This window comes from Aquarana catesbeiana, linkage group LG01 (genome assembly GCF_042186555.1).
Source record: "Aquarana catesbeiana isolate 2022-GZ linkage group LG01, ASM4218655v1, whole genome shotgun sequence".
In the NCBI taxonomy this organism is placed as follows: domain Eukaryota; kingdom Metazoa; phylum Chordata; class Amphibia; order Anura; family Ranidae; genus Aquarana; species Aquarana catesbeiana.
In genome coordinates this window covers 965149082-965221170 of record NC_133324.1, presented here as the reverse complement: position 1 = coordinate 965221170, position 72089 = coordinate 965149082, and the positions used below count along the sequence as shown (strand labels likewise).

The 72089-nt window shown below is 45.3% G+C and overlaps 1 protein-coding gene across 1 annotated transcript; it reads left to right on the top strand.

Moving 5' to 3' along the window:
* The first annotated feature begins 37954 nt into the window (after window positions 1-37954).
* LOC141126802 (POU domain, class 5, transcription factor 1.1-like) lies at window positions 37955-50342 on the top strand. The gene is made up of 5 exons (XM_073612797.1): window positions 37955-38650; window positions 39814-39925; window positions 41326-41456; window positions 47198-47362; window positions 50115-50342. Exons 1-5 carry the CDS (start codon window positions 38081-38083, stop codon window positions 50340-50342), a joined length of 1206 nt encoding a protein of 401 aa, XP_073468898.1. The 5' UTR covers window positions 37955-38080.
* The last annotated feature ends 21747 nt before the right edge of the window (window positions 50343-72089 follow it).

Below are 72089 nucleotides of genomic sequence, written 5' to 3'. Positions count from 1 at the left end.
TAACAATGTTAACAGCTTATGGTCTTAGCATTTTTCTATGAAATATTTGAAATGGTTGACAGATACATAATTGTTCTTGGCAATGCCATATTTATTTGAGTTTAGTGCGGTAAGTCTAGTGTTTTTATGTAGGTATTGTAGTGTATTACTCATAGGAACCGGAGTTCAAATTTTAAATATCTAGAACAGACAAGCCAAGGACGGTTACTTATTGGTTGATGTAGTTCTCTGTCCCTTTGTATATTTTATTAACTAAAATTGTCTATTCTAGAGCTATTTTATATATTACAAAACACCTCTATACGGCCAGTGCCTGTAATCTTCTTATTAATAGTATTTTATTTATGAGTATATCCTTATTTACTGCAGGATATTCATTTATTCTATAGAGAGGTTGTACTTCAGAGATGACAACAAGCTGTTTGTCACTATGAATTCTATTTTCATACTTGCATTTCCCAGATCATTTCTATATTTTTGCTCTAACAAGATTTCTTTACTTTTCTAGATACATCTGGACTATCTCCAGTTGATGAACAAGACCCCTGCCTGGTCCATGGTTGGGTGTAACTTGTATATATATATATATATATATGAGTAGTTACTCCTCCTGTGCACTGGGTGGGGCTCTTGATTTTTCTCCGTGCAGAAAAATACATTTTGATCCTGCCAGAAATCCAATGAGCAGCTAAATTCCTTTTTGAGCTGCCTCTGCTGCGCTGAATTTTGAAGCAGTGCTATCAGCCAGGTTTAGAAGGATATGCTGTACCTTGGTATGTGGGAAGATATATATTGATAAGTCCACCACTTTGCCAGTAACTTGCAAACATATGAGTAGTTAAATCTAGAGACCCACCCAGTGCACAGGGGGAGTAACTACTCATATGTTTGCAAGTTACTGGCAAAGTGGTGGACTTATCAATATATATCTTCCCACACACCAAGGTACAGCATATCCATCCTTCATAAGACAAGGGCAAAGCAAGGACAGATTAGGAGTATATGGGGTATCTCAGCCAAAGGGCAGGGGATCTTCTTATATCCCTTTGCCTGCTGGGAGAAATTATATATTTGGGTGGAGTCAGGTGATCGGGGTCGGTGCCATCTGGACGGCTGTCTGAGTGGATGTGTGTTAGGCTGCTAGGCCGGAGTTTGGGCCTATTCTGGGCACATCTGGCTGCTAGGCTGTCTGAGGGCCTATCCAGAAGCAAGAGAGCAGTGTAGGGTTGGGATTGCGGCTTGCAATCCTACCAGAAGTGACGGTTCTGCCGGCTGGAGAACCTGTCATGGTCGGAGGTAGAGGGGAAGCTGTCGCCCATAAGGGACCATCCACCTTATTATCAGGGACCACAGTGAGTAGATGGAGCAAGTACCGGAGCAGTATTCTCACCAACCGGGAATCGGGAAACTTCAGCAGGTGCCAGCCAGTGGGGTGACACTTGAGGAGTATCTAAATTGCCAAGCCAGGGACCCAGCAGAGAGGCGAGGGTGATGCTTGAGGAAGATACTAAAGTAAGAAGATTAGAAGAGCTCAGGGGATTCAGTGTCAGTGAATCAGCAAGTCTCATGAGAGAGACTGGGAGCTCAGTGGGCAGAGTGTCTACAAGGATGTTATAATTTGTGTTAGAAACTGTTCTAACACTGTTGCCATAGGAGACAGCACTCCTACACATACAGATGTGGTGCCCTGCCGGGTGCCTTTCCCTGCATGGCTGTCTACCTGTAGAGTTTCGGAGTCTGCCAACATTGCAACTACCTAAGGGTGTCCTGGCCCTAAACCCTCTCTCCCACAGTTCTGTTCAAGAGAAAATAAATCTCTTTGCATTCAAGAAGTGTCTGGTGCCCATAAATCTATCTCACAGGATGTCAGCTGTCCCTAGCTCTGGAGGTTCTCATTAGACTAAAGGAGGCCTGGGACCTTGCTACAACATAACATAAAACATTTTCAGGCTCTAGTTGATGAGAAAAGATGCATACTAATAATGAGGCAAGACATACAATCCGCACGCTTCAGAACCCTACCACCCCAAACCCACATTCATGCATTTATGAGCATGGATTGTAGTAAGCTGCATTTATTTCACACAGAGTAAGCGAACTATGGCAGAGTTAGAAGTTGTAATTGTTACATAGTCAGGTTGAAAAAAAGACACAAGTCCATCTAGTTCAACCAAAAAAAATTATAATAAACAATCCCATATACACAATCCTTCACCCACAGTTGATCCAGAGGAAGGTGAAAAAACCCCAGTAAAGCATGATCCAATTTGCCTCTCGTGGAATCAGGAAGAAATTTTTCCCCTGCTGTAGCAATCAGATTTTCCCTGGATCAACTTTACCTATAATGCCATGATCGGAATTTTGGTTGGAAGAAGCTCTGATGTGTTTTCCGACGGAATTCCGATGGGGTTTCGCTCAAGCTGTCTTGCATACACACACGATCACACCAAATTCCGACCTTCAAGAACGCAGTGACATACAACACATATGGCGGGACTAGAAAAAGGAAGTTCAATACCCAGCGTGCCACCCTTTGGGCTCCTTCTGCTAATCTCGTGTTACTAGAAGTTTGGGGAGAGACAATTCGCGCTTTTCAGACTCGTGCTTATTTCCGATCTTTTTACTGCTGTTCAGTTTGTGCTTGTGTGTTTGTATCTGGTTTTCAGTGCGTGTAGTCAGTTCGTATCTGTTTTTCAGTGTGTTCTTGTCCTCTCGTTTCTGATTTTCAGCGTACTCTTCACAGGCCTTTCTGTTCTGTTAGTTTGTTCTGACCATCAGACCGTTTTGAAGCCATGTTGCAGTTACATACTCATTGTAGAGTTCGTGCTGTGCAGGAGCTTGGTGTTGGGGTTCTTCCTTTGACCCAAGCCCAGTCCATGAACAGGGTGGGGAGGAGTTCATGGACCAAGAATTGGTTACTCCAGCATGACCAATTCTCTCATATGCCTTTGCTTTGTGAGATCCGGGAGAATAACCCTGATGATTTCAGGAGTTTTCTCAGGATGACAGATCCAGTTTTTCACTGTCTGTTGGCTTTGCTGTATATTAGCAGGCAGGACACCAGCATGCGGCAAGCCATCACTCCCGAGCATAGGCTAGTTGCCACCTTGTGTTACTTGGCCACGGGGAGAAGTCTACAGGACCTCAAGTTCTCTACAGGCATCTCCCCCCCAGGCTCTGGAGATCATTATTCCAGAGACCTGTTCTGCCATCGTACAGGTCCTGCAGAAGGACTATATTAGGGTAAGTTTTATCCTTTAAAATCACATTATATATATTTAATGTGTGCTAATGTTTTGTATTTCTTTCATCATTCCCTAATTACCATGATTTTAATATGCTGTGAATGTCCCCTTTGTCCTCATGCATGCTTGAATCTTTTAACGCTCCTTTTTTGGCCTACATGCATATTTGCCTTCACTAACCTCCCCAGCATGCTGTCCTGGGCCCATACACACCTAGCCTAGTCACTTAAACAATGTATTTTGTCAGCTCCATTGTACTGCTTTACCCTAAACACCCCCTATAATGTGTACAAATGTTATTGTTGTCCTTAAATTCATGCAGAGTGTCAGATGCTTTCTTTGGGCTCACAAAATCATTTAGAACCCTCTCACCCCTAAAATTATGACAATGGGCCATCAGAGGGGTTGAGGAATCTGATAAGTGGACCTTATTTTTTTGTCTTTAAATACGCATTAAAATCAATGTAATACTGATGTTGGCCAAGAATGTTTGTGCCTAATCTGCTTGCAATGTTTATGTGCAAATTTTTTTATTTTTGTTTGGACTCCAGTTTCCATCAATGCCACAAGAATGGCAGACTGTTGGATCCCACTTTGCCCATCTTTGGGACTTTCCCAAATGCGGAGGGAAAAAGGAAATGCAGCTCACAAACACTCTTGCTCTGGAATGACACCGCCCTAGTAAGTACTGGTTACAGGTGCTGGCTTTGCGGGTTTGCAGTGAGGTAGAAAGAAATCCTGGATAGCTGCACTCTGGGATAAGGACATCTTTATTTCAATAAAATCCAACAATAGTCAATTGCAGAGACATACAGGGTGGTAGACTGCTAACGCGTTTCACATCATTTGGATGCTTATTTGTAGCTAGAGAAGGATAGTAGTAGTGTGGTATAAATAGAAATGTGAAAAAGTAAAAGAGGGGGGGCGGGGTATGCATGCCGGTAAAACAACCAATCACCGCGCTGCATAGCAAACCCACCCTCTCAGCGTGATTAAAACAATACTGATCCTATTATAAAAACCTACACCTGCAAAAAGAGGAGAGAAAACATCCATTGTTAACCTAACCAAAATGCATAAAGAAAAATATAAGTAGACAAAACTGTCATGCCAATAAAAATCAGCACGAACTCATAAAAATAACTGAAAAGAAAAGGTAGGTATTGGATGCTAAAACCCTCCATAGCAGGTGAAGAAGCAACAATGGAACAAACTTGAGTAGTTGGGAGTGCTAAAAAAGTGTTAAACCATAAATTCGTGTAACCACAAGGTACTCTGCTCACACATTTGCAAAAACAAAAAAGTACACAAAAAATATATGTATGTACATAGACCTAAATAAGACATGCATAAATGTGTGACAGCGCAGTTCCGACATAGCGTACATAAACACTCCAACATAGCGTACTTTGGACAAGTTTCACACATGGAGACACCCCTAGTATCCACTGGAGCACCTGTGTGGGTCACCCTAAAAAAATGTGCTCTGGTGTCCCACACTAGTACTCCAGAGTCCAGATGTGTAAATAGCTGCTGAGTGTCCTCTCCTTACATTACACTGAATCAAGTTTGCAATTCATTCTAGTTTCAAACACATCTAGACAACAATGTCCTAAACTTCTTTTTATACAAATTATCATGACCAAAGGTAGTTAACCCTGTATATGGAAAAAACTTTGTATTTAATTGGCAAATGAACAATGTTTACTACGACTGATTACTGTGCCCGGGAACATGAAAGTAGCCATTTTAAACTGTACAACAGTAAAGAAGAGCGCACAGAGCAGCATGCAAGTAATAATAATAATAGGAACTAGGGGTGCAACGGATCAAAAAACTCACGGTTCGGATCGTTCCTCGGATCAGAGTCACGGATCGGATCATTTTCGGATCAACAAAAAAAAAAGAAAGACAAGACAAAGAAACATAAGTTTAAGTTTTTTGTCTTTTTGTTTATTAACACTTTTACATTACTTGAAAATATAAAATCAAGTTAAAGTGCACAAGGCATAATATCTTCTTTTTAACACAATGAAAAACAACTTAAAGTGCAACATAAAAAAAGGCATATCTCCTTCCTTTAAACATGGACTGATGGGCAATGAGCCCAAAATAACTTAAAGTGCAACATAAGAAGGCACATCATCTTCCTTGAAACATGGATAGTGAAAGCCTAGTATGTCCACACCATCAAAGAAGAATAAATGAAAGAAAGCAAAGCATTCCTGAGCTTATAATTTCAAATTATTTTTAAAAAAGACAAGGATGTCTACATTGTCTGGGGAGAGTGTGGACCTCGTTGCAGTCCCCTGCTGTTGAGAACACTCTCTCGGAAGGAACTGAAGAGCCTAGCACAGCGAGATACCCTCATATTGCCACGATGGCAAGATGCTATCTACACATATTGCTTTTCCACCATGTCAGCGGATCACCATCCACTGTAATGCCGCTTGCTGCTAGGTAGGATGCCACCTCCTCTTTGATGATGTCAGCAAGAGTCTTGTTGTCTTTGCTGGCAAAGGTCTCTCCAAAAAGCTCTGCCATCGCCGACTTCTTTTGTGGAGGAGATGTTGAGTCCAAGTTTGCTCCTGTTGGCTCTGCATCTTGACCCTGCAGAAAAAAAATTGTTGATTAATTAAACCTAACCTATTATTTATTTTCATGTTTCACAGACATGAAAAATGTGGCAATATTATTGCCACATTTTTCATGTCTATGAAACATGAAAATATTTAAAAAAAGCCTTTATTGCGAAAATAAAAAATGTATTTAGATTTTAAATTTATCATTTTTTTAAATAATATTCTTTTTCTTTACCTCATCAGTCTTCAGTCCTCAGACTGCTCACAATCTCAGTGGTGAGGTCACTGTATGTCCTCTGGCGTAGGGCAGGGTCCATGATAGACAGGGACTTGAACCTCGGATCCAGGGCAGTAGATCTGTGAAGGTAGTCCTGTAGAGTAGGGGGTGAAGTGTATCTGTGCTGCAGGTCCTCTGTAATGCCAGTCTTGACATCTCGAGTGATGGTGCTGTCTTCCACACTTGGAGCCATGGATTGTAGAATCCTTGTTTTAAGCAGCAGGATCATTGACACAGATGGTGAACTTTCAGTGCTCAGCAGAGATGTAACATTTTGAGGGGTTTAAGCACCTGGAGGACCTCCTCTGCCACTCTCACATCATCATCAGATAGGGTAATGATGTCTGACATTTTTCTTCAGGGTTTTGTCGGTCAATGCAGAGTATATAGCTGCCTGCTGCTCCAGATAACGCTCCATCATATCATAAGTGGGGTTCCACCTTGTTGGGACATCATGTATGAGCTTATGAGTAGGCAGCTTTAGCATTTCTTGCTTTGTCTTAAGCACATGAGCAGCTGTTGTGCTTCGGTGGAAGTAGGAAACCACCTTCCTGATCCTCCCAAGGAGGCGGTCCATCCTATTGACTAAGATTCCCTTCTGTGATGCCAAATTCACTACATGTGCAAAGCACCCTATATGTGGGTCCAGTCCTGCCTCATTCACTGCATTTATTTGATTTTTGGCACTATCAGTTGTGGCTGGGATATTAGTACTGGGCCTCTTCATCTTCCATTCCTCCACTGCTTGAGTCAGTACCTGCGCAAGATGAGTGCTTGTGTGACTCTCGTAGAGGGGACGTGTCTGCAGCACCGGACTTCTCATCTCCCAGTCTGCTGTGATGAAGTGAACGGTTATCGTCACATAGCTCTGTGTTCCCCTGGATGTCCACCCGTCTGTCGTGAGCGCAACAGAGGATGCTCGGGATAGTTAATCCACAACTTTTTTTCTTCTCCTGCTCATAAAGATCTGGCACAATCTTGTCGCTGAAGTGGGTGCGCGACGGAATGTTGTAACGTGGCTCAAGCACTTTCAGCATGTGTTTAAAGCCCTCGTTTTGCACAACCAAATATGGCCTCAGGTCTGCACCTATAAACACACCGATAGCTTTTGTGATGGCTTTAGCCCGGTCTGATTGTGCAACAAGGGGCTGCGTATATGCCACGGTGATAAGCGGTTGTTGAGTAGCTTTCGTTTTCAGTTTCACTCCTGTCAGTGATACACCGGGGTGATGTCGCTTCAAATGCGTAGCCATGCTTGATGTGTTTCCAGTGTCATATGGCTTTCTTGTGTCACAGTGCCTACACACCGTCACGATTTTATCCACTAACCTCTTTCCTTCATCATCATATTTGACAGGGAAGCCAAAATGCTCCCATACAGGGGATTTAAATGACATGGGGCGTTCAAGCTCCTCCGTTCCTCCACTCACCATGACCACACTGTGTGTGTGGACTGATTCCTTCCCCAAAGTAGAGGCAGGATGTGGAAGCGCTTCGGTAGCCTGGAGGACGTTCCAGGGGAGGACAAAACAGTGGGCAGGTCATTCGCCCAACTCGCCAGTCAGGGAAGCTCACCTGGAAAAAAGGAAAGATCGCCTAAGACTCAGTGGAAGCAGCAATCCTTCTGCAAAACCCCAATACAGTGAAAAAATATAGAAAAAATAGGATTGCGCTAAACGTAATATTACAATAGTGAACGACGTAAACACATGAATTGACAAGAACACCAAAAATATTAAAAATAATTAGAAAAATATATGGATAATCTAAGTCAATTTGGATAAATGTGCAAAATGCAATTAATTGAATTTTCAAAAACCTGTGAAAATTCCACCACCATATAGTCCCCACTGTAATATCCAGTCATCCACAATCTCCCCCACTGCTGTAATATCCACGTCATCTCCCCCACTGTGGATATTACAGTGGGGGAGATGACGTGGATATATTACAATCTCCCCCACTGTAAAATCGCCACATGTCCCCCACTGTATACATTACAGTGCTGTTAGTCTTACCTTACAGTTAAGAGAAGCCGCCAAGCCAGCCGCCGGACCCACGAGTCGGGGCGGGGTGATGACGTCAGCACGCAGCTCAGCGCCGCCCGGTGTACCAAGATGGCCGTGGCTCCGGAGCTAGGCTGAAGCCGCGGCCTTTCCTAAAACCCGAGGCCATGGAGCGCTCCGCGGATCGCGGGTGTGCCGATCCGAACAGGTTGGCCCATTCGGATCACGGATCGGTGATGATCCGTTGCACCCCTGATAGGAACACATGACAACTACTTACTTTTTAGAAGCACTTTCTTGATCCCTCCGTACTGATCCTGCTCCCTTAATTTGAGGTCCGACCAGCGTTTCCTCAATTGCTCCTTGGATCATCCTACCCCAAAATTCCGGTGCAGACTCTTCACAACTTTAGTCATGATCTTGGCCTTTCTCACATTTGGGTTTAGGTAAGGTCCATACTTCCCGTCATAGTCGGCCCTTTCAATATGTCCACCATCTCCATCTCTTCAAAGGACATATTTGAGGCCTTAAATCTCCTCCTAGATCGGAACGTTTCTTGCTCCGGGCTTTCCTCCTCATTACTGCTATTAAGTACCTGCCACGTTTCACACATGCGCATTGTATAAAAAAGCATTGTATATAAAGCATAACATGCGTGCGTCATACGTACAATCTGTGAGCGGAGGAAGGTGTAGCGGAAGCGCCAATCGTTATAACGAAGGTACAATTTTAAGTTGGTGCATGAGTGGCCTATACTGCTTATAGATTGAAGCCTATATTGGGTAAAGATTAGGAGAGTTTAGCCTGACATTAGGGTTTGTCTTGTGTTGTGTCTTGCAGAGAAAATGGATCTATTCAATGACGAGGACTTTATGCCCATATTGATATGTACAGGGAGCTGCCCTGTCTGTGGCAGGTAAACCACCCCTTTTATAACAATAAACCAAAGAGGAAGGCAGCGCTGGATCAATTAGTGGAATTTGTGAAGCCGATGATCCCCACGGCCAACATCCCCTATTTGAAGGCCCTAATTGGTGGCATGAGGAACACTTATTAGGGATGGACTTTATGTTCGGGTCGAACATTGGCTGTTCGCCAGTCCGCCGAACAGCGAACAATTTGGGGTGTTTGCGGCAAATTCGATAGCCGTGGAACACCCTTTAAAAGATGGAGAAGAAGAACACTGAAGGAAGACCAGAAGAAAGAAGGTGGAAGAAGAAGCGTAAAGAAGAAGAAATTAATAAAGGACTTGTCAAAAACTGTCTCTTGTGTTTTTTCAACCTTTTTGACACTTTTTTTGTGAAATGGTAGGGGTACCCCATTACAATTCACACGGGGGGGGCGGATTTGGGGGTCCCCTTGTTAAAGGGGGCTTCCAGATTCCGATAAGCCCCCGCAGACCCCCACAACCACCAGGCAAGGGTTGTGGGGATGAGGCCCTTCTTCCCATCAACATGGGGACAAGGTGCTTTGGGGGGCTACCATAAAGCACCCTCCCAATGTTGAGGGCATGTGGCCTAATACGGTTCAGGAGGGGGGGTGCTCTCTCATCCTGCCTCTTTTCCTGTGGTCTGCCAGGTTGCGTACTCAGATAACGGTCTGGTATGAATTTTGAGGGGGACACCCACGCCATTCTTTTTTAATTTTGGCGCAGAGTTCCCCTTAATATCCATACCAGACCTGAAGGGCCTGGTATGGAATTTAAGGGGACCCCCACACATTTTTTTTAAATTGTGGTGTGCCATCTCCATTACGAACGGTCGTTTTACTAGACTGATCGGCTCCGTCTCGTACTTGATTCTGAGCGTGCGTTTTTTTTGCGCGTCGGAATTGCATACACATGAACGGCATTTCCTGATAGAAACTTTTTGTCAGAAAAATTGAGAACATGCTTTCAATCTTTTGCTGCCGGAAATTCGGCTAGCAAAAGTCCAATGGAGCACACACACAGACGCCTTTTCCGACCAAAAGCTCTCATCTGTCTTTTGCTGGCCGAATTTCCGATCGTGTGTATCTGGCATAAATGTAGAAAATTGGACATTTGTTCTCATCAATAAGAAGACACCCCAACCTATGAAAGCTAAAACAATAAATAAAATGCCATGTCACCAGATGTTTTTTCCCTGCGGGAGAAAATTGGATCATGCTTTGCTGGGTTTTTGCATTCCTCTGGATCCTCTGTGTGAACACCCATGCGATCCGATTCTAGTGCGGACCAAAAAAAGGGTTCTGCACGACTTTGGGCCGAATGCGATGCAAATTCAGCCATGCAATCTTGTATGGCTGAATTCGCATAGCACAGACATTGCCTGTGATTTGCACAGCAGTGTGAACCCAGCCTTAACCACTTAAGCCCCGGACCATTTGGCTGGCCAGACCAGAGCACTTTTTGTGATTTCAGCACTGCTCCCAAACAAAATCTAGCTAGTGCCTTGAAAAACATAATGATCCGAGGGTCTAGAGATAACCTCTCTAAAAAAAACTGATAGTGCAGCTACCTGAACTTTCAAGATGATAATTGCCAAACCCTTCTCTATTCCATCTGTAGAAACTCCAGAACAGAAAAGTTCTCCTGCGCAGAGTAATTTTTTGAAACACACCAGAAATTGAAGCATTTCCAGGTTTTAAAAGAAAATGGCCCTTGTGACCCTCTTCCTGCTATTTAACAGGGTACAAATTAAACTATCAGACAAACCCTTACTCCTCAGGATTTGCTCCTCAGTAACCAAGTTGCCAGCTTGAGGTGACCTACGTTGGGATGCAGCAGGGGACCCTGAGTCAGCAGGTCCCTTTGGAACGGAAGCAACCAATGGGACGCTACCGCCAATTTTAGTAGGACTGAAAACCGAGACTTTTTGGGCCAATACGGGGCCACTAAAATTAGGGTTGTCTTCTCTCCCTGTAGCTTTCTGAGCACTAAGGGGGTCATTTGTACAGGGGGAAAAGTGTAACACAAATGAAAGGTCCAGCACTGCGCCAGTGCATCCAGACCTTCTGCTTGGTCCTGCATGTTCCAAGAATAGTAGTCCGGAACCTTTGCATTTGTTTGTGATGCAAAAGGTCTATCTGAGGAATTCCCCATTTGTCCACCATTCGCTGAAAGACCTCCTGACTTAGGCTTCATTCGGACTCTAGCCCCCTTCTTCTGCTTAAAAAGTCAGCTATCTGGTTTAGATTGCCCTTCAGATGTACTGCTGTTAGGGATGCCATGTTGTCCTCTGCCCAAGTCAGAGTCTGTAGGGCCAAATCTGGAAGACACCTGCTCCTGTGCCCCCGTCTTGAGATGTAAGCCACCACTGTGGTGTTGTCTGACAATACCTGTATGTGTTGGCCCCTGATCATCTGCCTGCACCCCACCCCCAGGAGCTTGCATTCGTTGTTAAGATCTTTGCTGCGGGAAAGGGCCAGAGCAAACCCTTGCTCAAATTTGTTTGCATTCTCCACCACCATAACTTTCTTTTTACTGGGGATGGGATCCTGATCTCTTTCTCCAAAGAATCTCTGTAGGCCCAACTCTGTAGAATCGCCGCATGGAGGGGGGCCCACTGAACAGCTGGGATAGAGACTGTAAGAAGCCCCAGTGTGGACATGGCTGCTCAAACTGTAACAGACAGATTTGTCTGTACTTTCTTTACTGCTGCCTGTACCTTTACCATCTTTTCCTCTGGGAGGAAAATCTTCTCCTGTACGGAGTTGATAACCTATGGAAAATGATCACCTGAGAAGGAATTAGGTTTGATTTTTCTTTGTTCAAAATCCAACCCAGCTTCTACAAACTGCTCTGTGCCCTTTTTCAATTCCCTGCATAGTAGGTCACCTGAGCTGGCAAACAAAAGAAGGTCGTCCAGATATGGTACTATAGATACCCCTTTCAACCTGAGTGGTGCCAATGCTTCTGCCATGATCTTCGTGAAGATCCTTGGGGAAGCAGAGAGACCGAACGGGAAAGCCCTGAATTGAAAGTGTGACACTACTCCCCCTGCTCAGATTGCCAGACGCAGATATCTCTGTGACGTCGGTATTATGGGAACATGCAGGTATGCGTCCCTGAGATCTATGGAGGCTAGAAAGCACCCTGAGGGAAGGAGCTTCCTCACCAAATAAATTGTGTCCATACGAGATTTTTTCTATCGGATGGACCTGTTTGGGATATTTAAATTCAGTATAAACCTGAATTTTCCCAATGGCTTCTTCACTAGAAAAACATGTGAATAACACACTATTTCTTCCTCTTCCAGGGGTACTGGGATGATTACCTTCTATTGAAGGAATTCCTGTAAGAGCGATGTCATCGCCACAGACTTCTCTTGATCTCTGGGGAGCTGCGTCACATATAATCGAGACAGCGGGTTTTCCAAGATCTCCAGTGCGTAACCCTCCGAAATTACTTTGAGAACAAACGCACTGGATGTCGCCCGCTCCTACTGGAAGAAAGGACTGAAACCTTCCTCCCACAGTCGGGACAGTCACTGGGTCTTTGCGAGTTGGCTGGGGGGACGAAACAACACTCCAGACTTCCCTCGACCCGTTTGTGACCTTTAAGGTCTCTTTTTGTCCTGTTTCCTTTGAGTCCCGGGTCTGAGAAAAAAAGGACAAAAATAATCTTTTAGGTTGCGGTGCAACTTTCTTTTTGGCCGGAAATGTTTTTTCTTATCTGCTGTTCTGTCTAGAACAGCGTCAAGATCGGGGCTGAATACCAGATCCCCCTCAAAGGGTAGGCCGTACGGCTTCATTTTAGAGGCCGAATCTCCTGACCAGGTTTTTACCCACAAAGCCCTTCTAGCCGAATTCTCAACGATACACCAAAGGGTGTGGGAAAAATGGACTTTGTAGGCACCAATCATAAAATTAAATACAAATATTTTATTATACAAGAAATACAAAAAATCAAAAACATACATATTTTAAAACATTGCAGTGTATTGCAAAGCAATGACTAATACTCTCTCACATATACATCAAAGCATATAGAGGGATAACCCTTGAGACGGGGGAAAAAAATCCACCACCCTCTATTAGGCATAAGAGACATCAAACTAATATAACTCTACATGTTTCGCAATTGAATGCTTCTTCAGGAGCCTGTTTGTCCTCTCTCTTTTCCTTTCACAGATGATTCAAACACCAAAGTACATACAGTTACTATACATTTGAAACCATATTAGTAACGCGTCCCAGTCAGTATCCGTGAGCACCAATAGGGGGCTAGCCAATGGACCTAGCAGCCAGCCAGCATAAGGTGACAAGCAATCACATGCGGGGACGTGTCTGGTAACAGGGTCATAACAACAGTAACTCCCGGGAAGGTGATAGAATAAAGAATCCCGGCTGACAAGAAGAAATTAGGTAATACCAAGTGAGGCGAAACGTGTGGTAAAATTGGGGCCGAATTCCATGTGTGAAACAAAGAACTGGAAAAGAGAAAAGGAAAGAAAAAAAGAAGAGAAAAAAAAGACCAGAACGAAAACAGAGAAGGTAGTGGTAGGGAGACAGGGAAAGAGAGAAGAGGGGGAGAGGGAGGAAAAAACAGGAAGGGAAAGGGGAAAAAGGAAAAGAAAAAAAAAGGGGGGGGGGAGACAGGGAGGGGAGGGAGGAGGAAAGGGAAGGAAAAATAAGAGGGAGAAAAAGGGAGGGGGGGGGGAGAAAAACAGAGAAGGGGAAAGGAGGGGAAGGAAAAGGGAAAGGCAAAATAAGAAGGTAAATAAACACTGGAAGGAGTGTAGAGACTAGTAATGCTGAACAAGCCTGTCTAGTTGAGCATACCTCAAAACGAACTAGAATTTTGCAGATAAATGGGAAGCATATGCAATCACACTCGGCTTTAAAAAGCCAAGTTGCATTAGGTAGTCAATGGTCTCAATTCTAAGTGATACAAACAGCTGAGCAGGACCTGTGAACAGCGGTCACAAGCTGTTCCCTTATAGACCAACCACAGATACAAACATAGCAGGCGAGGTTAGACTGAGATTATATAAGTATACATCCAAGCAGCGGTAAGACGCAGGCCATCTATAGGGGCAAACACAGGACTCAGTGTGGCCAGTCACCGGGTTATAAAAAATGTACCATGGCTAAAAATAGAGCCAGGAAAGAAAAAAACAAAGAAATCTTACCAGACAGCTTATCATAATGTAGGTGACACCCAGGCACCAGAGTGCCCTGAGCGGAGGTGGCGTGGTAGAAGGCTAAACTGATAGCCTTAAGTACACGCCCCAATCAGGTGTGCATCAGATGCAACACCTGACTCGGCCGAGCAGGCTGCGTGTGCATCCACCACGCTCCGCGCATGCGCAGCTGCCATAGACGCGGACGTGTGGAAGGAGCGCAGTCCTGGAGATAACAGAGCTGGGAGCTCCCCCTAGTGGTACCTCCAAGGTGACAGCGTAAAAACGCTATAGAAGGTAGATGGAACTAACCTAAAGATGTTAAAGCACACAACCAGAAGGTCCGTGACAACCAGAGGGAAAAACCAAAGTCTGAACCTGAAGCCGCAAAATCCAACCCCTAGACGGGGTGGAATGCGGCTACCCGGCCGCATATTTGACTGAGTCCACCTGCAGGCCGGCAGGGTCCACAGGCTGACAACCCCCATGTCCTCATTATAGGCCCGAAACGCAGGGCCAAATAAACACACATACACAGTAAAAATAACCATGAGAGGGAGTGGCGCCCTCTCATAGTACATAGATACTAAAAAACAGACACATTAGTAATATATAATGAATCTACAGACAATTTATGACAGACAATGTGACTATAACTGGAAATTCAGAACAATGCAGGACAATATGAATACGAATGACATCTGGACATCCGAGATTCTCTCGATTTGTGCGTATTCGGTAGTGCCTACCAAATACAAACCACAGGAATAGGAGCAGGGGCAGGAGGATCATCCAACTAAAAGAGAGAACAAAGTGGGTTGATGGTATGTCTCTATACTAAACATTCACTATAGTGATACAGAGATTTATATTATGTAAAAATCTCTTTTAAGAGCCGACATGAAGTCGTTATCAAAGGAAAGATTTATAGGATTATACTTCATTGATACCTGGCCAATGTGTGGCATTCAAGCGTTCAATCCACTTTGCCTCATGTTGGAGTATCCTCCTATCCCAGTTGCCACCCCTAGGGTCCTGTGGGATTACTGCCAGAGCAATAAAAGTCGCAACAGAAGTGTCAAATCTATGACATAGATCAAGATGTCTGCTGATAGGGCTAAGCATCTTGCCATTAGTTGAATAATAGACGTGATCTCGTATCCTTTGCCAAAAATGGCGGATAGTCTTGCCAACATAAAAGACCCCACATTTAAGTCATCAGGTATACTATTCCCTGAGTATTGCAGTCAGTCTAAAAATGTGGGCGAAACATCTCTCCATTCGGTAGTTGGAATCTCTGACCTGTGGACACCCAAGGACAGAAAGGACAATGACCACATATGTGCATGCCCATTTGTTTGGTCCTGTGTTCCTGTAAAGGGACAAAATGACTTCTAGTTTATCATGTAGGGAAGGAGGCCTTTTGAACACAATCTCAGGGTGGTCACTAACGTATTTGCCCACAATGGGGTCATCATATAAAATATGCCAATGTTGTTGTAACACATTGCGCAATTGGTACTGTTGATGCGAATATTGTGTGATAAATTTAACCATTGAGTACTCTTCTACTTTGTTTTTATTCTTATAGAGCAGTGTGTTTCGAGGTTGATCACAGGCTTTGTTATAAGCCTTCCGAAGAAGTGACTTAGGAAACTACTCCTTCAACGGGGGTATTCTAAGTTAGTCCGCCTGATGTTTGAAGTCACTGTCAACAGTACAGTTCCTTCTAAGCCGCTGGGTCTTCATCAAAAGGGAACCTTCTCTTATAAGCCCTAGAGAAAAATGGTTTCCTATCAGGGTCAGCCCATTCCTTTCTGTTTGTTTCAGAAATCACTGCGTGGACTGGAAAGGTACGGAACTTAGACTCGCTAAAACCCTGCATACATCTTGTCGTGTAAAGACATTTCCTTATGCTCTTCCTCTAGGCGTATTTTCCAGCTCATCACCATCCTCATCCGATTCATTAGAATGAGATGGGGAAAGCCCTTCCTGGTTCAGAGGACCCATTTCTGCCTCCACTGCCGGGACTAACAGTGAGCTTTGAGAGGACTGTGAGGTAGTGGGCTGACTTGCAGATGGATTAGCGAGTGAGGATCTGAAGGATTGAATGGTAGCATCCAATTCCTTTTTAGCAGATGCGATTAGATCACTGCATGCGGAAGTGGTTTCTTCCCTCACCAAGGAGTCAATACATGTTTGACAAAGCCTTTTTCCAGGTTTCATTTAACTTAATTTTGCATGGAGGACATTTCTTTCTAATCCCAGGATCAGAGCTCTTGGCCTGCCATGATAAGAGAAAAAGAGAGAGAAAAAGACAAACCATCTTTTAGAGTCAGCTTGATTACTCAAGATGCTCACCACAGGTGCACAGTGAGAAAAGCTGCCAGACTCATGTGCCCTGACAGGCCCCTCTGCCACCAGGGGGAAAAAAACCCTAGTTAGACTTACCGGTAACGGTATTTCTACGAGTCTTTCAGAACAGCACCTGGAGAGAGCGCAGCTCCACCCACTTTTCCCAGGAAACACTGCAGTCAGTTTTTTCTTTAAAAACCGGACACTTCCACCATGGCCTCAGTTGTTCACAGAGTACCTCCAGCCATGCTGAAATTAGATAAGCAGAACATAGCAATAACACCACATGTTACAAAACCATTAGGGCGGGTCATCGGTGCTGTCCTGAAAGACTCATAGAAATACCGTTACCGGTAAGTCTAACTAGGGTTTTTCTCCCCTCGTCTTTCAGGACAGCACCTGGAGATGATAAAAGAGTACTTACTCTAGGGTGGGACCACCGCCTGCAGGACCTTCCTGCCAAACGATTGTTCCGCTGCTGATAGCAAGTCCAACCTGTAGTGGCGGATGAAGGTGGAGAAGCTTGTCCACGTGGCCGCTTTACAGATCCGACCCGGGGATGCCCCTGCTCTTTCCGCCCAGGACGTTGCTATTGCCCTTGTTGAATGGGCTATTACCCCTGTGGGAGGATCAGCCCCTGAAACTTTATAGGCTTCACTGATCGCCATTCTTAGCCATCTGCCTATAGTGCTTTTGGAAGCACAATGACCCTTCCGCGGTCCAGAAAAAATAAAAAGAGAATCTCTCTAAATAATGCAGTAATAATGCAGTAAACATCTTCTCACATCCAGAGTATGAAAAGCCTCCTCTTTAGAGTTGGATGGTGTGTAAAACTATCTCTTGTGCCCTATGAAAAAAGGTTGCAACTTTTGGTAAGAAACCCAGGTCAGTTTTCGGCACTACCCGGTCTGGAAATATAAAGCAAAAAGGTTCTATTATAGATAGAGCTTGCAGCTCGCTTATACTTCTGGCTGAGGTAATTGCTACCAAAAGAACTAGCTTGAGCGTCCATATTTTTAAAGTCGCTTCCTTTGGGGGCTCAAAAGGTGTTTTAATCAACCCTTGTAGCACCAGTGATAAAATCCCATTTAGGAAAAGATTTGAAAGGTACTGGCCTAAGCCTGGCCAATGCTTTGAAGAATCTAACTATAAATGGCTCGAGATAACTTTCTCTCAAGAAACACCGACAAGGCAGCTACCTGGACTTTCAGAGTACTGGCTGCCAGTCCCATCTCCATACCCTCATTGAGAAACTCTAATATTGAGGGTAATTCCTGTGGTGAACATCTTTTAGTCAAGCACCAGGAATTAAACCGCTTCCATGTCTTAAAATAAATACCCCTGGTAACCTTCTTTCGGCTACTTAACAAGGTTGACATCAGCTTATCTGAGAAGCCCCTTCTTTTTAGAAGCTGCTCTTCAGTAACCACCCCGTCAGCTTGAGCTGGTCGATATTTGGATGCTGGAGGGGTCCCTGGGCTAATAGATCTTTTCGAAGTGGAAGAAACCAATGTGGTTCCACTGCCATCCTCTGTATGGTTGCAAACCAGGGCCTCATGGGCCAAAAAGGAGCCACTAGAATCATACTTGTGGTCTCTGTTTGTAGCTTCTTTAAAACCAAAGGGATCATTTGAAAGGGGGGAAAGGCGTAGCACAGGTGGAAGTTCCATGGTTGTGCCAGCGCATCCAATCCTTTCGCCTGATCTTGCCTGTTTAGCGAGTAATAGGCCTTCACCTTTGAATTCTTGTGGGATGCGAACAGGTCTATCTGAGGAGCTCCCCATTTTTCTGTTAATTTTTGGAATATCTCCTTGTTTAGACTCCACTCTGCCTCTAGTATCCTTTCTCTGCTTAGAAGGTCGGCTACTAGTCCCCTTTTAAGTGTACCGCTGTTAGGGACTTTAAGTTTTTTGCCCAAGATAGCATCTGAACGGACAAGGCTAACAAGACCTTGCTTCTCGTGCCACCCTGCCTTGTAACATATGCCACTGCTGTGGCATTGTCCGATGTCACTTGAACATGGTGACTCTGGACTATTTTCTCGAAAGCCCATAGTCTTAAGAGAATAGCCCTTAGTTCCCTCCAATTGGAGTATCTCCTGGCCTCCCTGTTCGTCCAATTCCCCTGAGCCATCTGTCCTTCCAGGTGGGCGCCCCAACCCCAGGAACTCGCATCCGTTGTTAATCTCCTCTCCTGGGGAAAACACCAGAGCAGGCCCCTGTCCAGATTGGAGTGACTCCTCCACCACCAGAGCTTCCTCTGAACTCGGGGGGATATTATTATCGTCTTTTCTAGGGACTCTCCATAGGACCAATTTTTCAAAATTGTCTGTTGAAGATCCCTTGCATGTAAACGTGCCCACTATACTGCTGGTATTGATGCAGTAAGGAGCCCCAAAACGGACATCGCTGCCCTGATAGAAATCGTCAGGTTTGTCTGGGTCTTTTTTACAGCATGCTGAAGTTTTACTATCTTTTCCTCGGGAAGGAAGATTCTCTCCTGTATGGAATCGATAGTGTAACCTAGAAACGTTATTGTCTGTGCTGGAATCATGTTCGATTTTTCCGCGTTTAACCAACCCAGGCTCTCCAGATGACTCTTTGTCCTTAGTAGATCCTTCTCTAATATGTGCCTTGTTTTGGCAAATAATAGAAGATCGTCTTGATATGGGACAATCGAGATTCCCTCTATTCTGAGAGGGGCTAAGGCCTCTGCCAGAATCTTCGTGAATATCCTCGGAGAGGATGACAGTCCGAAAGGAAGAGCTCTGAATTGAAGATGTATGATAGACCCTTCCATCCTGATTGCAAATCTGAGGTGCTTTTGTGATGCTGGGGGCTATAGGCACATGGAGATATGCATCTCTCAGGTCTATGGATACCATAAAGCAGTTCGGGGTCAGAAGACCCTTTACCGAAAAAATCGTATCCATTTTGAACTTCTTGTACCTGACCACTCTGTTGAGAATCTTCAGGTTCAGGATTAGTCTGAACTTGCCTGAAGGTTTCACTTCTTTGGGGGGAACATTTATCACCCTTTGTTGCATTAGTTCCTGTAGAATTGCCGACGTTGCTGTAAGCTTTTCTGTGTCTCTAGGAGCCTGAGTTATATAAAACCGAACCAGAGGGGGTTTGGCGAACTCCAGTCCGTAACCCTCCAATATAGTCTTGAGGATAAACGGACTGTCTGTTATCCTCTGCCACTGTGGGAAGAAGGTCCGTAACCTTGCTCCCACAGTCAGAGGACAGTCACTAGCTCTTTGTATTTGGGGTAGGGGGGCGAAATAGCACTCCTGACTTGCCCCTGCCTCTCTGAGACCTCCAAGGCCTCTTATAGCCTGTCTCCTTTGTATCTGAGGTTTTCCGAAAAGGACGAAAATTTTTACTGCCCTGAGGGATCACCTTTTTCTTAATGGGGAAGGCCTTCTTCTTGTCAGCCATTCTCTCTAGTATGGCTTCTAGACCTGGGCCAAAAACCAAATCCCCTTCAAAGGGTAGACCACACAACTTGGTCTTTGAGGCTGTATCCCTGGTCTAAGCCTTGACCCATAGGGCTCTACGCGTTGAATTAATTAGAGCAGAGGATCTGGCTGACATCCTAACTGATTCAGCTGAAGCATCTGCTATATATCCAACTGCTTTCAGTAGCACTGGTAATGTCTCCAAAAGATCCTTACAAGGGGTACCTGCCTCGATATGAGCCTTTAGTTGTTCCAGCCAATGCTCTAGGTTTCTGGCCACTACAGTTGAGGCCATAGCTGGCTTTAGATTTGCCAGGGTAGAGTCCCAAGCTTTCTTCAGCAGGGAGTCAGCCCTTTTATCCATGGGATCCTTGAGGATACCCATGTCCTCGAACGCCAAGTCGGTGTTTCTCGACACTTGAGAGAAGGCCGCATCTAGTCTAGGCTTTTTGTTCCAGACCTGTGTGCTATCTTCCTCAAAAGGAAACCTGCGTTTGAGGGATCTAGAAAAGAAGGGGGCCCTCTCTGGGTCCTTCCATTCTCTTTTAATTGTTTCTGACAGAAACTTGTGCACCAGAAACACCCTGTGTTTCACTTCACCCATGCCTTGAAACATTTTGTCATGTAATGACAGCAGGGCTTTGTCCTCTGTAATATTTAGAGTAGTGTGGATGGTTTTTAGCAGATCATCCACCTCCTCTAGAGACAATTTATATCGAGAAGAAGAAGATTCTTTCTCTTCCTCTGCTTCTTCTTCAGATTCCGTAGCCACGCTACGTTTTTCCTCCTCCGAGTCACTGTCCCCTCTGTATGCAGAAACAGAGGACTGGGAACGAGGCACTGAGCTGCTACCTGCAGCTGGACGTTTGTCAAGGTAAGACTTAAATGACTCAAAAGTATCAGCCAAATCCTTTCTAAAAGAGCTCAGTAAAGAGGAAACCACTCCTAATGCACCTAAGTCTGTAATACATTCTTTGCATAACACTTTTGCCCAAGACTCTTTAAGCACATTTTTACAAGATGGGCATTTTCTTTTAACAGAAACAGAAGAATGTTTGGTCTTTTCTTTTGCCTTCTGAAAATACATAAGCAGATAAACCGTATTTTAACTCCTACAAACAAAACAGCATGCTGAAAAAATGGAGGAGCTAACACTTTAACCCCTCTACTTCACTCAGCCAGTAAATCCCCCCACAGATTCACTTCACAATATTTAAACACACTTACTTCCTGCTTCAATACACAGGAAGAGTGTTGCAGGCTCTTTTAAAATTCTAACAACAAAGAGGGAACAAACACATGCCCTTAGGGTAAGTTACAGAGACCGCTGTCCCCACTTACCTGGGCCTGGCTGACCTGTGTGGCTCCTGCCACCACCGATTGTTCCTCCTCCATGCTGCAGGATTTGCAATGGCGTTTGGTGCTTGTTTTTAAAGTTTCCCGGTCCGCTCACCGCTGCGAGGGCCGGAAATGACGTCAGCCGTCGGAGACCTGCCCTCCCCTCCTGCGTTCCAGCGGCCAGAACCGGAAGCCGCGCCGCTAGAGAGGTCTCGCCCCCGGCCGTAGTGACGCGCTAGCCACCGGAACCCCGAAGGCTGAGCTATGGGGATGAAGAGGAGACGCCGCTCCTCCCTAGCTAGCCGCCGGTCTGAAGGAGCGGGACCCCCAGCAGCCTAACCCTCGCCGGATATGAAGAGGGGAGGATGCCGGAGCAACCCCTGCACGTCAAGGGAGGAAGCTGGGCTGGCCTGTGAAACAAACAGATCATCAACATACCGGTATGCCCCCAACTCTTTCCACCTGGAGACAGCGCAGCACACCCCTGGTTCCCTGCAGCGCTTCCACCATGGCGGAGGAAACACTACAACTGAGGCCATGGTGGAAGTGTCCGGTCTTTAAAGAAAAAACTGACTGCAGTGTTTCCTGGGAAAAGTGGGTAGAGCTGCGCTCTCTCCAGGTGCTGTCCTGAAAGACGAGGGGAGAAAATACCCTCAAACTTCACTAACATTTAGAGAGAAGTGGGCTAGAGAGAGACCCCACAGTAAAGCTGAGCAGAAACTACAGTCTGCTCCTTACCTGGGCCTTGCTGGTGCCTGTTCCACTAGCTGCGGTTCCTGAATCCATGCTGAGGCAGCAGCGTGATGCTTGTGGCGAAAACACCGGTTCTGGACTCCAATAGCACCTGTGCGCCAGACCGAAACCGGAAATAGGCACCAGACCTATTCCTCCCTCCGTGCTTCCGGTGGAAATGACGCCTGGCGCCTGCTCCTTGGATGCCGCCCCCACTTCCGGATACCTCACATCCAGCGGATGCAGTCCTCTGACTGCCCTTCCCAAGATGGCGGCGGCGTCAGGGAAGAAAAAACAAATGCCTGACGCCCGGGAGCAGCGATACCTGGAGCAGTCCCGGCTCTGACGAGGGAGAAGGAGCCCATCCACCTGGCACCCATAAGCCTGTGGAAAATGGGAGGAATCGGCTCTCTTGAGGTAGGAAAAAATAGTGGAGTAGGAAGCCTGTTCTCTCAGGACAGAACCTTGAGAGCTCCAAACTCCCACATGTGTTCCCGCCGGAGGAAACACAAACTGATGATGGGTGGGAAGGAGCCTCCTTTTTAAAGTTTGGTGGAGGTGTGTTTCCGGTCAAGGTGCTGTCCTGAAAGACGTTACGGGAAAAATGATCTAATGGGTAGGTAGTAGTGACGCCACTGATCAGTGCTCCTCCTTACAGAGTGACCCCCATTAGATTAGTGTTCCTTTATATTAGCAGCATAGACTCACCCCCCCCTTTAGATTTGCAGCATAGACCTCCCCCAGGTGATGCCCCCCCTTAGAGACCCTGCTAGCTCTGAGTCCCTTAAATATCACACAGCCCCTGCCTCAAGAAGTCCTCTCTCTAATTCAAAAGATTACAGCTTCTGCTCTGCCAAGGAGGAGGTGTTACAGCAGGGATCATATCCTCTCTCTGCAGGAAAATGGAACTACACTTCCCATAAGATTTTGGGACTTGCAGTGAATGTAGGAGGGTGCACTAGGCCTGTACATGTTCAATATGAACTCGCCCACTTCAACATAGATCACATCTCCTCATTCTCAGCCACACAGACAGATGATAATCTTAGAAACGGTAAAGCCTTCGTTCTACGTAGTCTACATTTAACCCTTTCACTGCCAGGGCCGTTTTTGAACACATCTTTAACTAGTTGACGGCGGGCCGGTGCGGCTCTCGTTATGGGATGCCATCATATGACGACCGCTCTGTTGCTGGGACGCGGCGCGACCCCGATCTCTGTAAAGAGCCGCGTCCGCGGCTCTTTAATCATGTGATTGGCTGTGTCCAATCACAGCCTATCACATGTAAACACGGAGATGCCGGTAATCAACGCTCCTCACCTCACACTGACAGAGTGTGTGGCGAGGAGAGCCGATCAGCAGCATCTCCACGCAGGGGGACATCTACACATGTAATCAGGCAATATAGTGCCAACTGTGCCACCAATCAGTGTCCATTACCAATGCCAGTCAGTGCTGGCTATCAGTGCTGCCCATAAGTGCGTCATATTAGTTGCCTCCTCATCATGGGCACTGATAATCTGAACTGGTGGGCATTGATGAGGTGGCACTTATGAGCACTGATTAGGTGGCACCAAGTACCACCTTATCAGTGCCACCTCATCAGCGCACATCAGTAAATGAGAAAAAATACTTAGTTACAAAATTTACTGACAGAAAATAAGTAAAACATTTTTTTTTTACAAAACGTATTTTTTACAAAAAAAAAAAAATCAGCAGTGATTAAATACCACCAAAAGAAAGCTCTATTTGTGTGAAGAAATGACCGCGCAATTGTCAAAGTGTGACAGCGCTGAAAAATGGCCTGGGCAGGAAGGGGGTTTAAGTGCCCTGTAGGCAAGTGGTTAAAAAAAAAAATCATTTTAGGCTTGAAGATTACACAAAACCAACACATATTATATTTTCTGAAAGCAGACACCGTAGAGCAGTGATGGTGAACCTTGGCACCCCAGATGTTTTGGAACTACATTTGTCATCCTACACACTGAAATGTAGTTGAGCATCCTGGGAAATATAGTTCCAAAACATCTGGGGTGCCAAGTTTCTCCATCACTGGCCTAGAGAATAAAATAGTGGTAGTTGCAATTTTTTTTACGTCACACGTTATTACCGCAAAGGTCTAGGAAATGCAAAATTTCAGTAAAAAAAACACAAGTTAGACTTACCGGTAACTTGTTTTCCAGAAGTCTTTCAGGACAGCACCTGAGAGATAGCGATTCCTCCCACCGGAACCAGGAAACACCTTCTTCCTCCAAACTTTAAAGGGAGGCGCCTCCCTACCATACCTCAGTTGTAGTAGAGAAGACCTCCAGCCCCGGCTGGAACACATAAACACATACGTTAGTCACTGCATAGTATATTAAATACAATAGGGTGGGATGTTGCTGTCCTGAAAGACTTCTGGAAAACAAGTTACCGGTAAGTCTAACTTGGTTTTTCCCAAGGCGTCTTTCAAGACAGCACCTGAGAGGATAACAGAGACTTACCCCCTTAGGGCGGGACAACAGCTTGCAGGACCTTTCTGCCAAACGCCTGATCATTAGCAGATGTGAGGTCCAGCCTGTAATGTTTCACGAATGTGTGAAAACTCGACCATGTTGCCGCCTTGCAAATTTGTTCAGGGGTGGCACCAGCTCTCTCTGCCCAAGTGGCTGCTAGTGCTCTTGTTGAGTGCACACAAATTCCTGCTGGTGGAGAGACACCTGCATGAGAATAAGCCTCTGAAATGGATAGTTTCAGCTACCTTGCTAAAGAAAGCGTAGACACCTGGCAACCTTTCCTGTTGCCTGAGAAAAGCACAAACAGTGAATCTGAAGTCTAAAAGGACTTTGTTCTTTCCAAATAGCATAACAAAGTCCTTCTGACATCCAACATGTGGAAACTAGTCTCCTTCTCCCCTGCTGGGTTGGGGCAGAAGGTTGGAAGTATAATGTCCTGAACATGATTCTGTACTGAAGCTATCTTTGGTAAGAATTTTTGTTCTGTCCTAAGTATAACCCTATCAGGAAAGATAGACAAATAGGGTTCCTTAATTGATAAAAGGGTTACGCTCACTGATCCTGCGTGCAGAGACCATGGCAATCAGAAACACAGACTTAAAAGTGAGATATCGGAGTGGCGCTTCTTCTAACGGTTCAAAGGGACACTTTGTTAGAGACTGAAGGACTATTGACAGATCCCATTTAGGAAAAAACTTAAGCGGTGCTGGTCTGGATCTTGTAAGAGATCCAAAATATCTGGTTACCAACGGATTTGAGGCCACAGATCTTTCTAAGAACACTGCTAGCGCAGCAACCTGCACCCTCAAGGTACTAACTGCTAGTCCCTTGTCGGCTCCATCCTGTAAGAATTCAAGAATGCTAACAAGACTCCCTGGGTCCTGGGCAGATGAATTACACCATGTATTATAAACCCTCCAGACCTTGGAATAAATGTCCCTAGTCACCTTTTTCCTACTTGATAATAGTGTTGAAATCAACCGGTTGGAAAAGCCCTTGCTTTTTAGTAACTACTCCTTCAGATACCAAGCTGTGAGCGCCAAAGTGGCTACCTCTGGATGATTTACGGGACCTTGTAATAGTAAATCGTGCCTGAGGGGCAGATGCCAATAAGGCTTGACCGCGATTCTCAGAACGGTTGAAAACCAGGCCCTTCCTGGCCAAAAGGGCGAGATTAGGATGACTGGTACCATTTCCTTCTGAATTTTCCTTAATATTAAGGGAATTAACTGGAATGGGGGGGGAAATAGTAGCAAAGATGGAATTTCCATGGATACGCCAGAGCATCTATCCCTAGTGACCAGTCATGACTGTATAGGGAAAAAAATTGCGGAACCAGGGCATTCTCCTTTGAGGCAAACAGGTCCACCTCTGGCAGCCCATGACTTCAGAGCCAAGTAGATCGTCTTGAGCTCTCTCCAGTTTGAGGACTTTGTCGCCTCCTTCCTGGACCAGTTTTCCTAAATGAAACCCTTTTCTAGGTGGGCCCCCCATCCTCAGGAACTGGCATCGGTTGTCAGCCTTTTTCCGATTGGAAAGGCCCAGACTAACCCCTCCGATAGGATATCCTACCTCTTCCACCACCATAGTGACCTCTTCACCTGGGTTGGAATTTTTACTTCTGATTCTAGAGATTCCAAATTGTGATCCCAGGATCTCTGTAATTCCTCTCTTGAGGGGGCGAAAAATAGCAGATCGTCTAAATAAGGAATTACTGCGATTCCTTGAAGACGAAGTGGAGCTAGTGCCTCTGCCATCACCTTGGTGAAAATTCGTGGTGCAGAAGATAGCCCAAAGGGTAAGGCTCTGAATTAGGAAAAAAAGAGAAGGAAGCCCCGTCTCCCAGGAGCACCTGAGAGACCTTGACTCCCCTCCCAAACGTTGTTCCCTCCGGGCCGGAGGAAACACAAAACCTGAGGTATGGTAGGGAGGCGCCTCCCTTTAAAGTTTGGAGGAAGAAGGTGTTTCCTGGTTCCGGTGGGAAGAGTCGCTATCTCTTAGGTGCTGTCCTGTAAGACGCCTTGGGAAAACACACTAACGTCAATCTTAAGGCAAGCAAACACAATAAATAACCCAAATTTTTGTAAAATATAAAAGACAAGGTTGCACCGAGTAAATAGATATCCAACATGCCAAACCTTAAATTTATGTGCACCCATGAAATGGCAACAAACTTCAGTACCCTATATTTTCTATAGGCGATGCTTCAAAAGCCCCCTATAGGTCATCAGTTTAGAGTTACGGAGGAGGTCTTGTGTTTAGAATTATTGCTCTCACTCCAGCGTACGCGGCGATATGTAACGTGTATTGCAATTGACGTTTTCACGCGTAGGCGCCCGACACATGCGTTTATGTGGGGGTGGGGCCCTCAATTTTTTTTTCCATCACATAAGGGACAAACAGTCCCCGATGTGATGATTTTTAGGCGACAGGTTCTCTTTATTGAGATATGCAGGGTCTAAAAGACACCCCCCTCCCCCCCCCATGTCTCCCCTGAATGTTTTGCAATGCAGATTGCATTGCAAAACATTCTTTCCCAGCAAAGTGAGCCGGGGACACCGAGGGCTTGACCCGGACGTGATGTCAGAGACGTCGCTTTCCGGATCACAAGAAGAAGAGGTGGAGAGCAGATGTGTGTCCACTCTTCTCCTCCCCCTCTACCCGCTATGGAGTTTTGGGCCCTCCGATGGGTAAGCGGAGCCCGGTAAGCATGGCGGAGCAGAGAAGGGAATATCACCGCGCCAGGTAGGTCAGTCAAAAATGGGATAAGACCTCTCCTCCAGTTTAGAACCCACAGGTGCTGGCAATAAACAGTGCTTAATCATAGCTATGATTAAGCACTGTTTATAGTGTGAAACATGTAAACTTTTCTGTCCGTTCTGCTGTGGCATGTATTTTTGATCCTGTTTTTTGAATAAAAGGCAATTTTTGGAGTGCGGCTGTCCAGAATTTCTTCCTATCTTATAAGCATGGCAGAGCGCCGGTACCGGGAGTGTGTGAGAGCAATCGGGCGGCAGCGGAGCCGCCCGACCACTCTCACCAGACAGGCAGGAGTCTGCCTGTCAGTTTCACACACAATCCCGGATTGTGTGCGATACACCACCACCACCCCCCCGCCGCTGCTAGGTCCGTATGACGTGCGGACCTGATGGCGAAAAAGTTAAATATCGAATTCTCCCACCTCTAGGCTTTCTGTTACTGGCTGTGGCTGCTACCTTCACATGTAACCTCTCCCCCTCCAGCCTCAACAGGAGATAAACATATTGCTCCCTACATGCTTTATTTAATCATTACTGAACTGTAGGCACATGCCCGTAATTCAGTATTATAAATATTCCTCCTCCTCCAGCTTTGAGATCTTACCAACAGCTATCAATGCTTGTATGGTGTATAGGAGCACATCCCTAGCCACAACACAGAGAGAGCACCGAGTTGTGCTGCTTTACATCAGCATGAGAAAATACCAATAAAAGGGTAAGCGCTAACTTACTAATCAATAACAAGATAATGGTGGAAACCTCTAATGTATGGAAATCTCAAACTTCAACATTGCCACAATACCGCTCTCTGTGATATGTAACGTCACATATAATACACATCAGATTGAAAAGAAGACCTAAAAAAATGAAGATTTGCAGGGATGGTGGAAACCCCTCCTACAGATATTTGTCCCGCCTCCTGGACCAGTGTGCTGTCTATCCTTGGAGCCAGTCCAGGAGGCGGGACTTTGTTTGACATCGGCTGGTGTTTCATATACCTGCTGTATAGAGCAGTGTTTCTCAGCTTCAGTCCTTAAGGTGCCCCAACAGGTCATGTTTTCAGGCGTTCCATTATTTTGCACAGGTGTTTTGATCAGTTTCACTACCTTAGTATTTACCACAGCCGTTCCATCTGAGGGAAAGCCTGAAAACATGACCTGTTGGGGCCCCTTCAGGACTTAAGTTGAGAAACACTGGTATAGAGGGAGGGGATCTCTGCTCTGTGTAATCCGATCTGCTCTCCTCATGATTCTTGTGATTCCCATGCAGCAGTGACAAATGGCTGGTGGCCAACGGGGGTGGGGGGGGGGTGGTGGTGATACAGCTTTGGAAGGTATTGGCAGGGGAGGAGGAGGACACCATCTCCAAATGGGTGGTACAGACCAATGGTCTCTGAGTTCCGTCTGCCCACTACAGCAAGCAGGGACGAAGTACATCTCTGCTTGCTGGATAAAACTACAAATGGGGCGCGCCAAGACCGGTGGCTGGGGATTAGGAGGAACAGCAGCCACCGGTCTTACAGACAGGAAACCGATGGGCAGTAAAAGTTTTATTTTAAAATCATCAGGCTATTGCAGAGTAACTACTGAGCTAAGAAGATGGATGGCATATTCGGTGAAGGTGGGAGATCAGCAACAAGGACATGAAAAAAAAAAGGTTTTGCCTGGAGTTCTGCTTTAATGACTCTGGAAATTGATCTCACACATCTATGAATGAACAAACTGACAGTGGACACAACTTGGTGATATACCAGTAGCGTTTTCCCTGACTTCCAGAGAAGTGGTGGCGACTGCCAGAGACAGGGTGGACTGACATTTCACCTCAGGGCTCAGGTTGCGAGGAATGGTGGGTGGTGGACAATGTAGAAAAATGGGCGCCAGTCGCTTTTATGCTGAACAAAAGTGAGTTTTTTTTTCTCACCACAAACAATTCAGGGAGAGAGGGGTAGGGCACGGGACACCCCAAGTTAAATAAAGCCGCAGACTCCTTACACAAAAATAGAAAGGTAGACAGCAGTACAGAAAAAGAGCCTTCAAGATGTAACCAGCCATCTGTACTACAATTTTTGGTGCTTCATCTCAGGCCTCCATCCCTCCAGATGACAAGCAGGCTCTCTCTGGCAGAGACTCAAGCACATGGCTAGGCCTTAGGCCAACCCAGAACAGCTGTTCCTCACACTTCCACACCAGAGCAAGGTCTGGGTTGGGTGGGAGGCCCCTGATCACATGGCCTCCCCAAATATACTCTCCCAGCAGGCTCATGGCCCTGAAACTCCTACTGATTGGTTGAGAGAGGTATGCATATTCATAACTCAGTTTCACTGCAGTTCATCATACTAATGCCAAAGGTACCAGTGATACCTACTGGCAAAAGACAGAAAAACCTGATGATCACAAAGGCTACAAATCAGCGAGGTTAACTACAAACCCAGTAAAGCTAAATTTACTGGTAGTCCCCGTTTCAGACAAGGGTGCTGCCAATCTGAAAGGAGTGCCATAATAAACAGGAAATGAATCCACTTTTGTGAACACAGGAGACCTAAAGCCAAACGCCCCCTTATATAATTATTTACATTATAACGTAACAGGAAATGCTTAAGATTTTGCAGTTTTCGTGGAAGTTTGTTCTCCTCCAGGCCAAGCAATCACTCTTTGAATGAAGTTGAAAATGTTTTTTCTTGGCTTTAGGGTATTCCAGGTGTAAAGCATATGACAGTCCCCCAAAAAAGAGGCAAACTGCTAGAGGTAGGTTCTGGAGATCATCAATGGCAAAACCTCCCTCAGCTATGATGGCACTGGGCCAAGGTGGAGAGGATTTAGAGAAGCAGCCACATCTTCATCAATTACAGTCAGGACTTCAACAGCACTAAATTATCTAAAGTATTGGGATGCCTGCCTTTACACACACATGAACTTTAATGGCATCCCCAGTCTTAGTCCGTAGGGTTCAATATTGAGTTGGCCCACCCTTTGCAGCTATAACAGCTTCAACTCTTCTGGAAAGGCTGTCCACAAGGTTCGGGAGTAAGTCTATGGGAATGTTTGACCATTCTCCCAGAAGCACATTTGTGAGACCAGGCAGTGATGTTGGATGAGAAGACCTGGCTTGCAGTCTCCGCTCTAATTCATCCCAAAGGTGTTCTATTGGGTCAATGTCAGGACTCTGTGCAGGTCAGTCAAGTTCCTCCACCCCAAACTCGCTCATCCATGTCTTTTATGGACCTTGCTTTGGGCACTGGTCCAAATCATTTGGTGGAGGGGGGATTATGGTGTGGGGTTGTTTTTTTCAGGGGTTTGGCTTGGCCCCTTAGTTCATGTGAAGGGATTTCTTAAGGCGTCAGCATACCAAGACAGTTTGGGGATGGCCCTTTCCTGTTCCAACATGACTGTGGACCTTGCTTTGTGTGCTGGTGTGCAGTCATGTTGAAACAGGAAAGGGCCATCCCCAAACTGTTCCCACAAAGTTGGGAGCATGAAATTGTCCAAATTCTCTCAGTATGCCGACACCTTAAGAGTTCCCTTCACATGAACTAAGGGGCCAAGCCCAACCCCTGAAAAAACAACCCCACACCATAGTCCCCCCTCCACCAAATGATTTGGACCAGTGCTCAAAAGCAAGGTCCATAAAAGACATGGATGAGTGATTTTGGGGTGGAGGAACTTGACTGACCTGCACAGAGTCCTGACCTCGACCCAATATAACACCTTTGGGATGAATTAGAGCAGAGACTGTAAGCCAGGCCTTCAGTCCAATATCCGTGCCTAACCACACAAATGTGCTTCTGGAAGAATGGTCAAACATGCCTAAACCTTGTGGACAGTTTTCCCAGAAGAGTTGAAGCTGTTATAGCTGCAAAGGGTGGGCCAACTCAATATTGAACCCTACGGACTAAGACTGGGGTGTCATAGTGCATGTAAAGGCAGGTGTCCCAATACTTTTGGCAATATAGTGTAGTTTTGGTAAATCTAAACTTGATTGTATGGTCAGATTGTGAGGTGAATGGAGACCCTTACATCTACAAAGTGGTGGAACTTTAATGGCCTTCCACTCCATTGCCTGATTCCCATCAGCTGGTCTTCCACTCCATTGCCTGATTCCCATCAGCTGGTCTTCCACTCCATTGCCTGATTCCCATCAGCTGGTCTTCCACTCCATTGCCTGATTCCCATCAGCTGGTCTTCCACTCCATTGCCTGATATCCATCAGCTGAGCAGCCAAATGTCCTGGGAAACAATCAAAATTGCTCTTGTAAAATCACCAGGCCTTTAGTTCCAAAATCCAATCAGAACCCCTTGTAGACATGAGGACTCCCAATTTTCTCTAAGCCCCCATTCACACCGGTGTGACTTGTCATGCAATCTGACAGGTCCAAATCGCATGACAAGTTGCACCCCATTGTTAGAAATGGAGCTGTTGAAATTGGTGTTCTGCACCGACTTGAAAAAAAAAGTAGTCCCTGCACTATTTTTGGCAATTTCAGGTGCCGCTTGCATTAACTGTTTTGTCTCAAGGAACAGATAGCTAAACCTACTTATCCCAATAACCGTAGATACCATATTTCTTTGATCTCAGTTTTATTAGAACAAGCCAGGTGAAACTACAAAATAACAGAAATAGACCTCAATAGGTATAATATTGCATAAACAACAATATACAGTACAAAATGGGATAGTAAAAACTTACTTTTTAAGTTCTCTAAGGGGTGATGGCGATAGATAGAGAAATACATGTGTTGTTTCCTGAATGTCTTCTCACAGAATGGTGGCTGGTTCACTTCCTGCCAAGATTCTACCCAGAATTCCCTGCTTGCTGACAACTTCCTTAGTTACACAAACAAATAAACAAAGAAACAGAACTGCAGCAATACCAAAAAGGAACTCTAGATGGAGCCTGCACACCACATATGATTGTCTTAAGTAAATTACACATTTTGTATGTAAATTTAACAACACAGGTACAAATAACCAGTATAAAACACCTGGTGGACAGAACATTGACATCTCTGCATTAAGTCAAACAAATGTCATCCAAGTCGCACCGATCTGCGGCTTTTAAGTCCTCATGCACACGGACGTTTTTACAGCTGCTTTTTTGAGCTTTTTTTGCAGCTTAAAAAGGCCTGTCTATGTTAGTCTATGGCTTCATGCCCACCTAGGCGTTTTTGAGCTGCAAGTGGCATAGGCGTTTTTAAGCTGTAAAAAAAACCCAGGACCAGTGAGTTCTGACAGACGTTTTTCAGCTGTAAAAACGCTCTAACGCTGAAAAACGCTCAAAAACGCTCAAAAACGTCATTCACCAACGTTTTTTAGCATTTTTGATCCATTGAAAAAAAAAAAAAAAAAATTTGAAAAAAAAAAAACGCTCAAAAACGCTAACGGGGAAAAACGCTCAAAAACGCTAAAAAACACTATTGCAAAAACGCTGAAAAATGCTGAAAAAAGTTAAAAAAAAAATCACTGCAAAGATACTGGCGTTTTCATAACGTTTTTTTAACAGCCTGTGTGCATGAGGGCTTAATCGTGCATTTCAAGTGAAGTCGCATAATTTCAAAGTCAGATTTGGTTTGAAAGGGGACTAAATTCTATTTCTAGACGCCTGTCTAGGTCGTTGATCCAGATGCAGCCAAGCAACTAGCATTTTTTTTTTTTTTTTTTTGGGAGAAGGCCAGCAATGCCAGCCATTGCAACAGGGAAACAATCCTAGAAATAGAACAGACAGGGCTGGCAATGATGACCTGTTTTTTGAAAATACTAATTGCCTGGCCACCACTGGCATCACTACAGAGCCTGCGTCAGGGAAAACGTTGTATTATATGGTAGATACACCGTAGTAATCTATTGTGTGTATATACAACATAGTAACATATTGTATATACATTGTAGCAATCTATTGTATATGCACCATTCGCAAACAGAATTGTGAGGCGCTACCTTTCTTCCACTATAACAACAATGGTGTAACCCCCCTATGGGGTCTTAAATAATGACCTATCCAATGATCAATAGGTTTTGTGAAATAGTGTAGAAATAACTACTGAAATTACAAAATCAACTACAGTAATACCTTGGATTGTGAGCAAAATTCCTTCCGGAAATGTGCTTGTAATCCAAAGCACTCGTCTAGCAAAGCCAATTTCCCCATAAAAAATAATGGAAACTCAGATGATTTGTCCTACAACCGTTTATTCATAGGTCCTTCAGTCTATAGTCCATATACAAAGATTATAGCAATCTGACTTTGAGGCAACTTCAGGGAATAGCTGGGTAATCTTCCTGTAATGTCGGATCCAAATCGCATCAATTAAGATTCGGAATTCAACTTAGGGTACACTGCAGCTCAAAAAAAAAAATCTGCTTTAAGCCCAGGTTAACATTGATGCGATTTGACATGTGATTTGATTTGCCAAATCGGCTGCTGTTGCTGGCAATAGAGCCGACCGAAACGATGCAACGCCGACCTTGTTTTTTAATCCTACCCAAGCCCAGGTTCACACTGAATGAGGACTAGAAATCATTTTTAGTTCAGCTTGAACTCACACGATTTCAAACCGGCAGTGCATTCTGACTTCGGGGGGCAATTTGACATCGGTGCGGGTTTTCTGCACGGATGTCTATTCAAATCGCCCCCCTGAAAGTCGCCAAAAGTAGTACAGGAACTACTTTTGGGAAACGGTGCGGCGTCACAAAGTAAAATATTTTTTTATAGACCATAGCAATCATTTGTAAGGACGCCATAGCAATCACATTCTAGTAACCTATTGTTTTTATATCATAGTAATCATTTGTATAAACACCATAGAAATCTATTATATGTACCTCATAGTACTGTATTGTATATACATCAGTGCAATCTATTATATATACATCATAGTAATATATTGTATATAGATCATAGTAATATTCTGTATATACCGTATTTTTCACTCCATCGGACGCACTCCCCCCCCAAGAAAATGGGGGGAAATGTCTGTGCGTCTTATGCAGCAAATATTGACCCGTTGCCAACTAGCCGACGCTGTTGCATTCTGGGAGTTGAAGTCCACTCCGAGCACGCTTAAGCTCCCGGTTGGTGGAGAAACAGCGCAGCACAGCCAGGGAACTACAACTTCCCGGGATCTTGGAGGCCGGGTGCACCAGGGATTCAGGAATTGGGACCAATGTGACTGGCTCGGGCTGCAATTTTGCTTGACCCCGAAAGAGGAGCATCACCCCCTCCCCCCCGGGACTGGAGGAGGCCATGCAAGGACCTGCTGAGCTGGCACTAGCAGCTGCTATCACTTAGGTGAGAGACCCTGACATCCCCAGGGCCAGCTGACCCCCACATTCCATCTATCTCCCCACCATACACCCCATTTACTCTGACCCAGTGTCCACCCAGTAAACTCAAAATATCCCTCAACACTATGGGTCCTGATGGGAGCTGGCCAGGGTCTGTGGGTCCTGCTGGCAACTGGCTATGGTCTGTGGGGCCTGCTGGTCTGTGTGTCCTACTGGCCACTGGCCATGGTCTATGAGTCCTACTGGCCATGGTCTATGAGTCCTACTGGCCACTGGCCATGGTCTATGGGTCCTACTGGCCACTGGTCATGGTCTATGGGTCCTACTGGCCACTGGCCATGGTCTATGGGTCCTACTGGCCACTGGCCTGTAGGTCCTGCTGGGAGTTGGCCATGGCCAGCTCCCAGCAGGACCCACAGCCATTTGGTTCAGAATAATTTTTTTCCTCCCCTAAAACCTAGGTGTGTCTTATGGTCAGGTGCGCCTTATGGAGTGAAAAATATGGTATATGAGATAGCAATCATCTGTATATACACTATAGCCATGGGACATGACATTTTGTGCCTTAGACCCCCTTTCACATTGGTTCGCTTCAAAACTGCCGGTAAAACGCTGAGCGCTTTTGCAGCACTTTTGAGACGTTTAAATATAAAGCGTCCTGTGAGCCTCCACTAATCCAAAATGCCTTAATTATCAAAAATCAGCTGCAAGCGTTAAACATGCTTCATATATCATGCAAACGCTCCCTGATGGGAGCTGGCCAGGGTCTGTGGGTCCTGCTGGCAACTGGCTATGGTCTGTGGGGCCTGCTGGTCTGTGTGTCCTACTGGCCACTGGCCATGGTCTATGAGTCCTACTGGCCATGGTCTATGAGTCCTACTGGCCACTGGCCATGGTCTATGGGTCCTATTGGCCACTGGCCATGGTCTATGGGTCCTACTGGCCACTGGCCATGGTCTATGGGTCCTACTGGCCACTGGCCTGTAGGTCCTGCTGGGAGTTGGCCATGGCCAGCTCCCAGCAGGACCCACAGCCATTTGGTTCAGAATAATTTTTTTCCTCCCCTAAAACCTAGGTGTGTCTTATGGTCAGGTGCGCCTTATGGAGTGAAAAATATGGTATATGAGATAGCAATCATCTGTATATACACTATAGCCATGGGACATGACATTTTGTGCCTTAGACCCCCTTTCACATTGGTTCGCTTCAAAACTGCCGGTAAAACGCTGAGCGCTTTTGCAGCACTTTTGAGACGTTTAAATATAAAGCGTCCTGTGAGCCTCCACTAATCCAAAATGCCTTAATTATCAAAAATCAGCTGCAAGCGTTAAACATGCTTCATATATCATGCAAACGTGGATAAATAAATATATGTGCTGCGCTTTCCAAAGTCATACACTATACCAGTGTAAAAAGAAACATATAAAAACCTCCAATTGTGAAAATAAATGTCTTTCCTAACAGTGGAAAGTGACAATAGTGCAATAAATGAACACATATATTAAATATAAAAATATATAAAAGATGTGTATACAAAAGCATAAACAATGATGATAATTAATATAAAGTGCTACTGTGCAAAAAAAAGTGAAATTCCCACTTTTAGGATCCTGTATAGATTATCAGTAACCCACTAATGCATAAAAAAGTGCTCATGTGCATAGCATCCAGTATTATATAGTTTGTCAATATTGCATTGCTGGGTTGTTCGAAGAAGTGCTCCTGTGCAAGTGTATGGTATCCAAAAAGAGTCTATCCAGATGTAATGAAGTTCATGCGATTTATAAAATCCAGAACATGCGGTGGTGTTCCTCACTCTGGTGCTCCCCTTAGGTATTTAATGCTCACCTCAGAGCGTGTGACTTTGCATCTAAGTGCAGTCAAAACACGCATATGAACCACCTTTGGGCTCTTGTAGTTACACAGGAATCCTGGACTCGTCAGTATGGTACCTATGGTTAGTATGCGCGTAAGCACGGCGGGATAGGTGGCGCTTAAACGATTTTTTTTTTATTATTTATTTTATACTTTTTTTTTTTTTTTTTTTTTTTTTTACACTTTTTTGTACCAACTTTATTGCTAACACAAGGGATAAACAACATCCCTTGTGACAACATGGGCCATGACAGGTCCTCTTTATGGAGAGATGTAATGCTCTATTAGACCTCAACTCTCCTCTGGCCTCCCATTCAGCTGATCAGACACGGATCAGTCCGGCTGCTTTGCTGGCCGCCGACGGCCAGGTAAACAAAGAGCCGAAACCGTAAGTGACAACATAACTTGTCGTTTCCGGGGTTACAGAGAGAGGGGAATGACGTCGGTACCTCTCTCTCTGTACAGGGCAGCCATCTCCACCGCAATTGGATGAGAGAGGCGGCTGCGGGTGGGACCCCCTTTCCGCCACTGGCAGAAGTGACTGAGTGGCTAATAAGCCACTCGGATCACGTCTGCATGAAAGACAATTGGCGGCTGCAAAGAATGACACCAGGATGATGCCTGTAGGTGCACCAACCATCCCGGTATAACCACTGAAACCCAAGAACATCCATGTACGTACCTTGGGCGTCAAGTGGTTAAAGGACACGTCGCTCAAAAATTGCACCAAAAACGCTGTAGGGTGTTTTTGAGGCACTTCCCAACAATTTCAAAGGAAAGGAGCATTTTTGGTGTTTGTTTTTTTTTTTTTTTAGCACCCCAAAGATGCTGCAAGCGGGATTGTTTTTTGCCCCGCCCCGCCACAGTGTGAAAGCACTCATTGATTTTAAAGGGAAGCATTTTTCTTGCTTGAAAAACTCCTTAGTGTGAAAGGGGCCTTATTACAGGGACAGGCGATTTAGTTTATGATCCCAAATAGCTGGGAAGATATTGGACAGATTCTCCTCTCCTTGTATCATTGCAATCAATGTTGTCCAAGAAATGCCTGCTGAGCATTTAATATGGAGATTCCTGCTGACCTTCAGCAATCCATTATATTTATGCATATTTGCATCACCTTTGTGATTAGCAGCCATGATGCCCCCACAACTACACTTCTACCTTGAATATTTTTTTCATGGGGCAGATCCATGTAGAAATAAGATAGTCAATTCACCCTGGTGGGCGGACAGTGGGGGTTATTTGCTGTAGAGGAACCAATGAATGATGGGATCAATTAACATAACCATTGATTGAGGGGTGGGGCTGGGATATCCACCTCTAGAGTAAATAGGCCAATTTAATTTAATGGCCTTCCAGGTTGGAAGAGCTATCTTCATAGACACATTGGAAAGAACAGCTGAGGTGTGGTCAAGGTTCCATCCAAGCTTCTTCAGCTCTTAAAGGGCCTCTGGACAAGGAGTTTTTTTTTTTTTTTTTATTTAGTAGGCCTAGCCTCTCCAGTGCTTTATCAGGCATTTGAACCTTTTACTTAACTTGTAGATCAAAGACCTTTCAGTGCTTGGGGGGACCATGAACCATGGTATCATCCAAGAGGGCTTTGAGAGTTACTACCACCCCTTCCAGGCCTTTTTCTCCCCGGCTGTGAGGACAGATAGTGGGGATCTGGGGGAGCACCAGGCTCAGTTTATGGCTTGGAACCACGCTCAGCTGGAGCCCCCTGGTCACCTCAATCTCTGTGCACCTCCAAGTCATCAGCTAAACGGGGAGACCCCCTGCATGGTGGAGTGCAGGAAGATCGAGGAGAGTGAGGATTCTGATGGATCAGTAGAGGAGGAGAGTCCCCCAGTTCATCAGTCTCACCCCCATGACTGGACTCCAGCCTCCTGGCCAGGGAGCCCCAATTTTTCCAGCCAGACCCAGAAAACCTCCAACATTCCAGGCTCCGAAGTGCATCCAACACCGCCCGACCTGAGTCTCAACTTGCCGGTGGAGACCGAGGCAGTTAACGTGGAGAGTAGCCGCTGCAGCAGCACCCCCACCCAAGAGGTGGCCGAAGAGAGCGACTCACTTGCCAGCCAGACCGTGACCAGCGTGGTGACACAGGAGAAGATTTTGTCTGACGACTTGGAGGACACGCTGGTGAGTGGCCATGGCTTGTGCTCAACTAGAATGCCAAAGTCTTTCGATTTTTAGCTGGCCTTGAGCCCAGGTTCACACTGAGCTGTGGGAATGAAGCCGTGCGATTTCAGCTGAACTCGCACGATTTCACTCCTGCATGTCCGTCCTGATTTTGGCTGCAATTCCACAGACATCTGTGCAGGTTTCTGCACAGATGTCAATGGAAATCACACCTCAAAATCGCAAAAAGTAGTACAGAAACAATTTTTTGTAAATCGGTGTGGCATCGCACCGATTAGGACTATGCAATTGCTGCCGATTTGACATGTCAAATCGAACCAATGTGAACCAGGGCTGAAGGTCTTTCTAATCCATATTAAATTGAATTTCTTCTATCCCCCCACCTGGTGCTGTAACTATTTAGGTGCATGCAAAAACCAATAAGAGCCTGCTATCTTTAGTCTCCTATATTCAGTACTTGTATAGACTTGAACTAGGTCAGCAATATAAATCAGGAAAGTCAAAGTTCCTTTTCTGTGTACTTGTTACCTGGCTGTGATCTAAAACATTGAAAATGGATCAACATGACAGCCAGGCAACTAGCATTTTAAGAAGGCAAGATTGGCAATGACACACAAATGGATATATGAGCCCCATTATTTTGAATATTTAAAATCAAAATTGATAGCGTTGCAGATGTGGTGGCTGCATTTAGTAGTAGTTTTTTTTTCATCCTTTTTGACCATGTTTTTATGTTACACCCATGCATGCTCCATTTGCAGCCCCCCTTACAGGTTTCAGGAGTGGTTCCTTCCTGCAGCTATAGGAGGCATCTGCAGTAGGGTTGCCACCTCATCCCTTTTAAAACCGAACACCTATGGATTACGCAGGTTCTCTGGCGACTTTAAGGTGGCAATTAAACTTACTTGGTGCCTTATCTGCATTCAGTGAGCCTCAGAACTTGTTTAATTCATATGTGTTTGGGTTTAAAGGGATGACGTGGCAACTCTAATCTGCAGAAGCCAGAGCTTTTCACATTATGATGCCACTGATCGTGGTTTCTAGGTTCTGTAGGCTCATATGCACCCATTGGGGGGGGGGGGGTGTCTTCAGATGTGAGTATCAGTAAAAGCCTAAAATAGGGCAGGGGGGAAATGACTACATTGCTTTTTATCTCTTTTTAGGAAATGCTAAAAGAGATGGAAATGGAGCAGTTTGCCAGGGACCTGAGGCAGAAGCGGTTGAATATGGGGTTTACACAAGCAAATGTTTGCGATGCCGTGAAGTTTTGGTATGGTAAGCACTCTTGACCGACCAACCTCTCCCTCCTCCCCCCTCCCGCCTTTTTTTAAGACTCCAGTAAACCAGAATTGACGTCACTTTTGGGTTTCTAGATCCAAGACCCGATCAAAGCCGATTCCGGCCTTGTTTGGGTCTCCAGCCAGCCGGTGGACGTTCTGGCTTATCGCTTGGGCCTGCCGATGGCACAAGCAAGCCGTGGGAGGGAGGGGGTGACGCTTATACAGCTGAGCGGCTGCATCAGTTATCACAAAGCCGACCGTTGGCTCTACAAAAAAAGGATACCGGGTTGATGCCTGCAGCTGCATTGTGGAAAGAATTGCGCAATTCTGCATTGCTCAGATTTGAATAGGTACTAAAAGACCATACATTAGTGCGTTTTTTTGGTCTATCAGATGCAAATGGACAGTCTGTTTTCACCTGATCTCCCCATAGAGAGCGAGACTGGGTCCGTCTCCATTCTACACAGTGAGTGACCACAGACCTGGGATCAGTGAAGCGATCCCCCACTGAGCAAGCGGCATCCATCCCAATGGAGGCGCCCGTGTGATAGGGGTGCCTTATTTATATCCAGTTTTAAGCTCGCTGATGTTGTGAAGAAAGAAGCCTCTTCCACACATCACAGCAGCTTCTCACCCAGATTCTCCAGCTCTAGGCTGGAGAATCTGGGATGAAGATATTTTACAGAGATGGCCAGTGAGATCTTCAGACCTTCATTAAACCGGCCATCTCAATGACAGAAGGGTGTGTCCTGTGATGAGAAGTGAAGAACATGTTCTCCACTAAACTGGCACTCCTGAGAGATCCACTGTGGTCATCGGGAACTCAGCTTTTCTCTGTTTCATGAACAGACATCTAAGGCTGGCCATACATGGTCGAATTTCGAAATAATTTTCTTTTGAAAATCAAAACTTGTGCATCTTGTGATCCACAATTGATTTCAAAATTCGGCCAACCAAGCCTTCAATTTCACCTCCTGTTTCTACAGAAAAGAATTTCCGTGGCTGGGAATCTTTTTTTTAAACTTGCACATGTGCATTTCTTTTTCGATGTATATTTCTCGCACGATTCTCCCATCATTGATTAGAAAATCCGTTTTTGGTTTTTCAAAAAATTTCCAACATGTCCGATTACTCTAATTTGATTGCCGTACGAAAATCGGCCGTTGCCGCAGGCCACTAATGGTGTGAAATTCGAACAAAAATTCTTAAGATAAGATTTTCCCAAGAGGGACACCTATAACAATGAACGCTTAATGACGGTCTAACCCTTAAGGGTTGATTTTCCCTTGTAGTTCTCTGTTTTGCTGGTGTCAACTAGAAACATTTGTCCCGTCTGTAGAATTTTTATAGTGACTTTTTTTTTTTTTTTTCTCTCCCCGCCCCCCCCCCCCACAGGAAAGAAGCTTAGCCTAGCAACGCTCTGTAAATTTGAATCAGCCCAGCTAAACTACAAGACTATGTGTCGGCTTAAACCCTTTCTACATCGCTGGCTGGAAGAAGTTGAAAAAGAAGAAAGCCTTGATGTGGTAAGCTGGACATGAAACCACTCCTAAAGTTTGTAGGGTACAGAAATTGGCGTGAGCAGCCATTTTTCCCTCTTTAGTCTCTCAGGACAGCACCTTTTGAGACCTCGGCTCCTCCCTTCTAGTGAACACCACCTCCACCAGAGCTTTATGCCACTCCTTCCCTCCAGCCCGTCAGTTTCAGTGTTTCCTCTGGAGGGGAGACACTGGTAGAAACCAGGGCCAATTTTCAGCTGGGGAAGCTGAGGCCAGTGTTCTCCTGGAAGAGACAGAGATCTCTCAAGCACAGCAGCTGGGCTGGGGAGGCCGTTTTCTGCATAGTGCGGTAACGCACCCTATCCTCCCTTGGGGAAGATGGAGGCCAGGGCTCTCGCTTTCCGGTGCCTTGTGGATGGTACGGCATTCCCCGCGCTCTTTGGCGGCCAGTGTGGAGCTCGAGGCTGGGCTGGATGGCGGGTGATGGCAGGGCGGGCACTTCCGCTTGACCACGTTGTTTTTCTGGCCTGAAGGGATGTCAGACAGACACTTCCCGATTGGCGCTAGGTGACGCCATCACCTGCCACTCTAAGGTAAGTGGAACCCTGGGGGGGGTGGTCCCTTACCATCTTTCTGTCAGCTCCACGAGTGAACCCCCCTCTTTAGTGGTCAGAGGGGAGGAGGTGTACTTCTGGGACCCTGGTGGTGGTCGGTCCTGGGGGGGGGGGGGGGGTGCACTCCTGGTGTCGGTTTGGATTTATTTGTTTGTGCGCTGGCAGATTCTAATGGCTGTGTCTGGGTTTTTGTCATTTCAGAGCGGGTCCACTGAAAAGTTTAGGTCCCCACACAATCCCAAGAGAAAGTGCCCATCGTGTAGGAGTACTATGGGGGATTCTTGGCCCAAGGTTCTGTGTAGGGAATGGATAATAAAGTGATCTCGCGCGGTCCTATAAAATCACACAAAAACAGTAAACATTTCCTCAATGTGTGAATAATTAAAGTGCTGATAAACTCATTGTGGATATTACGATGTAAAATGCAGCAAAAAGTAATAGAAATAGAAATAAAAATAAAGATGAAAATTAAGTGCAAAGTGAAATAACTCCAAGGGGATATGCACTCTAAGTCCCTACAGCTATAATAGTAGTAAACTGTAAGGAGGTGAAATCACAGGTTAATGGATGGGGCAATGACAAAAATAGTCCTTCCAAAAGGCTGAAGCTCAAAAATGAGGGTATACAAAAGGTGGCTAAGAGCATAGATGGTAAAAGAAGAAAAGTTCCTGGGCAACTCCACCGGTGGTCTCTCAGAACTCATGTATATGAAGAAATCGGCATCAACAGATCTCTCCTGGTGAGTGGGTATTTATGCAGCATCCAGGTAGAACTCAGTCACATTCTCATACGCAAACCACGGCTCTAGCGGCTTCTCTCTCTCTGTATATTTCCATATCTGTGTCCTAATAGACTTCGGTGTATTGCAATGATATCGAGAAGAGAGAAAAGTTTCCAATAGTGTAGCATGTTAAAATAATCTGGGGTTTCATTTATTAAAACACTGAGAAATGGACTCTTACATTTAAAAACAATTAAATGGGCAAATAAACAGAAGAATCGGCGTTCACAGCGCCTTCTCATGTTTCCTGTATATGTCTGCTTACGGCCATGCCCTACGCGTTATGTCATGTCTCGTGAGATCATCTAGGGAACCAGATTGAGATGAAGTCACGAGACGTGATGTAACGCGTAGGGCCATGGTTTGTGTATGAGAATCTGACTGGGTTCTACCTGGATGCTGCATAAATACCCACTCACCAAAGAAATCTGGTGCTGATTTCTTCATATACACGAGGTGAGAGTTCTGAGAGACCACTGCCACTAGGAGACCACTGGTGGAGTTGCCCAGGAACTTTACTTGCCTCATTTTACCATCTCTGCACTTGGTCACCTTTTTTATACCATTATTTTTGAACTTCAGCCTTTTGAAAGGACTATTTTTCTCATTGCCCCATCCATTAACCTATGATTTCACCTCCTTACAGTTTACTATTATAGCTGTAGGGACTTATTAGAGTGCATATCCCCTTGGAGTTATTTTACTTTGCACTTTATTTTCATCTTCATTTTTATTACTTTTTTTTTCTATGTTTTACATTGTAATATCCACATTGAGTTTTCATCAGCACTTTAATTATTCACACATTGAGGAAATGTTTTACTGTTTTTGTGTGAATTATTATTTTTTAAATAGGACCGTGCGAGATCACTTTATCCTCCCCCTTTTTTTTTTTTTTTTTTTTTTTTGTGTATTGTGAACACTTTTTTAGGTTTTGCTGCTGGTCTTTATTCACACACCCTTGTTATATGATCCATTTTTATTTACTCAGATCAGCGCTAAGGGCGCCTTCACATATTTTCTGTTTAGGGAATGCATTGAGGGGTTGGTTAAGGAACATTCTGCAGAGCAGGGTTTTGACTAGGCAGGGTCCGTTAAGGAGCTTTCCAGCACCTTCCAGTCTTTTAAAACGCTGTTTTCAGCCCCCGCAACACCCATCTAATCCTCTGCCAGCGCAGCAAGAAGTCGCACCTGGTCTATCAGCAGGTCTCTCCGTCAGTGAAGGGTTACCTGGGGGCACCCGAGGGGCATTAGAGGATGATCTTGACAGTGCATCCTCTGACTCCTCAAGGGAGTCAGACCGAATGTGGATGGCGAGTCCACCAGAACCTCCCGATTACAAACTCTCCTTAGTGGAAGCGCTCTTGGGAGCCATCCACACCACTCTAGGTATCAAGGAGGAGAGTCACTGTTTCTCCATGATCAAATGTACAAAGGTCTTGGAGAACAGAAGAGGAGGGTCTTCCCCATGCTTTTTAAAGGGTGTCACGTACATTGCGGATTCCTCAGCAGAGTCGGTCCGCATGTCTGCTAGATCCTCCGCCCTGGCCAATTCAGTCAGGAGAGCGTTCTGGTTAAAAACCTCACAAGGGGACAATGCATCTAAAGTCAAGCTTTGGGAGTCCCTTTCACGGGGGATTTACTGTTTGGTCCGGACTTGGAGGCTGTCCTTGATTGGACGGCCGATTAAAAAGAAGGCCCTTTCCTTAAAGAGGAAATGGGGGGGGAACAGTCTAAAAAAAAAAAAAAAAAAAAAAAAAAAAAACTCGCCTGCAAAAGTTTAGTTTTCCGAGGGCGGAATCTCAGAAAAAAGTTTGGACCAAGGGCAGAGGGCGCGGGGGAGCGATTTTTTTTTTTTTTTTTTTTTCCCCTCCTGTCCTGAACAGCCCCGAAAGTCCCAATGACAGGTTAACCCCCGGTGGGAGGAAGGCTCCCACAGTGGGAGTCAGTTACCAATCTGTTCATCCTAGGAATTGTAAGGAGGGGGTACAGACTGGAATTCCCAAGTCACCCCCACACACAGGCTTCTAGTTACAGATCTGTCAAAGTGTGCGGAAAAGGGGGCGTCACTGCTTTCCTCACTAGAGGAACGAACAGCGGGAGGTAGTATTGCGGGTCTCACCTGGGGAGAGGGTTCTATCCTCATGTCTTCGTGGTTTGGAAGCCCGCAGGTTCAGGCTCATCCTGAACACATGAAGCCTCTCAATCGATAAATCTCATACAGAAGATTTTTGCTTGGATTCCATCTTTTCCGTGAAGACACTGCTTCCTCCGGATTGCCCCCCTTCTCCTGTACTGTTGCCTGCAGTCCTGGGGAAATTCCAGTCAGGGGACACGACCCTGATAGCGCCACACTGGCCTAGGAGGCCATGGTTTTCTGTCCTAAAAGATCTGGTGGTGGAACCGCCTTGGATATTGCTGGTCCAAGATGACCTCCTCTATCAAGGCCCAATCTGCTGTCCTCAGGTGGAATCTGGCAGCCTGGCTACTGAGGAGGAAATGCTGAGAAGTAAGGAGTTCCCCGAAAGGTTGGTAGCTACTCTTCTGTAGGAAAGGAGAGACGTGCAATATCCATTTAAAGGTCTGGAAGAAGTTCAATTCTTAGCAGTTCTGGAGTTCTTACAAAGTAGAGCAGATAAGGGACTGGCCCTCAGTACTCTTAAAGGACAGGTTTCTGCTCTAAGTGTGTTCCTAGAACAACTAGCAGTGAACCCCCTGGATATCCAGGTTCTTTAAAGCTTTAAGTAGGCAGAGACCAGTCAGCTCCCATCCTTTTCCTATATGGGATTTCTCCCTGGTGTTGCAGGCTCTTACAGGGGATCCTTTAGAGCCTATTGAGTCTTGTTCAGTGACATTTTTAAATCTCAAGACGTGTGTGGGTTTTTTTTTTTTTTTTTTGTAGAAATCACTACCGCAATGAGGGTTAGTGAGCTAAAAGCCCTCTTGAGGAGGGCACCTTTCCTTCAAATCTTATCGGATCATTTTTAAGACCGACCCGGCCTTTTTTGCCAAAGGTGGCTTCTAAATTTCATAGGAATCAGGAAATCTGTTTGCCCACTTTTTGTTCAAATCCTGTGGGGGAACAGGGCCATGTTTTCCACAGGTTGGGAGATGTGTACTAAAGTACTTGGCAATTACGGAACAGTTTAAGAGATCCAATTTCTTTTTTTTGTTTCCTTTTCAGGGGCTAGGAAGAGGTCCAAAGCCTCTAGACATATGATAGCCAGGTGGCTGAAGTTGGCCATCAGTCAGGCCTATATGGCAAAAGGGGTGGAGGTCCCGGAAGGTATTTGAGCCCATTCCACTAGGGCCATGGCAACGTCACAGGCAGAGTGGGCTGGTGCTACACCCGAACATATCTGCAGAGCAGCAATGTGTTCAAGTTTTAAGACTTTCGTTAAGCATTACAGGCTGGATTTATTGTCTGCCCAGGACCAGGCCTTCGGGCGTAAAGTCCTGCAAGCAGTAGTCCCACCCTAGGGTAAGTGCTCACTTATCCTCTCAAAGGTGCTGTCCTGAAAGACGAAAGAGGGAAAATCGAAGTTGCTTACCGATAACGTTTTTTCCAAGAGTCTTTCAGGACAGCACCGGTGCCCACCCAAATAATAAATTGCCACTAGGACGTGAGAGCATCGGGAGTATGAAGGTTGGTATGTGTTCTTGTGTCTCCCTAGACTGGCCAGAGGTTTTTGCGGAAAAACTGACAGGCTGGAGGGAAGGAGTGGCTTAAAGCTCTGGAGGCGGTGTTTCCTGAGAAGGGAGGAGCTAAGGTCTCTCAAAGGTGCTGTTCTGAGACTCTTGGGGGTGGAGAGAGAATGTTACCGGTAAGTAACTTTGTTTTCTTTTTTTTTTTTTGTTTGCTTCTGAAAAGTGTTCGGTAAGCGACTATAGAGACTGCCACTGCTCACTCCCCAGGCTGATCCAGTGGCTTAATTGGTTGACTTTACTAGCTGCAAGTCTGGTCTGCGTTTTTTAGGTCCCAAATGGTGATTTCAGTGGTATTTTTTCATAAGGGTCCCTTTTTTGATATAAAAAAAAAAAAAAAAAATGTAGGTTTAAAATTGACTACTCCAGTTTACACCTCTTGGGATTTAGGTAAAGCCAAAGCCTAAGTATACTGGGTACCTTTTGTGGTGTTTAAAGGGGCTTGGGTTCTGGAAGGAGGACTAGATGTTTGGGGGGGTTTAGGAGAGAAATTTGTGATTTTTTAATTTTTTCCTCTAATGTGAGAACACTTCTCCAGTTGAGATTTTGATTTCATTTGACAAATCTTTATCTTAGCACTTGTAGCATATTTCTTGTCAGTCCATTGTTTGCTTTCTTGACTGGTGCCTCCGAAGCAATGCTTGGCAATTTATTTTTGGTCCTTTTAGCTGTTCGGTGAGGGACAGGCGCTGGCTCGGTCCTGGAAGATGAAACGAAGGACAGGGATCCACGGCATTGCGAAAGACCGCCTGGAGGCTTATTTTATGAAACACAACAAACCAGGTTCCCAGGAATTGGAACAGATTGCTGAGGCACTGCATATGAAGAAGGATGTAAGTATTTTCATAATGGGATTGTCCACCCTGTAGTTTGCCTTTTTATAATGAGGGTTGATGCGTTGACAGGTGCAGTTGGCTAGTATACCACTAGGTGGCTGTGTCAGAATAGTGTCTGCTTACAGCAGACAGTGTCTTCAGGTGCTAGGCCTCTTTAGTTAAAGCTGAGTTCCACCCAAAAGTGAACTTCTGCTTTAAGCGCTCCTCGCCCCCTTACATGCCACATTTGGCATTTCAATTTTTTTTTTTTATGTTTGTTTTGGGGGGGGGGGGGGGGGGCGGCAGTGGGTGCGGGTGCTTGGTTTTCAGTGGGACTTCCTGTCCAACTTTCTGCTTCTGAGTACAGGCCATCTAGGCGGCGACTCCTCTCCCCTAGCCAGCCCCTCCCTCTCAGCAATCTTCTGGGACACGTCACAGGTCCCAGAATATTGCCTGTCCAATCGGACAGTGCCCAGATTCAATAGAGGCGGAGAGGGGTAGATGAGCGGGGCTCTGTGCGGCCACATTGCTGGACTGTGGGACAGGCAAGTGGATGTTAAAAGTCAGCAGTCAAACTTTTTGTAGCTGCTGACTTAAACAAAAAAAAAAGCCTGGAATTACTTTTAAGAGTCCTCCTGCAGTGATGTCATGGGTGAATCGATGGCCAGTTATAAGCCAGGTTGGGAGGAGCCATGGGACATGGGAGCCAAACGCCCTACCAGCACGTGGAGGCCTGGGAGAAGTAGACTGCACCCAGAACAGCCGGCTGTAGACTTCCTGACTTATGGAGGTGGGGCTGGGGCGGGTTGGTCAAGGCCAAGAATTCCTTGAGTGGGGCTATATCACTGGAGGGTCCCAGGAGAAGTGTACCTATGGAGGAGGTGAGTGCAGAGAACCCAGTCCTGTGAGTATGAATCCCCTTTTGGTGGAAGGAGGGATTGTAGAAGGAGATGACTGCATATGCTTTCACATGGGACTTCTGTGCACCATCCACTAAATGTGACAATGTATTGTCAAGGACTCCGGAATGTCGATGTGACGGAAGTCAGAAAATGGCATAACCATCAGTAAAATGCAGGAACTTTAACGTGGACATTCCTTTCTTGGGATGGCGTGGGGTACAATATGGTAGCGGGTTTGACCTCAGCAGGAGAGACGGTGTTCTAGCAAGAACAGGAGGGTGGCAGGGACTTGTGCTTTTGACACCAACGTCTAGTCAACTGCAAAGCCCCTCTAACACGTGTTTGAGCCTAGAAACTGTGCTGGGCATAGCTGACCTCACAAGGACACCAAGCTGGAAGAATTCCAGTGAAGACCCAGACAAAATAGTAGCTGGGCACTTAAGGTTGGGAGGGAGTCCAACATTCAGTAAAGAAAAGAGCAAGGCCCAAAGAGTGCTTGTGTCTAGGTCTTGGTGGTTGTTGTCACCTAGACAAGAAGGCAATGAATTATAAGTTTTATCTTTTCCCCCTAGCTACTAAGTGTCCTGACTTCCGTACTTGAGTCACTGATCTGGTACAGGAACTAGTAAAAGAGGAAAGCAGTGGGCAGCCCTTATGTTTCCCTGACAGATGCAACCCTGTGGGTGAACTAGAGGAGTGAGCACTCATTTTTGCTTGCTACTCCAAGATTGTGCCTACACCACCATATATCTAACTTAAGAACTGGTTGCTAACTACAGTGGCAGGTGCTGGCCAACACCAGGATGATTCTTTTTTTTTTTTTTTTTTTTTTTCATAGTGTGTGTGTGTGTGTGCAGACTCGTTTTTTTTGGCCCACCCTTTGCAGATGTAACCACTTCAACTCTTCTGGAAAGGTTGTCGTCAAAGTTTTTAGGAGTGTGTCTATGGGAATGGTTGACCATTCTTCCAGAAGCATGTTTTGTGAGGTCAGGTGCTGATGTTGGATGAGATGGCCTGGCTCGCAGTCCCTGCTCTAATTCGTTCCAAAGGTGTTTGAGGTCAGGAATCTGTGCAGGCAAGTCAAGTTCATCCACCCCAAACAAATCCTTTGGTGGGGGGGTTTATGGTGTGGGGTTGTTTTTTCATGGGTCAGGGGTTGTTAGTTCCAGTAAAGGGAACTCCTTAAGGCATGAGCATACCAAGACATTTTGGAGAATTTCATGCTCCCAACTTTGTGGGAACAAGTTGGGGAGGGCCCCTTCCTGTTCCAACATGTCTGCTCACCAGTGCACAAAGCAAGGTCCATAAAGGAGGAGCTTGACTGGCCTGCACAGTCCTGACCTCAACCTGCTGGATCACCTTTGGAATGAATTGGAGTGGAGACTACAAGCCAGGCCTTCTCGTCCAACATCAGTGCCTGACCTCACAAATGTGCTTCTGGAAGAATGATCAAACATTCCCACAGACACGCTCCTAAACCTTGTGGACGGCCTTCCCAGAAGAGCTGTAGCTGTTATAGCTACAAAGGGTGGGCCAACTCAATATTTAAACCTACAGGCTAAGGCTGGCCATACATTATACAATTTTCTTGTACAATGTTCCTTTACCAATACCATATAATATGAGGTCAAACCTAAACACTTTCAATTTGTATGCAATCAGGCAGGACCTTGCAGTACATAATTGGAGGTAAATCCTAAAGAAAATTGTATAATGTGTGGCCAGCTAAAGACTGGGATGACATTGAAGTTCATGTAAAAGCAGGTGTCCCAATACTTTTGGAAATCTAGCAGATCTACAAACTATTGTCTTCATGTTTTCAGGTGTCTGTGCCATCATATTTTGCCTAAACTTTCTTTGTTCTACAGGTGGTCCGTGTGTGGTTCTGTAAACGCCGTCAGAAGGAGAGGCGTCAGGTTATGAAGGGGCTTGGTAAACAAGGTCACGAGCCACAACACATCGTCCCTCATGTTGGATTTTTTTCACATCAGGAGATGCCATTTCCAGGTTATATGTCTGAGTTGCCACCAATGTACAACTACATGTTTCAACAGCCTGTTCCTCATGGAATGCAGCTTGGAAATCAATTCTGCTAACTTTTGAGTCTAAGACGTCTTCGAAATGGGACTACTGGCCTTCCCTGCTTGTACCAGGATTATGTTCTTGCTCCATTGTGAAGACCTTTTTATATTGTAACTTACATTTTAGACACTTTTAATGCTTCGCAAGACTATTAAGTGTCTCTAATTTTTAATCCCCTGTTTGCCACTGTCTCCACATTTTTGATCTACAAAGTAGATGTCTTTCCTTCCTTAAATTTTGAGGTGTTTAGGAGAGCTCAGGGTCTTCTCAAATGAGAAGATGATATAATATTGTGTTGAAGTAGCTTGTTGAGAGGGTTATTTATTCTGTTTACTTTTTTGATATTTTAAAATGCCTTCTATGTCAACCAATTTTAATATCCGTTGCTAACCAGGTTGGGATTGGAAGGACCTCCCCTGAAGTTTGGATACCTGACTCCCAGCTTGAGGCTTTTGGGGGAGTAGCTATAGAGATGGCCTTTTTTGAGTTAGGAGTGTTTAAAAGTCAGCAGCTACAAATACTGCAGCTGCTGACTTTTAATAAATGTGGACATTTACCTGTCCAGGGTCCAGCGATGTCTGAAGCCGATCAATCACTCGGCTCTCGGCTGCTGCCGCCGCCATCCTCGGTGAGGTAATCAGGAAGTGAAGCGTTGCAGCTTCACTTCTTGGTTCCCTACTGCACATGTGCGAGCCGCGCTTCGTGTCCTAACTGGCCCCTGCTGTCTCCTGGGACCTGTGTGTTTCCCAGGAGACAGTGGGGGGGGGAAAGGGGTGTGACTCCCGCGGAAGTGGGTGCAAATACCTGTATTAAACAAGTATTTTCACCCCCTCCCCCCTGAAAGGTGCCAAATGTGACACCGGAGGGGGCGAAGGATTCCGAAAAGCGGAGATTCCATTTTTGTGTCAACCTCCCGCTTTAAGGAGGAAACTGAGTGAACACTGGAATGTTATGACATCCCTCAATGTACAAAACGGCCCATCTTCTTTCTGCGGGAGGTATAGGGAGATTTTTGTAGTAAAACCTTTCGCAAATTTTCCATTTCAGTCTGCAAATGCTAGACTCCTGGCTGTTATGCCCGTTTCATTACTTTGTGGGGCTAGCCTAGAACAAGTGTTTTTTGATTTTTAAGACTTTTTGGACTTTTTGGTTTTGCACACAAAAATTCTGAACTACGTACCTGTTCTTGGGTTGGTGACTCAAGTTTCAGGCTGGGTAACACAAGTCTGTGCTAAAACTGGTTAATTTGTATGTTGTCACATCCGTTATTTTAATCACAAATTTCCTCTTCCTTTCTGCATGGACTTGTCCCAGGCTGTTTTTGTTTGACACATATATGCATACTTGTAAATATAGTCACTTCGATAAAGGAAATTTTAATGCTATGATGCCTAAATTGCCTTTTTTTTTTTTTTTACTTTTTAATTATATTTTTTTTTTCTCTACAAATGGGATTGTAAAGGCTATGTGGATGAAAGCTTAAATTTTGGCTGGTCTGGAGCCACTTTAACCCTAAAACCTGACCCCCCCCCAGTCAATGTTACTATGAACAAACAAAACAAAAAATGTAAAAAAAGGACAACACAGCTACACCGGAGTAGAAGACTAGAGTGGGGACTTTTACAGTAGAATCAGTGGCGGCCTGTCCATAGGGGGCGCATGGGCGCCACCCCCTCTCCAGGCAGACACCAAAAAAAAGTCAAGAAGAAAGTTTTTTTTTTTTTTTTTAAAGCTGGCCCTTAAGGACCTTCTTTTGTATTTATTTTTTTTGTGCACTGTGTTTGGACGCTGGACACAGTGCACTATGGGAAGCGCCACGTCTATGCAATCACGAGATTGCAGACACAGCGTTTCATTTGCTGGCATTTATCCCACCTTGCGGCGCTTTCCGAAGCGCCGAGTAGCTCCCGCCCGGCGCTCGTAGTCTCTATTAATACGGCCGGGCGGTTTGACTTCTGAGTTTGATGTCACTTCCTGTTTTTCTTTCTCCCATTGCGCCCGGGAAAGAGAACAGGAAGTATGAAAGGAGTGGACCCCTCCATCACCGCTGGAAGAGACACCGCAGGAGAGAACACAGTCAGCAAGGTAAGTGTCGCTGTGTTCCCACAGAGAACGGGGGGTTTGATGGGACACAGGCAGGCTGCTTTATTTGGTAGGACACAGGCAGGCTGCTTTATTTGGTGGGAAACAGGCAGGCTGCATGTAAGGAGGGACTCCTCTGGGGGCACCTGGTGGCAGGTGACGTGGCTAGTGACACACTCAGGGCTCCCACTGATTCTTCATTATGGTGAGTTGAATGATTTAATTTTATATTACAATGTAATAAGAGAAATAAAGCACTTCAATCATCCTGACACCATAAAAACCATGGTGCTGGGATGATTGAAGTGCTAACACCAGGTGTTTGGAATATCTGTATCTGCTGATTGTTAAACTTTCTAGAACACACATGTTGCTATTGTGTTGAATCTGGGCCTACTGTCCCTCCATCCCTCTCTCCCTCTCTCCCTCGTTCATCTCAGATGCGAGCCACGCCCACTATTTCATTGAAACCATGCCCATTTTCACTAAGTGGGAGGGGTCAAAAAGGAAGGGCGGGGTCTGGCGCCCCCCCCATTCTAAAACTTCACCAGCCACCACCGAGTAGAGTAGTCCCAATAGTAGTCATAATGTTCCGTCACCTCAGGGATTGGATATAATCAACCATATAGGTGTGTTCCTCAGAATTATTTGGGAAACCTTTTTTCTTTCCCCACTTTTTTGTATCAAAAAAAATACTGCGCTATCCCTCAAATTAACCTTCAAATGGTGCGTCTATGAAAAACACAAAAAATTATATGCTGCTGCAACCACAAATGTGAGACAACCCCCACCTCAATAGCTATATAGGATAGGCTGCGCTGCTTAATAAGTAAACGTGATCATGATGAGTTAATATGACCATACCAAAAACATCCTAGTAGTGAACAACAATAAATATAAATTGAAATAAAATACATACAAAGCAGATAAATGTTTGCTGACAAACCGTATAGGCTTGAGTCCCACAAACTGCACAATTCCAGTAGTAGAAATAACATAGATGGAAACTCCACCTCAGACAAAACTGCCCCTTACCGGATCGACAGATCTCCTGTCACAGAGATCGTGCGAGCAAGTGGCTGTGTCCCCCAGCCACTGGGTCTCTGTTGTGAAGTGTCTCACAGGTCCCCGCTCAGGAATTCCACTGGATTGGGGTAGTAACGCTCAGATCCCAAAAACAGATATGAAAAGAGATGCTCCATAGCGTGATACAGTTTTAATTTATTGTATAAAAAAGATAATAAGAAATGCACTTAGTGTGACTGGTTAAAGCAGAGTTCCACACAAAAATGGAACTTCCGCTTTTTGGAACCCTCCGGTGTCACATTTGGCACCTTTCAGGGGGGGAGGGGGGTGCAGATACCGGTCTAAGACAGGTATTTTCACCCACTTCCGGCATAGACTCCCATGGGAGTCTATGCCTCTTCCCGTCCCCACCGCGCTGTCTGCTGGGAACACACAGCTCCCAGAAGAGAGCGGGGACCACTAGGGACGCGCAGCGCGACATGCGCAGTAGGGAACCAGGAAGTGAAGCCGCAACGCTTCACTTCCTGATACCCACACCTAGGATGGCGGCGGCAGCTGCCGAGGACCGAGCGGGTTCTCGGCGTCCCCTGCCGACATCGCTGGACCCTGGGACAGGTAAGTGGCAATGTATTAAAAGTCAGCAGCTGCAGTATTTGTAGCTGCTGGCTTTTAATATTTTTTTATTTTTTTTTGGCGGTGTGGGTAAACCCCCGCTTTAAAAAACGCATCTAAAAACAATATAAGCCGTCCGGCTCGCAGCTGCTGCCCGTATCTTCCGGGATCAGCGTGGTGTGGTGGTGACATCAGCACGCCGCTCCTCCCATCCGGTAAGGGGCAGTTTTGTCTGAGGTGGAGGAACTTCCTATAACATCACGCTCCCCAGGGAGACCGTTTTTTGCATGCCTCACTCTGTTTGAAGATTGGTGCTTTCTCCCTTTATCAGAAAAGTTGTTTTTTTCCAATAAGGACTGTTGTCTGACTGTATGGACTTATTAACATTACCTGGTCCTTGATTCTGAGTTTCCATCTATGTTATTTCTACTACTGGAATCGTGCAGTTTGTGGGACTCAAGCCTATACTGTTTGTCAGCAAACATTTATCTGCTTTGTTTGTATTTTATTTCAGTTTATATTTATTGTTGTTTATTGATGTTTTTGGCATGGTCATATTAACTCATCATGATCACGTTCACTTATTAAGCAGCGCAGCCTATCCTATATAACCACTTTTTTGTATGCCTAATCTAATTCAAGAGGAGCTATCAGTATTCACAAATAAAAAATTACTTTAGTGAAAAAATCCACATAGTGACGTTTTATCAATGAATAAAGAAACCAAACCTCCACCACATGCATATAAAATTAGACAGTTGTCTAAGGACACAGGTGGCCACCACAGACATACAACCTCCTCTATTGTCATGCACAGCTGGGTCTCTGTGTTGGGTCCTATTCCAAACACAAGTTGGGGATAAGCATGACGGGAGCAGAACAGTCCATTTAGTGGCCCTAGCAAAATGCTGATAAGTGTATAGTCAATACTGTGGACTTCCGTCCAGTAGCTAAAATGGTTAGTGGTGTCCACTTAACATGCAGGGTAGTATCCTTAATAGCATAGTCCACTTCGGTTTTAACAGCGAGTTAGAGTAGATACATCCCCCTTCGGTATCGTACATAGGTTACCCAGTTATCACAAGCACCTGAGGACAAGCTACTGGATACTAAGTTTTTAAATGGCTCCAAATGAGTTTTGGAAAATCTCAACTTCTCCATGCGTCCGAGATGCACCTTGTCCAGATCCTTGATTCAGGGTAGTTGTTACAGCTGTCTTAGGCTGGGTTTGAGCCTTAGAAGGTGGGGGGGGGGGACACTTTCCTCCAAAGTCCATGTGTCTCTTGTGCACGCTATACAGTGTGTAAAACTGTCAGGCAGCTGGGGGTATAAGTGGAGGTCTGGCAGGTCCTTGCGGGACCTCAGAGGCGAGCCGGCACAGAGGGAGTGGTCTGAGTGGTGGCTTGTCCGTGCCCTCACATCAGACGTCATACTGACACGTTTCACTCATGACCCAAGTTTCTTCAGAGCATGTTACTATGAAGACATCTGGGCAAATGTATTATTTGAACACATTCCCTGCAGAGATTCACTTTTTGCAAAGGACGCAGGGATAGAAAGATCGGTTTTCCTTACTGTGGAAGGTCGGTGGTTTCTGTGTGGACATCTTCAGTGATTGAGCAATTTGGTGATCTCCACAATTAACAGTTGATGGTGGCTTTTTATTATAAATTTTTTTTTTTTTTTTTTGCTTTGGCATGTTTATTAGAAAACTCATCTGTTGCATCATTTGCTGCTCGGTATTTAAGCTTTTTTAGCTTTTCCATTGGTTTGTATTTCTAATTAAATGTGTGGTTTTCTTGAGGTAAAGTGGTTGTGAAACCTTAAGATTTTTCATTATGCATTAAGGTGAAAAAAAAACTTCTGTGCTGCAGCGCCCCCCCCCCCCCCCCCCTTTTTTTTTTTTTTTTTTTGTTTTTTTTTTGTTTTTTTTTTTTTTTTTGTTTTTTCTTACCTGAGCCCGATCTGATCCAGCAAGGTGAATGAGCTCAGCGGCTTCAGCCACTGTCTCTCCCCTCATTGGACAGATTGATAGCAGCAGGAGCCATTTGCTCCCGCTGCTGTCAATCAAAAGCTGTGACACAGGATTGGGGGGGGTGGCAGGGCCATGTCCCACTGTCTGTCTGTGTTAATGGATGCAGCAGCAGGACTCGGGAACAAGCCTGCATGGATGCCCCCATGGAAAGCTGCTTTCTGTGGGGGGCATCCGATGAAGCGGAGGAACCAGGAGTGCCGGCAGGGGGGGGACTCCAGAAGATCGGGGGTGCTCTGTGCAAAAAACTTTGCAATTTTAAGACATGGAGTGTTTTGGTATATATTTACTCGCTACAACCTCATATTTTTATATTTTTAACACAAAATTTTTTTATTGTATTTTTTGTTATTGAAATTTTCATAAGAAAATAAAACATTATAGTTAGAAAATGAAAGCAGTGTGTTTTTGAATAATTCAGAAATTTTTGGGTCATACAGACAACAGAATAAACTTACAATAACATAAGTACAGTACATGTTAAACTGTAGAATAGTTAACAAAAAAGGGGGGGGGAGGTGGGCAGGAGGAGTGAAGATCGAGAGAGTAAGCTTAACTAAAAGGTCCCAAAAATGGGTTTTAAATGGTGTGGTTTTGCACCCCCTTTTTTTTTTTTTTTTTTTTTTGTGAAAATTTGCGTTTTAATAAACAGTTGTGCAAATATGGTGATGGTTGCTAATTTTTGTTACATATTTTATTCTTCTACAGGGCTGCTTTCAGAAAATATGTAATGTTCTAGGGATTTCATTATATTACTAAAAAAAATAGGATTTTTTTACATGTGGGGGAAAAAAATAAAATTTGCTCTGGCAGCACACTGGTTTTGATCCAGGTCTACCAGCAGGTGGTGATGTTGCGTTGGTGCGAAATTTGAATTTGCAGAGGAGTTTATCTGAGCTGTGTACAATTATTGTGTGGAAGCTAGTTAGTTAATTTGGACAGGGTATAATCCCCAATAAATTTAGTGGGTATGATGCCCAGCGGGTGTGTTGATGCGACTCGGTGTACATCTTGTGGCATGTATGCGTTCCTTGATCATCTGATCGAGGGCGAAAACTGCTGTGTAAAATGTAAGCGCGTTGTTTCCCTGGAAGCCCAGGTTCTGAATCTGGGGATGAACCTGTCAAAACTGAGAAGACTCTCCATACTAAAAGGAGAGTTGGGATTGTACCAGGCAGGTGCCATCACAGAGGCGGGTGGAGATAAAGGGGTGCAGGCATCAGAGTAGATGGGTGACCGTCAGGACAGGTAGAGGGGAAAGCGTCAGGGAGGCCGCTCCCAGGCTCAAACATCCCAATAAGTACTCCTGTTGCGTGACATTGGTGAAACCAGTCAGGGACCAGCATTGCTGGAACAGAGTAAGGCCCCTAGCTGTCAGGGGAATGGCTCCTCCAATGAGGTTGGGGGTGAAGCCAAGGGAAAGGAAAGACAGATTCTGGTGGTAGGGAACTAAATTCTCAGAACATAGGGCAATCTGTCACAAAGACCTGGAGTGTCAAACTGTCTACCGGGCGCTCGGGTTCGGCACATCACCGATCTGGTGGACAGATTACTGGGAGGGGCTGCGGAAGGCCTGGCTGCCATGGTGCACGTTGGCACCAGTGACCAGGTCAGAGGAAGATGGAAGTGTCCTAAACTATTTTAGGGACTTGGGAGCTAAATTTGAGGAATAAGGACCTCCAAGGTCGTATTCTCAGAAATGCTACTGGTACCTTGAGCCACACCAGAAAGGCAGAGGGAGATTAGGGAAGTAAACAGGTGGCTGAGGAGCTGGTGTAGGAAGGAGGGGTTCTGGTTCCTGGAGAACTGGGACGACTTTTAAGTCCGTTACCAGGGACGAACTGCACCTAAAATGGGGAGGGTGCAGCTCGGCTGGGAGAGAAGTTGGCCGAAAAGTTAGAGGGGCTTTTAAACTAGGCGATTGGGAGGGGTCCAGATGTAGAGATGGCCAGTGTGGAACAAAGTCCAAAGGGTAGTATTGGGGGTACAGTATTTTTATTGTAGCAAAAAGTTTTTGTTTTGTTTTTTTTTTCAAAATTTACGCTTTTTTTGTTTTATAGCGCAAAAAATTAAAACTCCAAAGGTGATAAAATGCCACCAAAAGAAAGCCATTTGTGGGAAAAGACGTCAGTTTTGTTTGGGTACAGTGTTGCACGACCGCACAATTTTTAGTTAAAGCAAAGTTGTGCCATATTGCAAAAAATGGTCTGGTCATTGAGGGGGGAAAATCTTCCGGGCTGAAGTGGTTAATTGAACAAGCTGAAGTTAGAAGCTGATTGGCGACCATGAAAAGCTGCACCAAATTTTGCACTCTCCATATTTAGTAAATTAACCCCATTGTCATGTCTGTACTCTTCCTCGGGTTCAATGATCTGTTTAGGTGTTTTTAATGTTTTATTTAGGGGATGATGAACTTGGATAGAGACTGGAGAATGGGATACTTCAAACTGAAGAAAAACTGTAAACCTTTGTACAAAATTGACTACTAAACTTCTGGTTACTCTATAGAGGATGAAAGCTATATTGCTCAGCTGTGGGATACAATGTCAAGTATTTCCTCTAGTGGTGGAAGTAATAGTAGCATGAGTGGTTGTAGTAGAAGTAGCACTGCAACTGGTTGAACTACGGTGAATGAGAAGTGGTATGCCACTGGTTAATTTGCATAACTCTCAGATGCCCCTGGACCTTACTTTGTTGAGGTATTGCACTAAACGGACACTTCTTTAAAGGATGACTGAAGTAAGTACTCACTCAGTCCCACACATGGAGCTTCCTGACTGCAGAGCTCCTAATTCTCCCTCCTCCACACTGGCTCAGGCTGACTCTCCTGCTCTTGTGGGTCATCGGCTAAGCCTAGCTCAGACCTTTTAAGTCTGGACTGGTCTCCAGGGGCTGTCATTTACTCTTCTCTTTGCTCCAGGGGCAGAGCCCCCAGCACAGGAATCTCCTTCAGTTGGTTGGACTCTGCACCCCAAGTTGCCAGGCCTCAGTATTTATGGGTTTCCCCTCCACCTACTGAGCCAATCTCAGGGCTTGGCTGGAGATGAACATTCTGACTGATAGCCCTGCTATCCCTCCCACCATGTGCTGGAACGCTCCAGAAGACATGGGGAAGTAACAGGCCAGCAACCTGCGAGACACTGCACAGCTCCTAACACAATTAGCCCTGGCAATAGGAGCCAACTAAATCTATGAAACAACTAGCAGACAAGGAGGGTGCTACAGATCATATATGCGAGCCCTTGGTTGGAACATGTGGACATGGTTTCACACTTGTCTTTCTACTCTATATCCAATAAAATATTGACTTTTAAACACACACTTCTTTGTGGGAGCAGAAGTTTTTAGCATGGTGTATCAAGAATGATTCATTTCTGACGATGCAGACGTGAGACGTAGGAGCAGGGGGAGGGGCCGGTCGGCAGCACAGGTGTGAGGGAGAGGAGGCAGGCTGGACGCCCGAGAATTTGAGGAGCGGCGTGCGGTATGAAGCCGATGCCGCCCCAGAGCTAGAGGCTTGAAGGACGCACGGGTTCCCCCCTGGAGTACCCAGCCTCAACGGTGTGGAAGCCCCCCTCCCCTTCCTGCAGAAGTCGGAGACGTGAGCCCGCTGATCAATCGGCAGTCCGGGAGGACGCAAAGTAAGAGAGGAACCCCGCGCTCACTGACACGCCGATACTTGGTCAGCGGCACGGAGCGACAATCCAGTGCCCCCAGGATCAGCTGCTACTCCCCCCTCCAATCCGGAGCTCGGTGCTTTCCCCTAAGCGATCCCCTCTAAGCTGCAACGGAGTCCAGCAGGAGAGCAGAGCACAGGAAAACAGGAGAGCAACAGCTCAGGACTGCAGGAGACCTGGTGAGCACACTACAGAGCAATAAGAAGACACTCTCAAAAGTTATGAGCCAGCTTCATATACCTGTTATCTTTTTTCTGTTTTCATGAGAAGATTTGCATATAGAAGTTGCAAAGATTGTAAGGACTTTAACATTAAGAAAGTGGACAAGAGGGGAAGGAAGGAGGGGACGGGAGGAAGGAAGGAAAAACTTGAAGGGGACTGGATACCCAAGGAAGAGTCTTCATGATCCCTTTGCTGGAATATAGCCTGAGGGCCCTAAAAACACGGTCCGTAGCGTGAGTCCCCGAAATATCGATCCTCTGAGGTGGTATTGAGGAAAACAGGACTATAGCTAATTATTACATATTTAAGTATAAAAGTACCTGGAAGCTATTAGTCCTCCTTGAGCCATTTTAGAAGACAACAGGAACTAGGTGTCCTATAAGTTGCAGGAAATAAGAGACTGATATGAGCATGAGAAGTCGCACCCAAAAATTTACTGAACCCAAGACCCCAAGGGAGAGCTTAAATTCAAGTTCAATTCAAAAATATCTAAAGGAGACAAGTGTAAAAAGCCCCAGTACAGATACGAAGCAAGGGGGGACGAAGGAAAAAAAAAAAAGACCAACTGAAGCAAAAGGGGGTACAGGGGGAGAGGCCAAGAGAAGATCTGGAATGTGAAGGTGCCTCAAGTACTAGTAGGATGGAGGGTCAAAAAAATACGGACCAACTTCCCACCAAGATAGAAATGAAGGAGATGTTTTCAAATCTTGAAACCGCTATTAAGATCGAGATTTCTAACGTGAGGACAGACCTGGGCCATCTGTGGCAGAGAGTAGAGGAGGTGGAAGTACTAACGGGTAAACATGCTAAAGAGATCCGGGAGCTTGAATCGCAGCTGAGTATAGCGAAAAGCGACTATCGCATGCTGACATATAAGTTGGAAGAATTGGAGAACCAAAGCCGCCGCCAGAATTTGCGCATCAGGTCGCTCCCTGAACAAAAGAACGAGGACCTGTTGGCTAAGATGAGAAAAATTTTTAACCCTATATTGGGCCTAGATGAGGAAGCAACTCTAAGGATCGATAGGGTACATAGGATTAGGAAACCCCCCAACTTAAGGGCAGATATTCCCCGAGATGTAATTGTAAAATTCCACTCATTTGAAGTAAAAGAGAAGATATGGAACAACCTGCGGGGTGTCCCCGCGGTGCCATTTGAAGATAAGGATCTGCAGATTTTCACAGATCTGTCAGCGGGTACCTTGGCACGGAGAAGGCAACTGAGACCGCTGCTTGAGCAACTTAGAAGGGCCGATATCAAATACAGTTGGGGGTTCCCAACATCCCTGTTGGTGATGAAGGAAGGCAGATCCTTGAGGATGAGGTTCCCAGAAGAGGCAAAGGACTTCTGTGATAAGTTGGGTATACCCACTCCGGACATGGCATTAGAGTAGATCCTTTCAAGGGGACAACGAAGGACTATGTTTATCAAATGGGAGGAGGGACTAGGGAGGGGAGGCTGCGGGTTTTTTTTTTTTTTTTTTTTCTCTCTCTTTCTTCCCCTCTTCCCTCTTCTAGTCTCATAGGAAGGAAGAGTCCCTAGGGAAAGGGGGAAGGTCATGTGTCCATAATTAAAAGGGTACGGTGAGGTGGAGGGAGGTAAAAGGTAAAGGGGTTTTTTTTTTACACCTTGGGTTCTTGGGGTTGGGGGGGTGTGCCACAGGGCGGGGAGGTTTGCCTCTGGTACTCCCGTCCCCAATGCCTCCGTTCCTGGAGGCAAGCGGGACATCTGTAGCTGCCTTCGGAGTCTCACCCCCATAAAAATTAGTTTAAGGTCGCAGTCGGGAATTATGCCCCCTGTCCCTTTTAAGGGGGCTAGGGCGGCCTCCTGGCTCACCTGTCTCACACCTATCCATTCAATGCATGTGCTTCCACTGTGGAGACAATTATAAATTTTGTAGTGTTAGGACTGCAAGTAATACAGGGTGCCTTGACGAGGCCTTGCAGCTTTCACATGCGTTTGCAAATGTGTGCTAACTAAACCCCTGCTTTTAACATACGGTTAGACAGGTTAATTTGGTTGGTCAGCAGACTGGTTGGTGAGTTGAGCTATGGAATTGTCTTTTTCTTGTATGTATATGCCCTCCATGTGCTCCTTACTGTGAAGGCCAGTTATGGGTGTGGGCGGTGGCCATTATTTTGTTACTGTTAGTATATGTGGGTCGGGGACACTGGACACCTTTGCTGCCATTGTGCTCTTGCTGGGTGTCCAGTGTTCTCCTGTCCCTTTAAGGGGGCTAGGGCGGCCTCCTGGCTCACCTGTCTCACACCTATCCATTCAATGCATGTGCTTCCACTGTGGAGACACTTATAAATTTTGTAGTGTTAGGACTGCAAGTAATACAGGGTGCCTTGACGAGGCCTTGCAGCTTTCACATGCGTTTGCAAATGTGTGCTAACTAAACCCCTGCTTTTAACATACGGTTAGACAGGTTAATTTGGTTGGTCAGCAGACTGGTTGGTGACATGAGCTATGGAATTGTCTTTTTCTTGTGTGGGAATTATGCCCCCGACTGGCGGGCTTAAGGCCGTAGTAAGGCCTGGGGGTGGGGGGAGGGAAGGGGGGGTTAGGGGGGTAGTTAAACCTGCAGGGGAACTGACAGCTGTCGACTGGCTGACCGATGAACATGGCTAACTGTTAGCAGAAATATAATGCTAGATTTAAAGTTCATATCCTATAATGTGAAGGACCTGAACTCGCCGAGTAAAAGGCACAAAATTTTGAAAGAACTACAAGACTACCAAGCAGACATAATATTTCTCCAGGAGACCCACCTGACCCAAGATTCAAATATCAGGCTTTACTCCCCAAGTGTGCCCCTCTGGTATTATAGCGATACTCCTATTAGGAGAGCCAAGGGAGTAGCAATTGGTTTTTCCAAAATGTCTAAATTTTCCTTGGTTGACAGGGTAATGGACCCAGAAGGGCGATTTCTTTTCCTTAAGGGCAATTTGGGGAATAAAATGTTAACGGTAGTAAATGTGTACTGTCCTAATAGAAATCCAACTGTCTTTTTAGAGCAAGTTCTGGTGAAATTGATAGAGTTTAGAGAAGGGGAGGTGGTGTTGGCGGGGGATTTTAATTTTTGCCTAGAACCCACAGTAGATAGCACGTCCCGGGCACAGGGGACAAGGAAGGTGCAGTTAAGAAGGATCTGGAAAAGGCTGCACCAATATCATCTCATGGATGTATGGCGGTTACAGCATCCAAAGGTAAAAGATTACACCTTCTTCTCCCCTGTGCACGGGATGTACACAAGACTGGATTACATTATGATTGATCATAGTTTATTAGACCAAGTAGTAGAATCTAGAATTGAGATTACATCGATATCGGATCACTCCCCGGTCACGATGAAGATCAGAGTTCCAGAAGAGCAAAGGCAACCATTCTCTTGGAAATTAAATGAAAATCTTCTTGAGATTCCACATGTCTGCGATAAACTTCAGGAGGAAATCGATTTTTTTTTCAAGGCTAACGACACAGGAGACATTATCCCACCAACTTTGTGGGAAACGCATAAAGCATATGTTAGGGGACTCCTGATCTCCATCGGGGCAGGGGAGAAAAAAAAGAGAAAAGAAAAAAGGGTAAAATTATTAGAGGAAATTGCAGCGTTAGAACTGATTAGGGTTGTCCCGATACCACTTTTTCAGGACCGAGTACAAGTACAGATACTTTTTTTTCAAGTACTCGCCGATACCGAATACCGATACTTTTTTTTTTTTTTGTCACGTGACAGTGTTTTTTTTTATTTTTTTTTTTTAACGGTGCTTTTTTTTTTTTTTTTGGGGGGGGGGGGGGTGTACTGTGTGTGTGTGTGTGTGTGTGTGTGTGTGTGTGTGTGTGTGTTTTGTTTTGGTTTTTTTTTTTTTTAAATTTACAATTTTTATTTTTTACAATAATTTTTTTTTATTCTTTATTGCAATATGTGTTTTTTTTGTTTTTTTTAATCAGCCCTGTTGGGGGGCTTTGGTGAGATATCAGGGGTCTTAACAGACCTCTGATATCTCCCCCTTGAGACAGAGAAAGAGACAGAGGATAGAGATTCCCCAGTCCCTTTCTCTGCAGCCTCAGCTGCACTGAGAATGAATGGAGAGAAGACAGCGGCTCCTCTCCATTCATAAACTGAGACATCGTAATCACAAGAGACTACAATGTTTCAGTTATGTGAATGGACAGAGTCAGCTGACTCTGTCTATTCACAAAGGAAGGAGGAGGGGGACGGCGGAACGGAGGGGGAGAGAGAAGGAGGGGGGAACGGAGGGGACAGCGGAGAGGCACAGAGGAGGAAAGAGGAACGGAGGGGGAGAACGGAGGGGGACAGAGAAGGAGGGGGGAACGGAGGGGACAGCGGAGAGGCACAGAGGAGGAAAGAGGAACGGAGGGGGACAGAGAAGGAGGGGGACAGAGAAGGAGGGGGGAACGGAGGGGACAGCGGAGAGGCACAGAGGAGGAAAGAGGAACGGAGGGGGAGAACGGAGGGGGACAGAGAAGGAGGGGGGAACGGAGGGGACAGCGGAGAGGCACAGAGGAGGAAAGAGGAACGGAGGGGGAGAATGGAGGGGGACAGAGAAGGAGGGGGGAACGGAGGGGACAGCGGAGAGGCACAGAGGAGGAAAGAGGAACGGAGGGGGAGAACGGAGGGGGACAGAGAAGGAGGGGGGAACGGAGGGGACAGCGGAGAGGCACAGAGGAGGAAAGAGGAACGGAGGGGGAGAATGGAGGGGGACAGAGAAGGAGGGGGAGAATGGAGGGGGACAGAGAAGGAGGGGGGGGACGGAGGGGACAGCGGAGAGGCACAGAGGAGGAAAGAGGAACGGAGGGGACAGCGGAGGGGGACAGAAAAAGAGAGAAGAACGGAGGGGGACAGCGGAGAGGCACAGAGGAAAGGAGGGGGCATGGAGGATAATGCAGTGACAGTCAGCGGTGAGCGATCACCGCTGTGTCACTAAAGCAGCTGAAAGCCGCTGGGGGAGAAGCTTGTATCTCCCCCACGCGCCGATCACAGCTGACTTTTAGGTATCGGGTGAAGCATCGGGAGCATTTGCCCGAGTACAAGTACTTGGGCAAATGCTCGGTATCGGTGCCGATACCAATACTAGTATCGGTATCGGGACAACCCTAGAACTGATCCATAAAGAATCTAGGGGACGGGCACAGGATAGCTATCACCTCCTAGTGGGTAAAAGGGAAGAGTTAAAAGACAGCATGGAACAAGACGCCAGGAGGGTATTCACTAAAATAACAAGAGAGAGATATTATAGTGGCAATAAATCTAGTAAACATCTTGCAAGGATTCTGAGGAAGAAAAGAGACCGTAATTTTATTAAGAAAATACAAAATAAAAAAGGAGAAACAGTGGCGCCCACTAAAGAGATAGCTGAAGAGTTTAGGAAGTTTTTTGAAGCCCTGTATACCATGGGACAAAGGGGAGGGGGCGATTCTCTAAACAGTGTAAAGACAGAGGAATTTTTGAAGGGAGCTGAGCTGAAAGGGCTCTCAGAGGCGGAAAAAACAGCTCTAGATGGCCCTATAACTGAGGAGGAAAAATATTTTGCACTGAACAACTTACCGTCGGGAAAAGCCCCGGGCCCGATGGTTTTACTAATATTTACCTGAAAAAATTTAAACATATTCTGGTTCCTAGACTCTGCTATTACTGGAACAAATTAGGACCTGGTTGCCTAATGGGCGATGAGGCCCTATCGGCTACTATATCATTAATTGCGAAAGAAGGAAAGAATAATATGCTCTGTTCAAGTTATAGGCCTATTGCCTTATTAAATGCTGACGTAAAACTATACGCTAAGGTATTGGCTAATAGACTTCGGGACAAGATGAGTTTCTTGGTTCACCCGGACCAGGTCGGTTTTGTTCCAGGTCGACAAGGTAGGGACAACGGAGTACGAGCCATGCTTTTATTGGAATCTATCAAAGCAGAGGGACCCCCAGCTCTATTCCTGTCAATAGACGCTGAAAAAGCGTTTGACAGGGTAGACTGGGGGTTCATGATTAAAACTATGGAAGCAATGGGGATTGGTCCCAGGTACATGAAAATTTTGTATAACCATCCTACAGCCTCTGTCAGGGTAAACGGGGTGCTCTCCAGTCCATTTAAGATGGAGAACGGTACGAGGCAGGGGTGCCCCCTATCCCCGTTATTGTTTGTCCTGTCCCTAGAACCGCTGCTGGCAACTATACGAAAGAACATGGATTGCAGAGGGGTGATGGTTGGACAGGACGAACATAAATTAGCGGCATTTGCCGACGATATAATTTTTTTTGTAACGAACCCTAGGATTACGATTCCTAACTTGCTGGGAGTATTGAGGAGATATGGCGAGGTCTCTGGCTTCAAAATTAATCCGAGTAAATCGGAGGTGCTTAATATCAATGTCGGTAAAAAGGAGGCAGAGAGTTTGTCAGGTTCTTTCTCATTCCCATGGAAGAAGGAAATTAATTACTGGCAAACTCATTGAAAAAGTTGTACCGTATTAATTATATACCCATGCTGGATGAAATCAGACAGGAAACGAGCAGGTTGTCGTCTCTACCCCTCTCGTGGTTTGGTCGCATAAATGCAATTAAAATGCAGATAATTCCAAAAATAACATATAGATTTCAAATGTTACCAATTGCCCTCCCGCGTTATTTTTTCAAAGCACTACGAGGGTTGTTGTCGAGGTTAGTCTGGCGTGGCAAAAAGCCACGAATAGCTCACTCAATTTTGATAAGGGGGGAAAAAAAGGGGGCCTGGCTTTTCCAGACCTGAATAGATATTACACTGCAATAGTATTGTCACGAGTAGTTGAATGGGTTAAGGGGGTTTCAGACAGGAGGTGGGTAAATATTGAACACGGTTTAAGCGGCACTAATCTGGGTCATATAATTTGGAACCCGCCAAAATTTAGGACACTTAGTTTTAATACAGCTTCACTCACACGTAACACGCTTAAAGCATGGGATCAGGTGCACAAATGTAATAACTGGAGTTAGAATTCACCTATGATTTATATTAAAGATAATGATTTTTTTGAACCAGGGAAGAGGGAGGGAATTGGATTAAGAAAAACGGTGCATAATTAAAGGATATTGTTAAAGAGGGGAAGTTGCGCCCCTATGAGGAATTGAGAGCAGAGACAGACCTAATGGTAGTCAATGAGTGGAGGTACATGCAGTTGTCACTCTTTATTGAGAAATTATCAAAACCAATTAGAGGAGAAGACGAATACAGGCCATTGGAGCTGTTATGCGGGAGTGCCAGAGCAGGCAATGTTATCTCTCGCCTCTATAAAATTCTCTCTGCGGGGGGAGAACTGGATGTGCCTCCATATATCAAAAAATGGGAAGGGGAGTTGGGGTCACATTGTAGTTCACACACAGTGGAAAAGATTTTGAAAATGGTACACGGAACCTCGGCCGACATAATGCGGTCGGAGACCAATTTTAAATGCCTAGCACGATGGTATGCCACGCCAGACCGACTTAGTAAACTATACCCAGATGCTCTGGACAGATGTTGGAGGGGATGCTCAAACCTGGGAGCAATGGCACACATATGGTGGGAGTGTCCAGTTATTAAAGGATACTGGAAAAAAATTCTGGTATTAATTAAGAAAATAACTAAAGAACTGGTAGTAGAAGAACCGTGGATATGTTTGTTCCACGGAACAAACAAACCGATCAAGCAATATCAATCATCATTGGTCCCAATACTATTAGATGTAGCAAAAAAACAGATAACAAGAACATGGTTGCAACCGGAGTCCCCAAGTTTAAAGGAGTGGCTATTCCGTATTAATGATATATATAACATTGAATACAAGGATTATTTAGGAGAGGATTCAGAGGGAGGTACAGACGTTAGAGATAAATGGGCAGGGTGGAGGAACTTCAAGAGATCATGGACTTATTTGGGGGAGATCACCACTTAAATCTTTGAGTTCAGGAGTCGGAAATGTATGGGATGAAATATGGAATAAGGTCAGCTCAGTTGTGTTCACCTGCAGGTGTTGGGGGGGGTCTGGGGGGGGGTAATTAAAAGGTTGGGAGATCCTTTTTGTATTTAATTTACTTTTTTGGATAATGTTTTTGTAAATTATGGGGTGACAATAATTGTGAATTACTTTTTGTATGGAAAAAATTGATGAATAAAGATTAAAAAAAAAAAAAAAAAGTTTTTAGCATGCCCTTTAAAATCCCTTTGTTACACATTTTTATTTATTTATTTTTTGGTTTTGTCTATGATTTATACGATGTGGGCATATGCTGACACCTTTTTGATTTAATATAATGTTGCTTGTTTATGTGTAGTATTATGATTATTCAAATTTCAATCCATTTTAAGAATTTTTCAATAAATGACATTGTATAGGATCTACATTTTATATATATATATATAAATATATATATATATATATATATATATATATATATATATATATATATATATATATATATATAATAATTTTTATTTCTTCAAGCTGTGAGGTTTGTTTTAGATTTCATTTTATCATGTACTAATGATAGCAGTCATGTTTAATTTTAATACTAAAGTTATCAATCTTAATTGTATTAAATAACTACCATATTTATCGGCGTATAACACGCACCCCAAGCTTAGGAGGGAATTTTAAGGAAAAAAAACTTTTAGGAGGGAAGTTGAAAGGAAAAAAACATACATTTAAATGCCCATCATTGCAGCCTTGTCAGTGCAGCCTTCCCCAGTGCAGTCTTCCACAGTGCAGCCTTCAATCCTGTGATCCCCTGCCATACTGGGCTTCAAAATCGCCGACCGCGATTTGAAAATGGCGCCACTGGCGCCGAAATACACAGAGCCGGTCCTCGGCGGCTCTCTTTCACTTTCGGCTCCATTCGTAGTCCCGCCCGGGATGGGCGTGACTGTGAGCGGAGCTATCCGAACCTCGGCTAGGTTCGGGCTAGGTACACTCGGCTAGGTTCGGGCTAGGTACACTCGGCTAGGTTCGGGCTATTTACACTCGGCTAGGTTCGGGCGGCGCTCGAGTGAAGCTGAAAGTGGCCGAGAAGAGCCGAGGACCGGCTCTGTGTATTTCGGTGCCGGCAGCGCCATTTTCAAATCGGCGATTTTTTTTTTTTATCTGGCAGCTCAGGATCGCAGGGGATCGGCGTATAACACGCACCTGCTATTTTCCCCTGATTTTAAGGGGAAAAAAGTGTGTGTTATACAACGATAAATACGGTATTTAAAGATGAACCTAATTGAAAATAAAAATCCAGCAGAGATTGTTATGGACGTTTACAGAACAGAAGGGAATTTCTGTTTGGGTTATAAATAAAATTTATTTGCTCTTAAAAAGGTAAGTTTGTGTGTGTGGGTTTTTCTTTTGTCGTGTGTTTTTTTTTTTTCTTCTTTTTTTTTTTTTCCCTTTCTTTCTAACCCCTTGATGTGGCTGAGGTTGGCTCTCCTGGGCGAATTACCGTCATGTTACGTCGGCCGCTTTAAGAGCTCTAGGGGGCGCGAGTCTACGGTGCAACGCTGGAGCCAATATGTCTGCCGGGCACCTGCGATCGCTCCTGAGAGAGACCGAACAGAGATCTGTAAACAGACCGGTCTCTCCTCCCCTTGCCAGAATGGAGATCTATCTGCTGTTCCTAGTAATTGGGAACAGCGATATGTCTCCTCCTCCTCTAGTCAGTCCCATCCCCTCAGTTAGAACACACACTGAGGGAACACATTTAACCCCTTGATCGCCCCCTAGTGTTAACCCCTTCCCTGCCAGTGACATTTATACAGTAATCGGTGGCTATTTTTAGCATTGATTGCTGTATAAATGTCAATGGTCCCAAAAATGTCCGATTTGTCCACCGCAATGTCACAGTCCTGCTAAAAATCACTGATCACAGTCGTTACTAGTAAAAAAAAAAAAAAAAATATATAAAAAAATGCCATAAAACTATCCCCTATTTTGTAGACGCAATAACTTTTGCGCAAACTAATCAATATACGCTTATTGTGATTTTTCCGAAATATGTAGAAGAGTATATGGCCTAAACTGATGAAGAAATTTCTTTCTTTTTTTTGGGGGATATGTATTATAGTAAAAAATATATATATTTTTTTCTTTTCTTCAAAATTTGTCTTTTTTTTTTTTTTGTTTGTTTTGTTTATAGCGTAAAAAATAAAAACCGCAGAGGTGATCAAATACCACCAAAAGAAAGCTCTATTTGTGGGGAAAAAAGGATATCAATTTTGTTTTGGTGTAATGTCGCACGACCGCGCAATTGTCAGTTTAAAGTGCCGTTTCGCAAAAATTGGCCCGGTCATTAAGGGGGCAAATCCTTCTGGTCCGTAAGTGGTTAAACACACTGTATATAGCTGGTTCATAAGGAGGGGGCTAGGAAGCGGGCTGCCGCGTCCTTAACAACTGATGAGGCATCAGCAGGGTTCCCTGTTGACAGCTGAATGTAAGAAAAAAAAAAAAAAACCCAACCCAGGTTCATACCAGGCCTTTCTGGTCTAGTATGGATAAGAATGGGGAACCCCCCACCACGCCATAGTAAAAAAAAAAAAAAAAAAAAAAAAAAAAATGCCGTGGTGCCCCCCAAAATCCATACTAGACCCTTATCCGAGCATGCAGCCTGGTAGGTCAGGAAAGGGAGGGGACGAGCGAGCCATACCCCCCCACCTGAACAATACCAGGCCGCATGCCCTCAACATGGGGGGGGGGGTGCTTTTAGGGTGGCTTGGCCTGGTATGGACCTGGGTGGTTTTATTTTGCCGGCAATTTTTTTTTTTTTACATTCAGCTTTCAGCGGGAAACCCCACTGACAGCTGATGACTCGTCAGTTGTTAAGGATGTGGCGGCCGGCCCCCTCCTTAGCAACCAGCTATGTACTGTGTTTTAAACAGAAAAATAAAAAAATGCAAAACACATCAAAAGTTGCATAACAAACACAACACTTGTGTTTCTGGTGCGATTTCTTTGAAGTCTATTACACGCAGAAAAATCTCAGACCCTTTCCAAAAACGTTCCGGCCGCATGTCTGGAAACTACATGGCCAATCAGGGAAACAAGTCTCACTGACCTGCCTCCTGATTGGCGGGGAGTCACTGTGGTGTGAAAATAGCCTCTGGCTTTAATCCGGTGCCTAAACCCCCCCTCCCCCCCAATAGGAGTCCATGCGCCCTAGGTCCTGAAAGGGGCCGGGCGCATGGATAGGGGGGCAATGCATGGGCCACCACTGGTGTGAATAATTCAGGGGTGGGAATTTAGATTAAATCCAGCAACATGGAAATAATTTCTGTTTTATTTAGGATTTATTTTATGGGGGGGGTTCTCCTCTCTGGGGGTTTATATTTTATCCCCCATACACTCGCCTGTGTAACTCTATAATAGTCTCTGGTATTTATTATGTATTCCTCGGCTGCTTTGTGTCAAAGATCTGATCCCAGACTCTCCATAGTGTGACCCCCAAACCTGAGACCAGGGGGCGCTATAATCTTCATCCTGATTGGCCTTCCAGGTGGAGGAAAGTTTTCCTCTGGACATTGTAATGATGTGTGTATTATTGTACGGTTATCACAGCGCAGGAGGGAGGGGCATGCACTGTGATGTCATTCTTTATTAATTGTTCAGTCACACAGCAGCGTTACGGCACCCAGCAATGTACAGAAATAAAGAAGAGTTATGGGTTCTCCTTTTCTTCTACTATAAAAAGACACAAAACTCTAATCTGAGAATGTTCTATTCGCTAAAGAATAAACTCCGGCCCCTCCTCTTACCAATCACTGGATTAAAAAAAAAAAAAAAAACGACCCTATAAAACGGGGGTTCCCAACCCCAGGGCCCAGCCTGTTGGCAGCCCACCCGCCCGCGAAGGCTGCACTGTCTGAGGTGCGGCGGTGGGCGAGCAGAGAGATTACATCACATCTCACCGCCCAAACCACCGCTGTTCCACCCTCACAGCCTGGCCGCTACATTGTTGGAGTTGAGATCATCTCTCACTGTCTGCCCCACATCACTGCTTTTCTCCGTCACATGGAAACCACCACTGCACTGCCTCTGTGCTCAGTTGACTAATGTGCACCTGTGCTGCCCCCAATGCAGCGACCATCTTCATCTGGT

Excerpts from the sequence above, each read along its gene's own strand:
- LOC141126802 (XM_073612797.1), top strand. The coding sequence starts at position 38,081 with ATGAACCATGGTATCATCCAAGAGGGCTTTGAGAGTTACTACCACCCC. Across the intron at positions 38,651-39,813 it reads ACGACTTGGAGGACACGCTG|GAAATGCTAAAAGAGATGGA; the intron begins GTGAGTGGCCAT and ends ATCTCTTTTTAG. Across the intron at positions 41,457-47,197 it reads AAGAAGAAAGCCTTGATGTG|CTGTTCGGTGAGGGACAGGC; the intron begins GTAAGCTGGACA and ends TGGTCCTTTTAG.